Source organism: Portunus trituberculatus, chromosome 41, assembly GCF_017591435.1.
Source record: "Portunus trituberculatus isolate SZX2019 chromosome 41, ASM1759143v1, whole genome shotgun sequence".
Lineage (NCBI taxonomy): Eukaryota > Metazoa > Arthropoda > Malacostraca > Decapoda > Portunidae > Portunus > Portunus trituberculatus.
Genome location: NC_059295.1, coordinates 6,706,889 through 6,778,977, shown reverse-complemented (window position 1 = coordinate 6,778,977; position 72,089 = coordinate 6,706,889). Strand labels below are relative to the sequence as shown.

General features: G+C 41.7%; 1 protein-coding gene across 1 annotated transcript; it reads left to right on the top strand.

The window, feature by feature from the left end:
• The first annotated feature begins 36,025 nt into the window (after positions 1–36,025).
• Positions 36,026–67,536, top strand: LOC123516790 (pinin-like). Its single transcript, XM_045276453.1, has 9 exons — positions 36,026–36,190; positions 39,804–39,899; positions 43,564–43,753; positions 43,971–44,068; positions 47,172–47,247; positions 52,304–52,459; positions 53,198–53,336; positions 55,170–55,358; positions 65,373–67,536. Exons 1-9 carry the CDS (start codon positions 36,063–36,065, stop codon positions 67,097–67,099), a joined length of 2,799 nt encoding a protein of 932 aa, XP_045132388.1. The 5' UTR covers positions 36,026–36,062; the 3' UTR covers positions 67,100–67,536.
• The last annotated feature ends 4,553 nt before the right edge of the window (positions 67,537–72,089 follow it).

The following is a 72,089-nucleotide window of genomic DNA, read 5'->3' as shown; positions in this document are numbered from 1 at the left end:
CTAAGGAGTGCATGGGTATAAAGTGAGTGCTGGCAAGAGTAAATTTATGGCATGAGGAGTTGTTCTCATGTTGATGTGCTAATTTTGTTTGCATATCATATGAATGGGTATCATACAATCTAATGAAACTTAAGAAAAGTGAATGTATTACATATTGTGAATCATAGTTTTACAATTACTGTATAATTACATGAGAATTGAAGCTATCTTCAGTTGTTAGTGTATGTCAGTTGGAAATGTGCTCACTTGTGAAATTTAAATGCCCCAAAAGCTTCTACGATTGTGCTAAAAAGTACATGTGTAACACATTTTTTAAATATTTGATTTCTAGAACTAACTTGAGCACCTCATATTTTATATATATATATATATATATATATATATATATATATATATATATATATATATATATATATATATATATATATATACATATATATAAAATCATTACTGTTCATAGAGTAAAATTTGTCAAAAACTTTAGTGCATAATGCAGCAGCTAGACTGGACTACTACATACTTGTAAGACATGAGTGAATATTGTGGACATGGCATGAAATGCTATTGACAAACCACTCAGGAGTTTTCATGGTTCTAAACAATATAACAAGCAGGCTGTTATCCCTGCCATCAATTTGTATAGACTATCTGGAGGTGGTCTTTTCTGTCACTGTATTATTGCTAATGAGACTTCACCAAGGAGCTTGTGATGTGAACAAAGTTGTGCAGAGTGGTATTTTGATTAAGCTGCAGTTCACCTGAAAACTTTTAATTGTTCCTATAGTCTAAACACTGATGAGATTGTTAGGGACATATCTGCCTCAGCGCATTACAATATCCTTCACACCAAAGCTCGAGTTCTCTTATTTTATACTGTGATTGCTAGATCAGTTCAAAGTTGATTATATTCATGATTTTTTAACATATATTAATTACTTGTACATATGTGTAAAGTTCACCCAAGCATAGTAGACAGTTTAATACATGTTGCAATTTTTAAGTTTCCTAGTATAGATATTTTTTCCTTAATTTCTCTTTCCCCCTAATGAATTGTTTATTAATCTTAAGGCTTAAGTTTTGAAGAATAGCTGTCATTCATTGGGACTCTAGGGACAAGGCAGGTCCTGTGGCCATTGGTTTGGGGGTATGCCACATTGTTAGTGTAAGGGGGGAAAATTGATATTGACAGTGTCCACTATATGAACACTTTTAGCATAAAATTGGGTATAATTTGAACTGTGTTGCATCTAACAAAGAGAAGATGAGGGTTTGCATGCATTAATTCATGAAATGTATGTGTGACCTCTCTTTGTAGTAATGGTGACCAGATGAGTGGCTAAAGCATCAGGTGACCAGTGAATATGAAATTGTTGCCATTTATTATAATTTTATATGACTTTTTTGTAATTTACCTTCAAATTTTTGTTAGTATGTTAAGTTTGCTATATATTCACTTTATAATGTGGCTAGATCTGTATTATGTATTAAATACAAATATTATGTATGTTTGATTGTTGTGAGATGAATCCTTCCTATTTTGTAAGAACAATCCAAAAGCAGAGTTGATACCTGTCAAGTGGTATAGGAGTCTGTTTTTGGACAATTGTTTTTTTAATAGTATCCAAAAAATCTCCCAGAACAGATACTAGAGTATTCAAGGAAACCAGAAACCGGATGACAACAGTGAATGTTGAGGGGATCTATGTGGAATGAAGGCTTCAAATGAAATTTCATCCTAATAAAGTGAATCAGATGTATATTGGCAAAAATGCTCCAGTTACACCATATATTATTGGAATATGGATTTTGATACCTTAAAGTAGTGGAGAGAAAAGGGGATTACCATTGATGGAAATCTGTTATATTATTATGCAGAAAAAGTAAGGAAAGTGAACAAGATAGTTGACATACACAGAATCCTCATCATCGTTTGTACTGACACCTTTAGCCCACAATATGCAACCCTATTAAGATCCAGATTGGAATTTGTATATTGGTTTGGAGCACATTTATTTACAATTAGCTATTGGCAAAATTGAAAACATTCACAGTCAGTGATGTGCAGCCAAACCTCTCAGGCTTCTTGTATCTCTCCTGTGAAGAAAGGCTGAGGAAACGGAACTTGCTAACCTTAATTATTAGAAAATCAAGAGGAGAAATTAGTGAAATGTAGATTTTTAGATGCATTTATGACACTTTACTACCAATGAGGAGTGAAGAAACACTGTAGGAACTATTCATCAGTGGAGTTGAGATAACTTAAACACAGCAAGTAGTCATTGGGTGGGGATGGCAAATCAGAACAAAATCTCAATTGCAGAGCATAAATAGCCACAGGGCACATCAAGGAAAACAAATGCAAAACTGTTGAGAGGGTTCTGCAGGCTTACTTGTGTTGACAATTATATAATTGGAGCATAGGCCTTTAGCTGGATCTGCTAAATAAGCAAAAGAATATATAAAGTATGATATGATATAAAAGAAAGCATGTGTTGTATGATGTAATAAGTATGGGCTAAGAATATGCAAAATATTACACAAACATTTCCAGAAGTTACACAATCTCACCACATGTGTAATAATAAGATAATTATAAAACAGTAGACCCAACAAGATAAAGTTTCTACATAAAGTTGTTGTAATTGTGATAGTAGAAGCACTAAATAAGCAATAAAAATAATTGTAATGTAACAGTAAAAGGATAGAATTTACCAATAATGACTGAGATTGAAAGATCATACTTATCATGTAAAAAAGAACATTTAAATACTGGAGTAAAGTGAAAAAGTATTGTCTATTGTATGATTGTAAGTATTTAATTATATTTTGAACTAGGCCAATGTAAAATAATTGCTGTGTACTAGTTGTGCCTAAACTGAAACTACAAGGCAAAGAGTGAGCACCAAACAGTTGCAGGAAATTAAAATCATGACTTTCTGAAACAAAAATCAATATTATAAAGGACATATGGGTAAATTGAATGATAAGGAAATGTAAGTTAAGGTAATATACTTTATTCCCTAACATTTTTATTACAAAATCTATCTTTAGAAAGAATCCTCACTGAAGCTAGTTTTGTAACCAAAACATTGGAGAATAAATTAAATAAAGTACCCTACCTCAGTGTGAGCTTCTCTACCACTGCCTGTGCACATTTATCTTCATTTATACGGAAAAGACATAAAAAACACAATTACAAAGTATATCAATAGCAAGCACAATGGTGATAAGCAAGGAAGAAGCTCAGAATATCGCAGTGTGAATATTTTAGCAAGCCTACCTTATAAGAATATGCTCCACTCTAGAATATTGTCAAATAAATACAAATTTTGCAACTTTTCTTGGTTGCCCATTTAACCTCCATGGCTGTGACCTTACATACAGTCTTAACCTGAAGTTGCACCACAAAAATGTGTGAATATATAGTAATAGGTAAAGGTATGTTACAGGCAAGCCTCCCCTAACGAATATTCACACAACAAAATTTTGCTACAACGAACGTTTCCTTTTACTACCATCTGCTCGTATAACAAACACCAAACTCGCTTTAAAGATGATATATCCAGGTAATTTTTTCCAGGTTTGAAAGCCCTGCCATATCACACAAGCCAACAGGTTTTTGAATACACCAGCGCCTCTCATGGACGAGAAGGCTGGTAAGACCATATCTTCCTTGCAAGCTAAAAGAACCACCTGAACTCTTGACTCTTCAATGGATAAAATGGAAATGTGGTACATAAGTTTTGTATGCAGTACAATGATGCGTCCTTTGTTTACATTCCACAGGTTGCCAGCTAGCATCTTTCCTGCTCCACTTTCCCTCCCTTCATAAATTTAAGATCATCAACATTATAAAGTTACATTAGTGTACATTATAATGACTTAGTCTTAAATTAAACTGCTTAAATGTTTAACTTCATAATTTTTACTTTCATTAAACATTTTATTGTACTATGATGCACTCTCACTTTGTTTACTCTCAATGGAAGTTCAAGTTAGGGGGTCAAACTTGTTATAATTGGTTTGCTTAACGAAAATTCGCACAACGAACATTTTTTTTAGGAACGAAACCTGTTTGTTAAGTAGGGGTTGCCTGTATGAATTACTACAATAAACATAAAACAACTATGATGCATACGATGATTACCTTGTGGTCAGTAGTAATGTTCTTTCAGTATTGAGGCCGCAGCGCAGTGTCACAAACATGCTGTGCTCGGTCTAGCTGACTGTTCACCGGTCAAATACATTATATTATACATGGAAGTTACTCATACTATATATATATATATATATATATATATATATATATATATATATATATATATATATATATATATATATATATTTATATATGGTACGAATGGAATTGCATGTTTATAGATGCTTTATTACCATGCTTCTTTTGTTAGTATATGAGAATCTTCATGCTGTCCCATATTGGAGTAAATTAGCTATATTATCCCAAATCAAAATGTAACCAGTTGTGAATTATTAATATATATTAGACTTGGAAAAAATTCATATATAAAACAAAAATTTCAATAATATCCTTGGAGTTGGAACATATTTTGAACTTGGAACAACCCGAAGGTGGCTGAATGGGACTAATCGCGATCTGCTATGTAGGTGCCTTCAACCGCCTGACTGACTGGTGGTTCTACAACGAGGTGCGGGAACACAACCACCGCGTCAACGTCCACAGGAAGCTATACAAGAGACGCCCCAACCCTACCAACTTGAGACTCATGCAGGACGTTGTGGCATGCGCGTGGGAGGTGTCCCTGAAGGCGAAGGAGGCCAAGTGGCTGGAGTGGTGCTCCACCTTCAGCCAACACACGTCCCTTGGCCAGTTGTGGAGGAGCGTAAGGACGGCTTCCAGCTTCCGTGCTGTACTCCATGCTGGCCCACGTCGGGCCAGCCGGGGACGGCGCCCTGCTGGCCGTGATCAACGCGTCGTGGGCGGCGGGCAGCCTGCCACCCGTGTGGAAGGAGGCCGACATCCAGCCCATCCCCAAGCTGAGGGAACCCACCAAGCTTAAGCCCATCTCTCTCCTCAGCTGCACGGCCAAAACGGCTGAGAGAATGGTCCTGGCCCGACTACGGTGGCGGGTGGGGCCCTTCCATCCACACGTGTTCGGCTACACACGTAGCGTGAGCACGCCAGACAGCATCCTCACCTTGCTGGCACAGACCAACCACCGCCCCACCGTCATCGTCTTCCTCAACCTCAAGAAGGCCTTCGAGCTGGCCTATACCGCACAGCCGAGTCGCCACCCCAGTGCATAGCGGGTGGGCTTTGAGATAGGGGGTACCCAAAAAGTATCCCCTTTAGCCCATAAATTCCCGTGAAAAGCCCACATGGTATAAATAAAAAAAATAAATAAATAAAGCACCAGGTGCTGCAGGCCGTCTTCGAGGAGAACCTAGACGTGGTGCTTCTCCAGGAGACTTTAACTCCAGCCGCCTTCGAGTGGTGGGTGGCTGGCTACACCCTTCACTGGCTCCCCGCTGCAGACGGCACCCGCGGCTGTGCGGTGCTGGTGAGGAGCGCTATACCGCACAGCCGAGTCGCCACCCCAGTGCATTGCGACGACGGCGTGGAGGTGCTGGCGTTGGAACTGCACATGGGAAGCCTCCGACTGCTGGTGTACAACTTCTACAGGAGGCAGAGGCACCAGCTGGAGGTGGGTGAGCTGCTCACCCTCGCCGCCCACACAAGCCTCCTGGTGGGGATGACTTCAACGCCCATCACCCCGTGCTCCACTCCCTGTCCCGAGCCAATGAGGCGGGGCGGCACCTGGCCGACCTGCTCGAGGACGTACCTCACGTCCGCCTCCTAAACACAGAGGAAGCCATCCACACCCGGGGGGGGAAGGCTCGACCTCACCCTGGTGTCGAGGGACCTGGCGGCCGGCGCCGCTTGGCGGGTTCACCCAACAACACTAGCGACCACTTCGCCACCCTCACCACGCTCCCAGTCGCCCCACCCCGCGTTGGAATACCAGGAAGGCAGACTGGACCAAGTTTCAGGCCTCTCTCGATGTGTGGTGGGCCGCCTACCAACTCCCGGCCGACTTGCACCAACAGGAGAGGGACCTGACGGAGGCCATACAGCGGGCGGCCGACGCTGCCGTCCCTCGTGCACGGAGCAGCCGTCATCGGCCTGACTGGTGGTTCTACAACGAGGAGGTGCGGGAACACAACCACCGCGTCAACGTCCATAGGAAGGTATACAAGAGACGCCCCAACCCTACCAACTTGAGACTCATGCAGGACGTTGTGGCACGCGCGTGGGAGGTGTCCCTGAAGGCGAAGGAGGCCAAGTGGCTGGAGTGGTGCTCCACCTTCAGCCAACACACGTCCCTTGGCCAGTTGTGGAGGAGCGTAAAGACGGCTTCCGGCTTCCGTGCTGTACACCATGCTGGCCCACGTCGGGCCAGCCGGGGACGGCGCCCTGCTGGCCGTGATCAACGCGTCGTGGGCGGCGGGAAGCCTGCCACCCGTGTGGAAGGAGACCAACATCCAGCCCATCCCCAAGCTGAGGGAACCCACCAAGCTTAGGCCCATCTCTCTCCTCAGCTGCACGGCCAAAACGGCTGAGAGAATGGTCCTGGCCCGACTACGGTGGCGGGTGGGGCCCCTCCATCCACACGTGTTCGGCTACACACGCGGCGTGAGCACGGCAGACAGCATCCTCACCTTGCTGGCACAGACCAACCACCGCCCCACCGTCGTCGTCTTCCTCAACCTCGAGAAGGCCTTCGAGCTGGCCAACCCTCGAGCTGTGCACGCCTCACTCGTGCAGAAGGGGGTGGGAGGAAGACTGCTGGCCTGGCTCCGGGACTACCTGCAGCAGCGCCGCGCCAGAGTCAAGTTCCAGAGCCTCAAGTCGAGCTCCCAGAATTCGAGAACGGGACTCCGCAGGGCAGCATCATCAGCCCTTCCTCTTCAACCTGCTGATGGAGCAGCTGGTGGCCCTGCCCTTTTAAGACGGCACCGTCCTCCAGAGCTACGCCGTTTACCTCGCCCTCGTGGTCACCGGAAGGGGCAACAAGCTCATGAAGACGCAGCAGGCGCTCGACCTCATCAGCGAGAAGTGCGAGGAGCTGGGGCTCAAGATCTCGGCAGAGAAGTCTCGGGCCATGATGGTAAAAGCTGCTGACCCGGCCTGGCAGCTGCGCGTCAAGGGAGTCGAGCTGACGTGGATCGACTCCTACCAGAACCTCGGGGTGTGGGTGGACAAGCGGCTGTCCTTCACAGCCCACGCCGCCTACCTGAGGGAGAGGACGCAGGCAAGGCTCAACGTGATGCGGGCCATGACGCGACCCACGGCCGGTGCCACTCTCTCCGTCCTGCGCCTGTACTACGTGCAAGCCGTCCGCTTGCTGGTTGACTACAGCTCCCCCCGTCCTCGTGGCGCTCTCCCCCAATCAGCAGGAGCGGTTCGAGGTGGTGCAGAACACCGCCATGAGGACCATGCTAGGAACACCGAGATAGTCCAGCGCCTGCATCATGCAGAGCGAGACCTGTTTGGTGCCCCTCTCCGTCAGAGTCCAGCAGGTCATGGCCTGTCGCATGGCCCGGGTCCTTCACCGCGATGCGGAGGGCATGGCCCGGAGGAGACTTCGGCTGGCCCTGGTGCAGGACGACGAGCTCCTCCGCCGCAACCCGTGGCTGCTGCGGGTACAGCTCGCCGTCCACAGCATCGTCCGCATCGACGGCTGGCCGTGGCCACAGGCAAACCTCCCTGCCCCCACTTTCCGTGCCCGCCCCCGTGGGAGATCCCCGCCGCAGACTTTACCGCCACGCATCTCCCAGCCAGCAAGTCCGCATGCATCACCGCCGAGCTGTGCCAGCACGCCCTCATGGCCATGGCCCGGGTCTCCGAGCCAGGCTGTGTGACGTACTACACCGACGGCTCGGTTGACCCGGACAGCGGAAGGTCGGCTGCCGCCGCCATCACCGGAGGGACCGAGCCGGGAGTGCAGACCCCAGACCACTGCTCCATCCTGCAGACCGAGCTGGTGGCCATGCAGCTGGCCTTGGAGGACGCCCACCACCGCCAGGAGCCCACCGTGGTGTTGCACACCGACTCCAAGTCGGGACTGCAGGCCCTCCAGCAGCCGCAGCCCAGTGACAACGTGGGCCTCGTCACCGCCATCCTGGGCAGCCTCCAGAGCCTCGCTGCGCAGGGGCGGCAGGTGAGACTGGATCCCCAGCCACGTCGGGGGTGCGAGGCAACGAGGCTGCCGACGCGGCCGCCAAGAGAGCAGCGGAGAGCCCCCGGTTGACCAGGCCCGTGCTCCCCAGTCTGCGGCAGGTGAAGGCGCGAGCCAGGCATCCAGACAACGCGCCAGACACACCGGCAGCTGGAGGCCAGGAAGAGGCAGGCGGCATGGTACGCCGCCGCCACTGATTACCAGCCGCTCGACGCCTCCCAGCAGCGGCCCAGGGCGGACGGCGTGCTGCTGCAGCGCGTCAGGTTGAGGTTCTGCACCAAGGAGGAGCTCTGTGACGGCTTCGAGGGGCAGGAGTGCGATCACTGCGGGAGGTAGAGCCACCTCCGACAGCTTGCCGCACCCAGCGTGACCATACAACACTACAACCCCCACCGGCGGGGTGTTGCCCGCTTTGTATACTATTTGTATAGGTTGCATTTTTTTTCATTAATGTAATGTATATGAATTTTATACAATAAACCTATAAACAACAAACAACAACAAAAATAAAGATAATCCGATCTGACCACAGTATTAGTGAAGATCACCCTAGCCCAATACCAACAAGTCTTGGTCATCCTCTTTTAGAGATTTCGGTGAAACTTTTGCTGTTGCGTTAGACATATCAAAAGCTTTTGATAGAGTCTGGCACAAAGCTTTGGTTTCCAAACTACCCTCCTATGATTTCTATCCTTCTCTCTTCAACTTTATCCCAAGTTTCCTTTCCGACCGTTCTATTGCTGCTGTGGTAGATGGCCACTGTTCTTCTAAATCTGTTAATAATGGTGTTCTTCAAGGTTCTGTCCTGTCATCTCACACTCTTTCTATTATTCATTGATGATTTTCTTAACCAAACTTCTTGCCCTATCCACTCATACGTTGATGATACCATCCTACTTCTGTGCACGTCATTTCAGAGACGACCAACCCTTCAGGAAGTTAACAGATCACGGAGGAACGCCACAGAACACTTAAATTCTGATCTTTCTAAGATTTCCGATTGGTGCAGAGAAAATCTAGTATTTTCAATGCCTCAAAAACTCAATTTCTCCATCTATCAACTCGACACAACCTTCCTGACAATTATCCCCTCTCCTTTAATAACACTCAACTGTCTCCTTCTTCCACTCTGAATATCCTTGGTCTGGCCTTTACTCATAATCTTAACTAGAAACTTCACATCTCATCTCTTGCTAAAACAGCTTCTATGAAGTTAGGCGTTCTGAGACGTCTCCGCCAGTTTTTCTCGCCCCTCCAACTACTAACTCTGTACAGAGCCTTATCCGTATGGAGTACTCTTCGCATGTTTTGAGGGGTTCCACCCACACAGTTTTATTAGATAGGGTGGAGACAAAAGCTTTTCGTCTCATCAACTCCCCTTCTCTAACTGACTGTCTTTAGCCTCTTTCTCACTGCCGAAATGTTGCATTTTTCTATTTTTTTATCGTTATTTTCATGCTAACTGTTCTACTGATCTTGCTAACTGCATGCCTTCCCTCCTCCTGCGGCCTCGCTGCACAAGACTTTCTTCTTCCTTTCACCCCTATTCTGTCCAACTCTCTAATACAAGAGTTAACCAGTATTCTCAATAATTCATACCTTTCTTTTTTTGGTAAACTCTGGAACTCCCTGCCTGCTTCTGTATTCTCATCTTCCTACGAATTGACTTCTTTTAAGAAGGAGGTGTCAAGACATTTGATCCTTAATTTTGGCTAACTCGTTACTTTTCTTTTAGGTAACTAGCATTCAAGTGAGCCTTTGTTTTTTGTTTTTTTTTAATCTGTTGCTCTTGGCTGGCTTCTCTCCTGCATTAAAAAAAAAAAAAAAAAAAAAAATAGGTGAAATGGACCATGGCACCAGCACTTTCTAGGGCATGGATGAGATCAAGACATTTATTAACTTGATCACAGTCCATGGGGGAGGTAGACTGGAGAGCATACAGTGCAGCCTGATTGTCAACAAAGAAATAAACATTCTTATGGAGAGGCGCCACAATATGGGACGACTCCAAAACAGCATACAGTTCTGCCATAGTGGAAGACATGTGAGCAGGGAGCCGCCTGAAACCCTCAGTGTCAGTGTAGTGATTGGCAGAAATGTAGTTGCGGATGAACAGCCGAAATCCGGACCTGCTGCCATTGCATGACCCATCATAATAAACATGAATAGCCTGAATATGAAGGTACTTGGACAATCTAGTCATGAACATGTCTTGCAGCACATGAAGGAGCCAATCCTTCTTGGGCTGATGCAGGGAATGGATATCAACACTGACACGGTGAAGGTTCCAAACGGGTTGGAGCGGTGACATAACAACGTTAATGCAGGCCTCAGCTACACCTACACTTGTCAGTACTCCCAAGATCTTCCTGAGGTATGGAGTTGTAAGAGTCCGAGGATCATGATACAGGGGATCAATGATACCTTTAGAAAGTCTGTGCCTGTGCCTAGTATCCAACCAACAATATGACAAATAATTTCCTATATCCTACACATAATACTTGGCAGGTGCAGTTCAGCTCTGAGGACCTCAATCCGTGCAGATTGGGGCATCCCAAAATTAATCTCATGGCTTCATTCTGAACAAGCTCCAGGGGACGGAGCTGGGTGGCACTAAACTGTATTAAAATAGGGGCTGCATAGTCAATGAGGGACCATACGACATATACAGAGCATCCTTAGGACTGGAATACAAGCCCCCAGGCCTCTGGTAACAGCCGAAATGGCGCTAGCTGCGGCAAACAAAGGTCTTGAACATAGTGGACGGCTTGAAGTGACTTCCTGAACCTCAGCTGAACATCCACATACGATACTTGTGCATATGAACACTAGGAATGGGAACATTATTTACAGTGGGCGGTCGAGAGACCTTCCCTTTGGGTTGAAATTTTATTTTACATTCATTGATTAGAAGTCACATTTGAATACACAATGCTGTTAGTTGTGAAAGAGCTAACTGGAGAGAATCCTGGGTGTGGGGCATTGGAGGAGTATGTCATCAGCATAGATGAGGACCTGGATGCCCTGCGGGAAGGAATGACATGCAATTTTGTCCATTAAAACATTGAAAAGCATTGTACTAAGACTCCAACCTGTGGTGTTCCAAGCTCAAAAACTTCCTCAGAGGAGACTGCACCTTGAAACCAAACCTGTGCTGTTCTGTTATACAAACAATTTCTGATTCATCCTAATAATCTACCATTGACACCTTTGAGAATGAGCTCCTCCATAATAGCATCTTTGTTGGCCCTGTCGAAGACTACCTTGAGATCAACGAAAGCTCTGCAAGTAGCATCTTTTTTTTATAGGCACTCAACAAAACAATGACTTGTAAAATGACCTTTTAGGAAGCCATGTACATTGCCAGAAAGTACATGGTCCATCTTATATATAAGCCTGTTCAATATTACCTGTTCCATCATCTTACACAGACAGTTGGTGAGGGAAATGGGGCGAAAGGTGCCATCATCTTTGGGGATTGGGATGATAATGGCTGTTTTCCAGGAGTGGGGAAACTTGCCTGCGGTGTGAGACATGTTAAATAAATATAAGGCAGGGTTGTCTACTTTTACCTCCAGGAGGGCATTAAGGATGTCATAGATGATGCCATCCTTGCCAGGAGCTGTTGACTTGACCAATTTGACTGCTGAGAGAAATTTGTCATGCGTGATAGACACACAGGTGTCATCCACCAAACACTGTGGCGAATCAGCTCCATCCTTTGTGAGTGCCTCTTGGTGTTCCACAAGAAGGCCAGAGAAAAATTAAGCTTCCTTCCACTGCAGGACGAGCTCTTATGCCTTGCCAACAGGATCAGGGTCACACACCTTCCTCCTGGGCTTGCCGCGGACACTGTTGACGTGGTGCCACACCTCCCAGAGGGATCGGTTCCTGCACACCTTGTTCAGGAAGTAGACCCAGTACCTACTTCTTCCTTTCTTGCTGTCTCAGATCCGTGAGGTGTCGAGCTACTAACGTCTCTGGTAGTCAGCGAGCGTCTGTTGGCAGTTCAGAATCACAGGGTCGATAGCGTTAAGTCTAGCGGCGTGGGGCGTGGGTCTTTGCCAGAACCCTTGGAGTCATAATGAATCCCTTGATGATGTGTAGCAGTTCGTTGTTAAGTGTCTTTGAGTCAGTGAAGGAGCCCTCCACGGCAGAGTACCACGCCACCTCATGGACGCCATCCTGGATGGTGGCACCGTCAGGTGCTTCCTGGGTACTGCTGGAGTGGACTGCACGGGGGTCGTCTCCAGGGCAAAGTGTTCACTCAGCAAGGACCTGACAAGAAATGTTTTGGCAGTATATGTTGGAATATTGATAAGGGTTACATACTCAAGTCTGCCTCCTTGTACATGTGTGGGTGCATGTGAGTAGCTACTGTTGTATCTGTGGTGTCAAGGAAAGTATTCCAGCACACACCAAAGTAACTCGCAAGATCAACCGCTGACTGGTCCATGTCTGAGCCAATACCAGCTCTATCAGCCACCTGATGATGCAGACAGATCATCATGCCATATCTTGTAGCCTCTGCAGTACTGCTAACCTGCAGCACTGCCAAGGTGCATTTTCACTATGCCTTACCTTGGCTGCAGCTGCCACAACACTACCTCCCCCCTACAAAAATAGTGGACCCAACTATCCTTCATTGCTACTCACACACATACACTGTGCACCACTGTGGTCTCTTCCTCATCCTGGGAAGACAAGACACCCACAGTTTATGCGCTGCTTCACTGTTGGTGATCTCACTGGCACTTACGGCACATGCTGCAACATAACTAATTTGTCCTCACCTTGCTCTCCTCACAGTCATTATCCTGCTCGCTTTCCTCTGTAGTGTACAGGAAAGCCTCAAGCCCATGGCCTTCGCCAAAGCCTGGTGCACATCCACTGGGTGCCCTTGCTTCACATAGATCTGCACCTGCTAGTTGCCCAGTGCATTTACAAACGGGTCGCAGGAAAGCATCATCACCATCTCGGCCACTGAATATGCATGCCTCACCAGCGACTCTACAAACTGCACCCTTCCACTTGCATGGCTGCAGAACCCAAAGTCCCCAGGCTCTGAACAGTAAGGACGATCCTGCCCTGCTGGCTCAGGACACTCAGGCCGCCTCTATAAACCAGTTGTTGTCTATGTGTGTGTATGTCTTACGTGATACGCAGGGCTAAATTTATACAGCTGCGCTGCTCTTCCCACTGCGCGTTTTAATTAGTCCCTGATTGGCTGACTCGAGGTGTGACCTCAGCCTGCGTGGGGTTTTCTCTTCGCATACTCGGTAGAGCTTGTAGGTCGTCTGCTTGTTGGTTTAATGTCGGTTTTTCTGCTTTGATGTAGAGTGCTTCTAGGATGGGAGGCGTCTTGCGTCTGAACAGGTTGTCAGGATCCCCGTGTTGACTTCCAGCATTTCTCCTGTGATACTGGTTATATGCTGTTCTTTTAGATAGCACCCGTCCTTGGAACCACTCATGAAGGAATGTAGGTGCAGACCGTACCTGACGGTCAACCTTCGGTCGGCAGCATACGACATGTTGGTAAAGGAGGGCTTCCTCGGCCTCACCATGACCCCAACGTACCCTGACGCCCGGCAGTAGATGGTCATCGTTCATGGCGTGTCTACTGCCATCAATGTTGACCTACTCTCCAGGCCAGAGGCCTTCCTTTGGCTCAAGAGGCGCGTCGTCGCAGGTGAACCACGCCCTCAGCTCCTGGGTCTCGTTGAAGGGGCCGTGGCCAGCTCGGTGCACCTCCACGGCCTGGGCCGTTTCCGCGTGGGCCTGTACATCCCTGAGCCTGACCTGTGCGGCCACTGCTGTCGGTTCGGGCATCAGAGCTGGAAGTGCAAGTTGGCGCCGCGCTGCAGGTACTGTTCTGAGAGGGTCATCCTTCCTCCCGCTGCCTGGAGAAGATACGTGCTGGCACCAGAGTCGTCCTGCTGTGCTTCAACTGGGGGGACGACCACAACGCCTCTTCGCGCCGCTGCCCTGTTCGGCCCAGGCCCGTCAGGGAGCCACAGATCCCGGGCACCACTGTCGGCCCCTCCAGGGTGGTTTTTCCGGCCCGCCCCAGCTTCGCAACACAATGCTTGGGCAAATGGCACCCCGTCCTGGTACGACTTCCCTGCTCTGCCTCTGCCAGCCGCCCAGCCATCAGCATTTCCGCCCCTGCCTGGCGCAGCTGCCCCAGCCCAGTCTGGGATGGCTCACCCTCCCGTCCCTGCCACACGGCCATCTGTCCCTGTGCCACCTAGGACTGCCCCTTACTATGCTGTTGTGGTAGGGGCTAAGGGTGCAGCCCCCGCATCGCAGGCTGCTGGCGTGCCTGCAATCCTCCAGGACGTGGTGCAGCTCCTGCTGGAAATCCGGGCCGAGGTCAGGGACTTGCGTGTGAGGGTCACTGCCTTGGAGCGACAGCGGGACGCAGCGAGCCCTCCGCCCCAACCAATGCCCGGCCCTGTCCAGCCAGTGTCCCAACCTGCCCACAAGAACCAGCCCCAGAGTGTGCTGGCCAGCCCCCGGCCCCAACCAGTGTCTGCTAGGGTCCAGCCTGCCCCAGATAACAAGCTCCAGAGTGCGCCAGCCAGCCCGCGGCCCCAGCTAGTGTCTCTCCCGGTACATCCTTTGCCCCAGTCTGCCCCTGATACCCAGCCCCAGGGTGTGCCGGCTAGTTCTCGGCCCCGGTGAGTCCAGCCACCGGCCCTAGTACAGCCACCGCTCCCGCCGGCCCCGGCCCAGCCCCTGTCTGTGCCTGACCACACGTCTCCGCGGTCTGGGTCCCCCTCTGTAGAGGTGGACCTGGTATTGGATTGTAATGACATGGACACGGATGAGGAGGAGTAGGTACCCAGTGCTGCTCGGACACTGGACCGGCAGAAGGCCGAGCTCGCCGCTGTGACCGAAGGGCTCGCTTGGGTGCACCAGCAGGTATCGCTGTCCCAGGTTGGCGGTGCAGAAGAGTAAGGACGCTGCGGTGCCAGGCGTGTGGCTGGACGTGCTTCACCTCCGCCTCCTGACGCACTCTTAAATCCTTTTTGTCCCATCTTTAGGGTGGTCGGCATGACCCGACCTCCTCCCTTGTTGTATACACTGTTACAATAAAGCTATCAATCAATCAATCAGAAGTTTTTTTTTTTTTCGGTGCTCCTGATGCGAGGTGGAAGGTCAGACGTAGGAATTGCACGTGAACCTATATATGACGTGACCTTTGTAGGCTTTCTCTTAAATTTCTTTTGAGGGGTCATTTTTCAAAAGAAGATGGCTTGTTTTCTTTTTCATATAGTGTCAGCTTTACTTTCTTGCTGGGATCAGAAAGCTTGACATTTCTTACTATCTATGTGCATGACGACGACAAGGCTCTCGCGTTAGAGAGAGAGAGAGAGAGAGAGAGAGAGAGAGAGAGAGAGAGAGAGAGAGAGAGAGAGATCAGTGGCCCCCAGGCAAGGCGTCTCAGTGGAGAAGATATGACAGGTAGAGCCACCATTCCTTATTCTCTCTCTCTCTCTCTCTCTCTCTTTCTCGTGTTCTATATGATGTGACTGTATTATGTATTTTATGTTGTATATCATTATGCATGTATCCTTGATATATATATATATATATATATATATATATATATATATATATATATATATATATATATATATATATATTACGTACGCCACGGCTGCGGTTAACTGTTACAGCTCACTAGAGTGTTATCCTGGCAAAATCGCCAGCTTTGTTATGGTACAGTTAGTGGGGAATATAACACTCCAGAGTCCCCACCACTATAACTCACAGCAGCCGTAACACTCAGGTTCTTTCAAGTTCGCCAACAGTGTATAACTTCCCCCACTGTAAGGGAATAATCTCCTTAGGAACTCCTCCTCCTGTACCCAACCAAGTAGAATTTATAAATGGTAGATGTTATGTGTAACAGGGCGAGGCCTTAATACCCCCTAGAGAAACCGCCCACAAGGACAATTCCACCCACTTCTCTATGAAGTATTAATGCCTCTCCACCCGCCTTGCCCACAGACTGTGATAAATCACAGACTGGGACAACAACACGCGCAGTATATTACTATACTATCCTACTACGACAAGTGCTTCCTAACACCTGTCAGACTGACACCCCTAGCCTACGACTACTACAATATATGATGTGTACAGCACATCCGGTGGTGTACACACAAGCCCAGACACCACCTACGGGCGACAACAGCCACACTGAGTCCAGATACTCGTCACAGACAAGTCTGACGGACGAGATCTACGCACCACTGGCCGACAGTACGAAACTTCTCAGCTTTTCACTAGCGTGCGTGGCTACAACCACTACAATACAGTATACTACTGATACTACACAAAAGATGATGGGGCACACAGCCGCCCACCAAACCCTACTGGTGACTAGTCACCAACAGGCAACAGCAACAACGGGACGAAACAATTACGCGTTCCTCCGCGTCGCCACACCGAGTGGACGAACGCACGAGAAATGCAGCCCCAACCGGCCACACTTTTCCTCAGGACAACAAGCCCGTTGTCCTACACAGCCCCGGTCTACCGAGTAACAAGCCAGCTACTTAAGGGAGGGCACAACTCCCAGACCGTTGACTAGTGAGCACCTAAAGAAGCCCAGCAACACGAATCTCCCTATCCTGTGCCAGACCACGAGAGCTCGCATCCACCTCAGCTGAAGACTACCCTGGTACTGAGTCGCTCGCCAGACAACGAGAAACAGGGAGAGGGAGGCGGGTTGTCTGCTCAACAGAACAGCTCGAGGGGCCCGCGCTGCGTGGCCATAGGCTACGCATATAATATAATATTATTAAATGAAGGGTAAATAATGCGGTGCCCCTCACACGCCCTCCCTTAAAAGAAAAAAAATTTGGAAACAAAACATTTACAATTTTTTTTTAAAAGGCATGGAACTGATTAAAGGGAATGGCCCCGGGACAGACAATCGGCCACAACGTTGTCTGCTCCTTTTATATGTCTTACTATGACATTGCACTCCTGGGCTTACTCGGTATGGGGGCCATTTTACAGGCTTTACGTCCCCAACATCAATGTCATGTGCTATCAACTGTGTCCTGCCCGGGACACTGCTAAACACAGAAGAGTACTTCCTCAGCCGCCGAAGCAACTCATCTTGCTGATCCCCTAAGTGTTCAACCTTCTCTTTCAAGAGATGGAGGCTATTCCGTTCCCACTGCCCTGTAGGAACAACAGGTTCAGGCCCAATAACTTCTGGAGCCTCTCCCTCCCGGCAGAAAAATAAAACTGAAGATGCCTCTTGCACGGCAGAACTAAAAGAGCTCTTCTGGCTAGTAGAACGAAAATAGGGCTTCAGCATGTTGACGTGACACAGCTGAGCCCTCTTGCGCCGGTCAGGAGTGACCACCAGGTAGTCGAGGTCACCTACCTTCTTCTCTATAACATAGGGGCCACTATAGCGGACAGCAAGCGGCTGGCCCTGAAGTAGTAACAGCACGAGCACTTCATCTCCAGGGGCAAAACTCCGATACTCGGCCCTTCGGTCATAATACCCCTTCATACTCTGCTGGGCCTTACACAGGTGGGCCTGCGCCACCTCTAATGCCTTGGCCAATCTCTCTCGACTGCTCATAAGGCTCTTAAGCAGTGAGACAGGGCGCTCAGGCGACGGCTGACACCAAGCCTCCCGAACTACGTCGAGCGGTCCACGCACTCGGTGTCCAAACACTAGCTGATTGGGTGAGAAACCCAAGGACTCAGTGGGCGCTTCTCTCACCGCAAATAAGACAAAGGGGACACCCTCGTCCCAATCCTTATCTTTCTCCATGCAGAAACTTTTTCATTCATATTATTCACTAAGGAGGGAAAGGATGTCTAATTGGGATATGAAAGTGCTGGAACTCAATGAAACATTGAGTTTAGTAATCAAAATACAAATTATGGATTCATTTGGTAAAATTAAACAAATATGTGACGAAAGTAAAAGTAAAGGAAGTCATCCTTCCTTTTTTTTTTTTTTTTGGTCAATGGGACTGATCGCGATCTGCTATGTAGGTGCCTTCAACCGCCAGATGGGATAATTATTTCACAGCAAGTTGGTTAACTGGAACGTACTTTTCTGCACGTTTTGTAAACATTAAATGGTTTAATAAAATAGTTATAATCTTTCTAAGAATGTACTCGTGGCATATAAGCTAAAAAAGTGGAAATATTCATATATATGTAGAGCGCTCTTCTTTACCATCTCCATTTCTGGGACAAAAAACAGAAAGATCATTAATGGGAAAAGCTTAGTTTCAATGCCTTTTTCTTTCCATAAAATTTAATATGAATTACATTCTTACAGAAAATCACAACAATTAATAGTCTTAAGAAATTAACAGTATAGAGGATATTGTCTACCATGCACCGAGATTGTTTTATCGAAAAGTAAACTAATCTAGCGTGTTAAGAGCCATCGCCACTCGCTTCCAGTCGCTGTATTCAAATAACTCAGGATCAGGATGGGATGGTGATGGTCCCTTATTCCAGTTAATAAAATGTTTTGAGCAAACTGCGTGGAACTTGGATGCCTTCCAGGTCGGCCCGCGCTTACACCTTGTTTTCCAAAGTCGTCTCCGTGCTGGAACTTTTTTTCCTGGGAAAGACCCTCCAGCCTTTCACGTCTCTATCTCGCTTGCGCGAAGTCGACTTGCAGTCTGCTACTGCACACGTATACACTGGCATAGCGTCTGAAGTATATTATTTTGGTGACTCCAACAGGATCCGGGCCGCGCTTGTTGTGATTCAGTTACGAAAATTCGGTTTCGGTAATGTTGGCCAGGTTATTTCGGCACACACTCAGAAAATCGTTTTGTTTTTTTAAATGCTACTCAGTGATATTTGCTCTGCGCTTTTTGAGTGGAGCATTATCCTATGCAGAAACTCTGAAAATTTTGTGATAAGGTATATATGTACTATTAGACTTACAAAAAATATTTTGATGGGACACTGGTACATCCATACTTTGCACCATTAGGAAAATATATTTGCATATTTTTTATGTCATTTTTAATCAGATACATAGATAAATAGCCAAACGTTTATATTATGAGGTATGTACGCATGAATATCAGTATATATATTTTTTTTCAATAGGGCTTCCACAAGAGCAACAGTTCATCGGGATAGGCAAGACCAACTTGGGAATTAAACCAGCTGGCGAACAATGAAAACTACACAGATAGCGATTGGTGCCAATGGTACCAATCGCTATCTGGCAAATCCAGGTGGCACAAGTGCTGATGGCGGGACCTAAACTTCAGTTCTCGCTTTGTTTTGGTTCAACGTTGTCGCCTTGCTTTTATTCCCAGCTGTGGCCAGGACATTTGAACAGTTTTTCCTTTAACCAGAATCACATAATCAGGTAGGATGATAGAGTAATATTGGCTGCATGTTGTGGTAGTACTTATATGCATTGTACTTCATGTTAACCACTTTTTTTTTTTTTTTTGTGCACTGTTATTATCGTATATTTAGGTCTATGAGTCGAGATTTTAAAGTCTTTCTTTTATGGTCAAAACTAGTGGTCGACTTTTGGGGTAGATATAAAATGGCAACCTTCAAATATATTTGCATCAGTAACATCAGCATACCGGAAAACTGCTACTGAACTTGGCCTAAGGGCTGTGTTTATACATTATTCTAGTAAGACGTGGTAAAAAACGGAAACTGCTACCCATGAGGACTGCACATACAAACATTCTGTAGTAAATAGGAAGAATAACGTGCCTGCACAATAATGTGGTTTATTATTATAGAATATTTCATTGATACAAAAGATAAAGACAATCGTTTCGTAACAAAATGATTATGGTTAACTGCTCATTGCTGCCACCTAGTGACGAGCATTCCATTTGAGCAGCTGTTTAGGTGTGAAATTTTAAATATAATTTTGTTTTTTAATATTTTAGATTATCTTAGGTATTATGTTTACAGCTTTTGTATCAATAAAATATTCAATAGTAATAAACTACGGTATTTGTGTAGGTACGTTGTTGTTCCTACTTGTTGCAGAGTGTCAGCCCCCTGCTGCACAACATGGTGGAGGAAGAGATCGTCTCCCTGAATCTGGGCTGGTATTTATAGACGTGCTTAGCATGTCTTAAGTCATAGAAATGCTAAGGCATGATTAAGTATGTCTTAGCAAGTGTCCCAAATCCTTTAGCGCGACTTAGTCCTGCCTTAAAAGTTAGGCTACGACCACGGCGGCTCAAGCGGGCTAAACACTGTTGAGACATCCAAAGGAGTGACAACCAAGGATTCTATAAGGATATCTGGGTTCAATGAGCGGGCTGGAGGAATTGATTAGGGAGATTAGCTTCTAACAGATGGCACATGGGTCGCAGGTAGTAAGGGGGTGAGGGATGGGGGGATCCACGAGGGGGGAGGATGACTACCGTTACAAGATTCAAACAGTCAGTCACGGGAAGGAGCGCAAGGCACATCAGACATCGCCCGCCTCCGCCTAGGCCACACCACGCTCATTGCTCACTTGCACCGCCTATGTCTGTTTCATGACCCCTTCTGCCCTTGGTGTAGGACTAACCCTGAGGCCATGGAACATTTCCTGCTTCAGTGCCCACACTTCCACTCTCAACATACTGCACTACGCTCCCGGCTCTCCGCCCTAGCCATCACAACACTCGACCTGCCCACCCTCCTGGCGGCCTCAGGCGTCCACCCCTCCTGGCAACCTGCTGTTCTTTTGCCTTACTTGTGCCCTCTTGAGGAAGACTGGCCATCTACCACACCTGTGATACCCACACAGGACTACCCCAGGGCTCATAAGGATCCAAAAGAGACCACGAAGACCTTTGGATCCTTATGAGCCCTGGAGTCCTATCTGGCCTCCCTGAGTCCCTTGCCTATGAAATATTCACATCACCTGCGAACATATTCCTTTTGGGAGTATGTGCAGTCCCCATGAGTAGCAGGACACACACACTACTGGCTGCTGTAGTATATTAGCATAGTATATAAGCAATTTGTGATTTACTGTGTGGGATCCTTTGTTTGTAAAAACATCTTGCTTGTGGTTATAATATTTGTGATGCTTGCATCTGGATGATTGCTTGTTTATTCCACGGACGTTGATTCTTTTAAAATGGTAACACGAGGGAGGGGGCGAGCTTATTGAACGAAATTTGTTGATTTTAGAGACATTTTGAGATCACATGTAGTATATGTTAGGCATATTGTTCTATTTGAATTTCAACAATGTTTCTTGTGCTCTGTTTTTCTACCTGCGTTAACATTAACTAATTGTAGAATATTGCATAACTGGAATTATTGTGTATGTTAGACAACTTATCATGTGTTGTCTCTCACTATCAACATATTTTTTCTCTTCTTTTCTTTGAAGTACCAACCTCCTTGTGTAAATGTTGTTTCCTGATATATCATAGACGGTGCACATAATGCTATATTGGTGTCAGAGATGAAAAGTTTAATAGTTTTTTTTTTCAGGAGAGAAACCAGCCAAGGGCAAAAAAGAAAAAAAAACACACTTTAAATGCTGGTTCCCTTAAAGAATAATAAAGAATAAGCCAAAATTCAGGGACAAATGTCTTGATACCTCCCTCTTAAAAGAAGTCATGTCGTAGAAGGACTGAAATATAGAAGCAGGCAGGGAGTTCCAGAGTTTACCAGAGAAAGGTATGAATGATTGAGAGTACTGGTTAACTCTTGCGTTAGCTAGTTGGACAGAATAGAGGTGAGAGGAAGAAGAAAGTCTTGTGTACCGAGGCCGCAGGAGGGGAGGCATACAGTTAGCAAAATCAGTAGAGCAGTTAGCATGAAAATAAAGATAAAAAATAGAAAAAGATGCAACATTTCGACAAAAACAAAGAGGCTGAAGACAATCAGTCAGAGGAGGAAAGTTGATGATTCCACCCTGTCTAATAAAACTGAGTGGAACCCCACGCAAACATGCAAAGAGTAAGTACTCCATACAAGGGCAGATAAGGTCCTTGTACAGAGTAAGCAGTTGGAGGAGCGAGAAAAACTGGTGGAAACGCCTCAGCAGTCAGCACCCTTAACTTCATAGAAGATGTTTTAGCAAGAGATGAGATGTGAAGTTTCCTGTTAAGATTATGAGTAAAGGACAGACCGAGGATATTCAGTGTGGAAGAGGGAGACAGTTGAGTGTCATTGAAAAAGAGGGGATAGTTGTCTGGAAGGTTGTATTGAGTTGATAGATGGAGGAATTGAGTTTTTGTGGGATTAAACACTACTAAGTTTTTTCTTCCCTAATCAGAAATCTTAGAAAGATCAGAAGTCAAGCATTCTGTGGCATCCCTGCGTGATCTGTTAACTTCCTGAAGTATTGGTCGTCTCTGAAAGGATGTGAAAAGATGTAGGGTGGTATTATCAGTGTAGGAGTGGATAGGGAAAGAAGTTTGGTTAATAAGATAATTAATGAATAATAGAAAGAGAGTGACTGACAGAACATAACCCTAAGGAACACCACTATTAATAAATTAAGGAGAAGAACAGTGGCCGTTTACCACGGCTGCAATAGAACGGTCAGAAAGGAAATTTGTTATAAAATTGCAGAGAGAAGGATTGATTGATTGATTTATTGTTGAATTAATAAATGATTACAACAAAGGAGGAGGATGGACCTTGCCACCCATCCCCTGGACAAAGACTTCAGGTTAAAGTATAAAAAATATAACACTAGACAGTATACATAACAAGAAAGGAAATTTGTATACATAACAAGACAGTATACATAACAAGAAAGGAAATTTGTATACATAACAAGAAAGGAAATTTGTTATAAAATTGCAGAGAGAAGGATTGATTGATTGATTTATTGTTGAATTAATAAATGATTACAACAAAGGAGGAGGATGGACCTTGCCACCCATCCCCTGGACAAAGACTTCAGGTTAAAGTATAAAAAATATAACACTAGACAGTATACATAACAAGAATACAAGTATTTCAATAAATAAATACACATATTGCACACCTTATTGCATAAACATCCTACAGTCTGGGAGCAAACTGAGGATATTCCCTGAGTATATCCCTGAGATGGCATAGTCTAGGAGATGGTCAATGAGGCTGTACAAGTCATGTCTCCTTGTGGCCTAAATTTAGCAATGAGAGGACATTCCATGATATAGTGATGCAGAGTGTGTCCCCTTGGTGCAGCACACAGCACACAGCACTTCCTAAAAGTATTTGTAGCCTAATTTGAACCTTATTGCCACCTTGTAATGTGATGCAGTGTGTCTCCCATAGGTGTAAGCACAGCTCTGGGAGACATGTGCATAGTGAAGACTAGTGCTACTGCTCATATGGCAACAAAGCTCCAACTGATAACTAATGCTACTATGTACAAAGTCCTTAATGCTACTCTAAATATAACCCAGAGTGTGCTCCATGCCACGGTCCACTGTGTCATCTTGGAGGGCACACTGAGCAAGGTGGTCTGCTTTTTCATTTAGCGGATACCCACATGAGAGGGTATCCAGATGAAATGGACCGTGGCACCAGCACCTTCTAGGGTATGGATGAGATCAAGACACTTATTAACTAGATCACAGTCCATGGGGGAGGTGGATTGAAGGGCATACAATGCAGCCTGACTGTCAATAAAGAAATATACATTCTTATGGAGAGGCGCCACAATGTGGAGCGCCTCCAGTACAGCATACAGTTCTGCTCTAGTGGAAGACATGGGTGCAGGGAGCCGCCTGGAAACCTCAGTGTCAGTGTAGAGACTGGCAGAGATGTAGTCACGGATGAACAGCCCACATCCAGACCTGCTGCCATTGACTGACCCATCACAATAAACATGAATAGCCTGAACGTGTGGGTACTTGGACAATTTAGTCATGAACATGTCTTGCAGCACATGAGGGAGCCAGTCCCTCTTGGGCTGATGCAGAGAGTGAATATCAACACTGACACGGTGAGGGTTCCAGGCGGGTTGCAGCGGTGACATAACAACGTTAATACAGGCCTCGGCTACACCTACACTTGTCAGTACTCCCAAGATCTTCCTGAGGTATGGTGTTGTAGGAGTGCGAGGATCATGATACAGGGGTCAGTGATCCCTTTAGAGAGTCAGAGCCCGTGCATAGCATCCGACTAATTGTGCGACAAGTAATTTCCTGTACCCTACACATAATACTCGGCAGGTGCAGTTCAGCTCTGAGGACTTCAATCCGTGCAGTCCTGGGGCATCCCAAGATTATCCGCATGGCTTCATTCTGAACAAGCTCCAGGGGACGGAGTTGGGTGGCACTAAACTGTATTAAAACAGGGCGGCATAATCAATAAGGGACCGTATGACAGATATATAGAACATTCTTAGGACTGGAATGCCAGCCCCAGGCCCCTGTTTGCTAGCAGCCGAAGTGGTGCTAGCCGTGGCAGACAGAGGTCTCGAACATAGTGGACGGCTTGAAGAGACTTCCTGAAGCTCATCTGAACACCCAGGTACTTGTGTATATGAACTCTAGGGATGGGAACATTGTTTACAGTGGGCAGCCGAGAGACCTTCCCTTTAGCTTGAAATTTTGTTTTACATTCATTAATCACTAGTCCCATTTGGACACACAACGCTGCCAGTTGTGACAAAGCTAACTGGAGAATCCTGGGTGTGGGGCATTGGAGGAGTATGTCATCAGCATAGATGAGGACCTGGGTGCCCTGCGGAAAGGAACAGCACGCAATTTTGTCCATTAAAACATTGAAAAGCATTGGACTAAGGACTCCACCCTGTGGTGTTCCAAGCTCAAAGACTTCCTCAGAGGAGACTGCACCTTGAAACCAAACCTGTGCTGTTCTATTGTACAAATAGTCCCTGATCCATCCTAATAATCTACCTTTGACACCTTTGAGAATGAGTTCCTCCATAATAACATCTTTGTTGGCCCTGTCGAAGGCACCCTTGAGATCAACGAAAGCTCTGCAGGTAGCATCCTTATTTATAAGACACTCAACAAAACAATGACTTGTAGAGTGACCTTTTAGGAAGCCATGTACATTGCCAGAGAGTACATGGCCCACCTTGTATATAAGCCTGTTCAATATTACCCGTTCCATCATCTTACACAGACAGCTGGTGAGAGAAATAGGGCGAAAGGTGCCATCACCTTTGGGTATTGGGATGACGATGGCTGTTTTCCAAGAGTGGGGAAGCTTGCCTGCAGTGAAAGACATGTTAAATAAATCCAAGATAGGGTTGTCTACCTTTACCTCCAGGAGAGCATTGAGGATATCATAAGTGATGCCATCCTTGCCAGGAGCTGTTTACTTGCCCTACTTGACTGCCGAGAGGAGTTCGTCATGCGGGATAGGCACACAGGTGCCATCCAGCAGAGAAACACTGTGGCGAATCAACTCCATCCTTCGTGGTCTTTGCTGATCGAGCACCTCCTGGTGTTCCACAGGAAGGCCAGAGAAGGATGAGGTTTCCTTCCACTGCAAGACAAGTTCTCGTGCCCTGCCTGCAGAATCAGGGTCACATACCTGTCGTCTGGACTTGCCCCGGACGCTGTTGATATGGTGCCACACCTCCCGGAGGGACCGGGTCCTGCGCACCTTGTCCAGGAGGGAAGTCTAGCAGCGTGTAGCATGGGCCCTTGCCAGAATTCTTGGAGTCGTGATGAAGCCCTCGATGGTGTGCAGGAGTCCGTTGTACAGTGTCTCTGCATCAGCAAAGGAGCCCTTCACGGCAGCGTGCCACGCCATCACATGGATGACGAGGCCTGCCATCGTGGATGATGGCACTGTCAAGTCTTTTTTTTTTTTTTTTTTTTTTTTAAAGGGGGGTGAAGAGAGGAGGTAGCTAGCTGAAGAGAAAGTGGGTGGGAAGAGAAGGGGTGAAGGAAAGTAAGAGAGAGAGACCACCTTGCTAATTTTAGCATTACTTTACTTTTATTGGTAGTTTTTTTTTTTTTTTTTTTTTGATGCACGCTCAACGCTGTAAATTTTACTAGAATTAAATTTTAAATCTTGTCATATTCTGCCCTGCCAAGGAGACTTTTTTTTTTTTTTATGAACATTTTCATTTACAGGTGAAATTTGGTTATAATTGCTTGCGGTGTTGCCATATTTACTATATTGCTACATTTAGGGAACCACGTATGGCTTTTGTCCCTATTAAGCGTAAGTTCTTCGTATTTTTCAAGTTCGCTAGTTCTTATGGTTTCCCATGTTTTCAGTGCTTTATTATAATTTGATATGTTTAATGGAGTGATATTGTATTTAAGATGTAATTGTTCCGTGTTCAGTTGCTCAACTTCGTTACAGTGTATAAATCTTACAGCTTTATTTAGTATGGTTTGCATATTTCTTTTTTGGGTTTTTGAGGCCATGCATATTGGTATGGATGGGTATTCCATGACCGGTATTAGTAATGTTTTAACAAGAGTCGTTTTCATTTTTGGTGTTAGGTTGCTAAATCGTCTTAGTTGTGAAAGTATCCCTTTTCCCTTATTTATAGTTTTGCTGATGTGCCCATTGTATCCCGTTGATGCTATGTTTAGTCCAAGTAGCTTCCCATTCTTACAAGTGTCGATTTCTTTACCATTAACCATGATCTTTTGCATTTTGTATTGGGCTATTGGTAATATTTTGAATTTTTCTTCACTGGTTTTATTTTCCATTTTCTTTCAAAGTTGTTTATTCTTTCGATTTCCCTTTCTACTTTATATTTCATCATGAGTTTAGATTTGCTGGGTATTGTTATGACTTGTGTGACATCGTCAGCATACATAATGTCTATACAACCATGTTCAGGTGGAGGGAGGTCATTTGTGAATAGCGTATAAAGGGTTGGTGATAAAACACTACCCTGGGGCACTCCACTTAATAATGTTATGGTGTTACTGTGGTCGTTCCCTATGTTGATTTTAGCTTTTCTATTTTCTAAAAAGTTGCATAAAATTTTTTCTAAAATGCTTGGAAGTTCTAGTTTTAATATTTTATATTTAAGCCCGTTGTGCCAGACTTTATCAAATGCTTTAGCCACATCTCGCAAGACCAAATAAACTTGTTTTTTGTCGGCTAAAGCATTGGCAATGGTTTCACATGTTGTTGTAATAGCAGTGTGAGTGCTTTTGTATGTTCTGAAACCGTGTTGACGTTCTTTTATGATATTCTTCTCTGTTAAAAAGGTGTTGAGTCTTGCTTGTATAAGTCTTTCAAAAATTTTTCCTGGCACTTCAAGTAATGATATTGGACGGTAATTTATAGGGTTTAATGGACTTTTATCTTTTTTAGGTATAAATTTTATGATTGCTTCTTTAAAGATTTCTGGAAAGTATCCGTAGATAAGCAAGCATTAAAAATATTTTTAAGTTGTTCCAGGGTTTTATTTGTGCAGTTTTGTAATATTTGAATATTTATTTTAGTGAAGCCGGGAGCTTTCTTTTAGATCTTCGTATGTATGTTTTAGTTCTTCTAAAGTAATTTCTCTTGTATGATAATCTTCAGTGTTGAGTCTGTTTAAGTCTACGGTGGAAATGTCTCAACTCTGTTATGGTTTTCATTTATGTATTCGTTGACTAGATCAGCGTGTTGCTTGTCAAAGCTGTTATCTTCTTCCTCAGAGATCCTAAAAACATCTTTCCATGTGTTCTCCATTAAGTTGCACTTCTCTTTATCTGAGTAATACTTTCTTCCCTCGGTGTCTTTCATGTAATTTGTGTAAGTTGACTTTTTCCCTTTTAGTATTTTAATTTTGTTCCAGAACTGTTTACTGTTTTACAATTTATTGAAATATTATTTATTTTGTCTTCCCAATTTTATTATATGCTTCTTTGCATTTTTCCTTTAATACTGCTTTTATTCTTAAGTACTCCCTGTATGTTACTGGTGTCCATCCAAAGTGTGTAGCGAATTCGTTTAAGTTATTAAATTGTGTTTCTAGGTCTTTAATCTCTGGTGTGATTTTTAATTGATATATGTGTTGATAAAAAGATTTAGGTATTGCAATGTCCATGGCACTTTTAACATTTTTTATCCAGTCTTTAGTTGCTTCTTCTAGTTGTTCAACATTGCTACCATCAAGGCTAGAAATCTTTATCTTTGTGTTTAATTTATGATGAAATAAGTCCCAGTCAGCTTTATTTATATTATGTATTTTTGGTTTTTCAGTAATAAAGGGTATGGTAGAAAGTTTGAAAATTACAGGTAGGTGATCAGAAGTTGTTATATCACCTTGTTCACTGATGTAGTTCAAGTAGTGATGCTTGTTTGAGAATATTTTATCAGGGTTAGTAGATGAGTTCTGCCTGAAAAAAGTAGGAAAGTAAGGACCAAGATGCAGTAACTTTCCTTGATTTATGAGTTTATATAAACTTTTACCGACAGTGTTATTATCCTTATTACCGAAAGTAGTGTGTCTTCCGTTGAAGTCTCCCAAGATATAGGTAGGAATGTTGTTACTTAAGAGTCTGTGAATGTCTGGATATGGTAAAAAAGGACGTCTTGGGGGTAAGTAAGTGGTGGCAATTTGTACTGGTCCCAAACTTGTTTCTATTTCGACAGATAAAAAGTCAGTGATGAAGTTATCAAAAAGTTTGTGATTAATATTGTATTTGATTCCTATTGCTGAACCATCATATATATTTTCACTATGATTTACTTTGTATGTTCTGTAACCAGGGATTTTTAGTTCTTCATTTGATTTTAGTCCGTGACTATTTATTAGTATTATATCTGGGTCTATTTTAAGGTAGTATGGTATTAATGATGTTTTATTTGTTTTCCAGTTCAGGACATTGTGTTGGATTATTGTTATGTTGCGTCTTATCTTTTGTGGAATTTCGTTACGGTGCGCGGATCACGTGTTCCTGCAGGTGAACGCTCCTGAATGAGTCCGGGTCTGATCTTGCGAAACTCGTCAGGCCCGACCGTAAAGAAGCAGTGTGTTAGAGAGATTTCATCGTGCTCAATTTTATATAAGATTTGTTCCTCTTCATACTTTTTATTTGTGTATGTCCATTTGTACTTGTTATTTTGTATCCCTTTTAACAGCTCTCCAGTTGGAATATTAGGGGGCCATTCTTTTTCATTTGTTGTAAAAAAGTGTCAAGCGCTTCCTGGGCACTACTGGGGCGGACTGCACCGGGAGGGTCGTCTCCAGGGTGAAGTGGTCACTCAGCAATGACCTGACAAGAAGGGTTTCGGCAGACAGACAGACAGTAGGCTGCTACGCCTACCTCCACCACAGTACTGTCCTCGAACGGGCATAGTCCTTTGTGATGCCTTTACGTGTGAGGATTCCTTTGTTGTGGCAGCGGCTTCCATTAGACCCAGGCAGGGGCGCTTATTTTCAGTCTTTAGGCCTATTTCTGGCTGGCAAAAACCTGGCTAGCTAAAACCTCCCTCAGTAGCCAGTGAGTAGGCGTGATCACTCCAAATCACTTCTGATTTCTGCTTGTAGGGGCTGCCACTCATATAAACAACGGAGTGTGATAATAGCATCCTTCCATCTCAGCGGTGAGGATGCAACTGCAGAAAGAAGGTTAGAAGCTGTAAGAGGACGGTTTTGAAATCAAAGCATTATGCCAGACTCTACCAAACGCTTTTGATATGTCTAATGTGACAGCAAAGTTTCACTGGAATCTCTAAAAGAGGATGATCAAGACTCAGTAAGGAAGCCAGAAGATCACCAGAAGAGCGACCTTGAGGGAAGTCATGCTGGCGATGAGATAGAAGTGAAGTGACAGATGTTTAAGAATCTTCCTATTGAGGATAAATTCAGAAATTTTGGACAAGCAAGAGATCAAAACTAGAAGACGATAGTTTGAGGGATTAGAACGATCACCCTTTTTACGAACAGACTAAATGTAGGCAAGCTTCCAGGAAGAATGAAAGGTAGAAATCGATAGACATAGTTGAAAGTTTAGCTAGGCAAGGTGCAGGCACGGAAACACAGCTTTTGAGAACAATAGGAAGGATCCCATCAGATCCGTAAGCCTTCTGAGGGTTTAGGGCGGCGGGAGCATGGAAAATATCATTACGAAGAACTTTGATTGAAGACAAGAAACAATCAGAGAGAGGACCTTTTTAGCAAAGGTTTGAGAGAAGAGTTCAGCTTCAGGGACAGATGAGATGGCAGTGGTGCCATCAGTATGAAATAAAGGAGGGATAGATGAAGAAGTAAAGTTATTGGAGATGTATTTGGCCAGATGCCAGAAGTTACGAGGGGAGTAAGACTTTGAAAGATTTTGAAATTTTCTATTTATGAAGGGGTGTGTGGCAAGTTGAAGAACAGACTTTTTTTTATGTAAAAGAGAGAACTACCAAGGGCAAAAAAGAAAAAAAATAATAATATTGGAAAAAAAAAGCCCACTGGAATTGTAGTCTCCATAAAGGATTCAAAAGAATTAGTCAAAATTCAGGGACAAATGTCTTGAAACCTCTCTCGTAAAAGAATTTAAGTCGTATAGGAAGTTGAAATACAGAGACAGGCAGGGAGTTCCAGAGTTTCCCAGTAAAAGGGATGAATGATTAAGAATACTGATTGGACAGAATAGGGATGAGAGGAAGGAGAAAACCTTCTGGAGCGAGACCGCAGGAGGGGGGAGGCATGCAGTTAGTAAGATCAATAGAGCAGTTACCATGAAAATAGCGATAAAAGATAGAAAGGGATGCAACATTTTAGGGGTGAGAAAGAGGCTGAAGACAGTCATTCAGAGGAGAGGAGTTGATGAGACGAAAAGCTTTTGATTCCAGCATATCTAATAAAGCTGTATGAGTGGAACTCCCCAAAACATGCGAAGAGTACTCCAAACAAGGACGGATAAGGCCTTGTACAGAGTTGGCAGTTGGAGGGGCAAGAAAAACTGGCGGAGATGCCGCAGAACACCTAACTTCATAGAAGCTGTTTTATCAAGAGATGAGATGTGAAATTTCCAGTTAAGATTGTGAGTAAAGAACAAACCGAGAATATTTAGTGTGAAAGAGGGAGACAGTTTAGTGTCATTGAACAAGAGGGGATAGTTGTTTGGAAGGTTGTGTTGAGTTGATAGATGGAGGAATTGAGTTTTTGAGGCATTGAAAACTACTAAGTTTTTCTCTGCCCCAGTCAGAAATCTTAGAGAGATCAGAAGTCAGGCGTTCTGTAGCATGCCTGCATGGTCTGTTGACTTCCTGAAGTATTGGTCGTCTCTGAAAGGACGTGGAAAGATGTAGGGTGGTATCATCAGCGTAGGAGTGGGATAGGGCTAGAAATTTGGTTAAGAAGGTCATTAATGAATAATAGAGAGTGGGTGATAGGACAGAACCCTGGGGAATTAACACCACTCTTAATAGATTTAGGAGAAGAACAGTGGCCATCTACCACGGCTGCAATAGAACAGTCAGAAAGGAAATTTGAGATAAAGTTGCAGCGAGAAGGATAAAATCCATAGGAGGGCAGTTTGGAAATCAAAGCTTTGTGCCAGCCTTTATAAAAAAATTTTGATATATCTAACGCGACAGCAAGAGAGCAAAAGTTTCACCGAATTTTCTAAAATAGGATGACCAAGATTCAGTAAGGAACGCCAAATCACCAGTAGAGCGACCTTGACGGAACCATACTGGCGATCAGTTAGAAGATTATGAAGTGACAGATGTTTAAGAATCTTCCTAATGAGGATAGATTGAAAAACTTTAGACAAGCAAGCATAGCATGATTCCGGGTAGAAATATAAAGTGTATGATATTCAGGAGATGTAAGGCTCAAGTACCTTTTGTAGGCAACCTCTCTTTCATGTATAGCACGAGAACAGGCTGTGTTCAACCAAGGTTTAAAAGGTTTAGGTTGAGAAAAAGTGAGGAATGTACACCTCCATGTCAGACACTATCATCTCTGTTATGCATTCAGCACACAGAGATGGGTCTCTGACATGGAAGCAGTAATCGTTCCAGGGAAAATCAGCATAATACTTCCTCAGGTACCCCCAACTGGCAGAGGCAAAACGCCAGAGGCACCTCCGCTTTGGGGGATCCTGAGGAGGGATTGGAGAAATAGGACAAGGTACAGAAATGAGATTGTGATCAGAGGAGCCCAACAGAGAAGATAGGGTAACAGCATAAGCTTAAGGATTAGAGGTAAGAAAGAGATCAAGAATGTTGGGTATATCTCCAAGACTGTCAGGAATACGAGTAGGGTGTTGCACCAGTTGCTCTAGATCAGTGGCTCCCAAACTTTTTATCTGTCATTTCCCCCTGCACCCAGTTCAACCATCCAAATTTCCTCCTTCATGTGGATGAGAGAAAGAGCAGTTAAAACACACAAACTATTTACTAATTTATTTCTCAAATGTACAAATATACTGATAAACTTATAGTTACAGAGTAAAGTGGATAGAGAGCAGTTAGTAACAACTAAGCAAAGCCATAGGGAACGGTTAGCAACAAATAAAAGGACTTTTGATTTGACTTTGAGATTTTTTTAGTTAGTAGGTAGTGTAATTATTTCCCCCCCTGGTAGCTTCAAATTTTCCCCAAGGGGGAAATTTCCCCCAGTTTGGGAACCACTGCTTTAGATCATGGAGGATAGCAAAGTTGACCAGTCACCAGGATGGTCAGTGAAGGGAGAGGAAAGTCAAGGCTGGTGGTGAACATTGAAATCTCCAAGGATGGAGATCTCCTCGAAAGGGTAGAGGGGCAGAATGTGCTCCACTTTGGAAGTTAAATAATCAAAGAATTTACTATAGTCAGAGGAGTTAGGGTAGAGATGGTCAGCACAGATGAATTTATTTAGAGAGTGACTATTGAGGCGAATCCATATGGTGGAAAACTTGAAAGATTCGAGAGTGTGGGCACGAAAGCAAGTTAAGTCGTTGTGCACATAGACACAATATCCAGCTTTAGAACGAAAATGAGGATGGAGAAAGGAGGAGGAAACAGAGAAGGGGCTACTGTCAGTAGCCTCAGATAGCTGTGTTTTGGTGAGGAAAAGAAGATGAGGTTTAGTAGAGGAGAGCTGGTGTTCTACAGATTACAAATTAGATCTAAGACTGTGAATGTTGAAGAAGTTAAGATTATGACTAAATGACAGACCGAGGATATTCAGCAACTGGAGACAGTTGCGTGTCATTGAAAAAGAGGAGATAGTTGTCTGGAAGGTTGTGTCGAGTTGATAGATGAAGGTATTGAGTTTTTGAGGAACTGAAAACTGCTAAGTTTTCTCTGCCCTAATCAGAAATCTTAAAGAAATCAGAAATCAGGCGTTCTGCGGCGTCTCTGCGTGAATTGTTGATTTCCTAAAGGGTTGGTCGTCTTTGAAAAGACCTGGAAAGATATAGGGTGGTATCATCAGCGTAGGAATGGATAGAGCAAGAAGTTTGGTTAGGAAGGTCATTAATGAATAATAGAAAGAAAGTAGATGATAGTACAGAATCCCTGAGGAACACCACTGTTAATAGATTTAGAAGAACAGTGGCCGTCTACCACGGCTGCAATAGAACGGTCGGAAAGGAAACTTGAGATAAAGTTGCAGAGAGAATGATAGAAACCGTAGGAGGGCAGTTTTGAAATCAAAGCTTTGTGCCAGACTCTATCAAAAGCTTTTGATATGTCTAACACGACAGCAAAAGTTTCACCGAAATCTCTAAAAGAGGATGACCAAGACTCAGTAAGGAAAGCCAGAAGATCACCAGTAGAGCGACCTTGACGGAAGCCATACTGGCGATCAGATAGAAGATTGTGAAGTGACAGATGTTTAAGAATCTTCCTATTCAGGATAGATTCAAAAACTTTAGACAAGCAAGAGATTAAAGCTATAGGACGGTAGTTTGAGGGATTAGAACGGTCACCCTTTTTAGGAACAGGCTGAATGTAGGCAAACTTCCAGCAAGAAGGAAAGGTAGAAGTCGATAGACAAAGTTGAAAGAGTTTGGCCAGGCAAGGTGCAAGCACAGAAGCACAGTTTTTTGAGAACAGTAGGAGGGACCCCATCAGGTCCATAAGCCTTCCGAGGGTTTAGGCCAGAGGGGCATGGAAAACATCATTACGAAGAATTTTGATTGTAGACATGAAATAGTCAGAGGGAGGAGGAGAGGGAGGACAAGCCCAGAATCATCCAAGGTGAAGTTGTTTGCAAAGTTTTGAGAAAAGAGTTCAGCTTTAGAGACAGAAGAGTTGGCAGTGGTGCCATCAGGATGAAATAAAGGAGGAAAGATGAAGAAGTGAAGTTATTTGAGATGTTTTGGCTAGATGCCAGAAGTCACGAGGGAGTTTGAGTTTGAAAGATTTTGATATCTTATATTTTTAAAGGAGTGTTTGGCAAGTTGAAGAACAGACTTAGCATGATTCCGGGTAGAAATATAAAGTGCATAAGATTCAGGAGATGGAAGGCTCAAGTACCTTTTGTGGGCAATCTCTCTACCATGTATAACACGAAAACAGGCTATGTTCAACCAACGTTTAGAAGGTTTAGGTTAAGAAAAGAATAAGAAATGTACGCCTCCATGCCAGACTCTGTCACCTACGTTATGCGTTCCGCACACAGAGATGGGTCTCTGACACAGAAACAATAATCATTCCAGAGAAAATCAGCATAATACCTCCTCAGGTCCCCCCCCCCCATCTGGCAGAGGTAAAACGCCAGAGGCACCTCCGCTTTGGAGGATCCTGAGGAGGGATTGGAGAAATAGGACAAGATACAGAAATGAGATTGTGATCAGAGGAGCCCAACGGAGAAGATAGGGTAACAGCATAAGCAGAAGGATTAGAGGTGAGGAAGAGATCAAGAATGTTGGGCGTGTCTCCAAGACGGTCAGAGATACGAGTAGGGTGATGCACCAGTTGCTCTAAGTCATGGAGGATAGCAAATTTGAAGGCTAGTTTACCAGGATGGTCAGTGAAAGGAGAGGAAAGCCAAAGCTGGTGGAGAACATTGAAATCTCCAAAGATGGCGATTTCCTCGAAAGGGTAAAGGGACAGAATGTGCTCTACTTTGGAAGTTAAATAGTTTAAGAATTTACTACAGTCAGAGGAGTAAGGGGAAATAGACAGCACAGATAAATTTAGTTAGAGAGTCTAAGCCAGATGATGGAAAAGTAGAAAGATTCAAGAGCATGGGCACGAGAGCAAGTTATGTCGTTGCGCACATAGACGCAATATCTAGCTTTGGAACGAAAATGAGAATAGAGAAAGTAGGAGGGAACAGAGAAGGGGCTACTGTGAGTTGCGTCAGACAGCTGTGTTTCGGTGAGAAAAAGATGAGGAGAAGTGGTGTTCTACAGATCGAAAATAAATATAAGATGGTGAATCATATAAAAATCAATGAAAAAAACAGTTGAGGTAGGTGTCAAGAGATTTTGGGTCACTGACGAGAGAGCAGTCCGACCTGGAGACATTTCTGGTCCCCTCCCCCATTTTTTTTTTTATTTATTAATTAATTTTATTTATTTACTTATTTATTTATTTATTTTTTTAAGTGAAGGGAGTGCGTGTGGTAAGTGCATGTAGTTTTGTGGTAAGTGGGAGAGTTGTCTTTAGAGGGCAGGCTGTGGCTGCCCCCTTGAGTTGTGAGACACAAAGGGAAACGTTTAGCGAGATCACAACTAGCTTTTAATGGAGAGTTCACAACACCCCTTGAACTAATGCTATTAGACCTCGCTGGGAGCAAATTATCGTTTCGGTAGGTGTCTACTACCTCCTCCCATAGTTTGCAAATGTTTGCAGTTTTTAAGGTGTTGAGCCAAGAGAAGGAGTGTGTCTTTATAAAGATAGGCAAAAAATAAAAGTAGGTAGAAGAATATAATTCAGTAGTGTGTAGTGCTTGATCGCTCCTCAGGATCAAGATCGGCAACCACCGAACGGAACGGAACAGAGTGGAATGGAGCGGCGAGCAGCAAGATGGCGGGGGTGTCAGGAGTGTCGCTCGTGAATACTATACAGTCGGAAATAGAGCGTGCCAGGCAGGATCTGAAGGGTGTTGATGAAAATTTACGAAGACTAACTGGCAGGGACTTCAATGATCCCAAGTAAGTCTCGTTAGGAAGGCTATGAGGATGTTGATTGTGCCCCTCGTGTGTTGGCGGCGATGGCTTGGCCTGGTGTGTGCTCGGCGTCCCTCGTCACCCCGGGTGTGTCCTGAGCTGCCTTGTGCCCCCAGCCAGGCACAATACTTAGGTCTGTAGGTTCCAGAAAGACTGTAATGGCTGGGATATGGACTGTCATCAGGTTGGCTTAAGGGTAGATCGAAGTAGTGATGTGGAACTAGGTAATTTTTAGCCAAGCCATTTAGGCCTAACCGCTACAGTACCGAAGCGCAGGCTTTGTGATGGTTGTGACTTATAGTTAATATTTTCTGTAAGTCCTTTTCGATAACTCATGACACGACTGCTTGTTGTATTATATTCGCTTTTCTTTATGTATATGAAGTTTTTTTTTTTCTTCGCACTGCTGGTTATTATTGACTCGTAGTGATGCTATTGAAAATCAACACTTCTCCAGAAACATTAGGTAGGTTAGATTAAGTTTAGGTAAACCTGCTTTTCACTACCAGTCCCCTCTCAACACCAAGCTTGGGGACCTGTTGGCAAAGCGGGGGTTTTGGGTCGGGAAAAACCAAAATTTGCAATTTTCCCTAAATTGTAATAGGCCTTATTTGGCTGAATTAGAGAAAAAGTTAATGTTTATCATCGGTCTATGTCAGTAGTACATGACATGACCATGTTGTGACAGTATTCTCATTGTACCTTTAGGATTTTTTTTTTTTTTTTTTTTTTTTTAACGCGCTGTAGGGTGTTATTGACATGTAGAGATGCTTTTCAAAATCAGTACATCGCTCCAGAAAGCATTATTTGCTCTAGGTTATGTTAGGCTGGGTTAGTTTTAGGGTTAGTTTAGATTAAATTTGGTTTGATTATATTGGTCGGGAAAACCGAAGTAGACCAAATTTTGCATTTCCAAACAAAGTCTAAGAAGACAAGTGGCCATATTTGGCAGAGGAAGGACCTGTAAATTTGGTCAATTTATAGTTTCACTGAAACAACAATTTTCTAATGTGGCTTATAATTTTCTGGTGAGATGTAATGAACTGGGTGATTGCTTACATGTTCCTTCCACCCCAACCACTTCCCAAACAAGATTGGTGGCATGTGGAGAAAGGGGCATTTCGAGTAGGGGACTAGTAATCTGCAAAATATGACATTAAAAATCTACGGGAATTTCACTCATTATTATTATTTTTTTTTTCCAATTAGTTTCTTTCAACCATGGAATGTGGCCTATGTTTCTCTGGTGAGAAATATAGTGAAATGATTGATGGTATATGTCATTTCTGTTTCAAAGAATAGTTTTTAAGTTATGACTTTTGGAACTTCAACTTGTGTGTACCTCTCATTCTCAGCCATCTTGGGGAATCTGTGAGAAATTGTTTTTTTTTTTTGGGTGGGGGAGCATTAAATTGAGTAGTGTGGATTGCAAAAGAGGTCGGAAATCAACAAAATAATTTTGTAAGCTCTGAAAATACTTTGATGACGGTGGCGGCAGCTAAATGTGCGGCGGCTACTGTTGCCAATGCTAAATTTCCAGCTGTATCCACTACCCCACAACCTCCAATGTTTACTAACCATATCCAATGTAATAATCAGCTAAGGGGGGGGAGGGTGCTGCCCTCACACTTCCCAAATCCCCCAGCAGTTACTTATCAAACCCAATGTCATAACCTAGCTTAGGGAACTGTGTTACCCCGGACCGGCCCTCCACCGAGGGTAGTAACCATTTGAACCAAATATTATAACCATGATTTAATGCTTTTTAGAAAATTGTTGGTTGGGTGAACCTAGAAATTCTCTGGTGCAGACACTTTCTGGCTAGAAGGTTATGATGTTGGGTTTAGTTAATAACCCGTTGGGGCAGTTCTGGGTGGAGGCAGCCTTCCCGGCTAGTATGTTATTACATTGGTTTTGGTTAGTACCCTTGAGGGTGTTGGGGGGGCTGCACCCCTGCCCCACTGCCAGCTAGTAGGTTTTAACTCATACCCCGTGAGGTGTGATCATGGCATTTACATTATGCTCCATCAGGCATGATTTTATTTTATTGTATGCTGCACAGTTTGTTTATGTTTGAGGCTATCTGTCATATATCAAGGCCTGTCATTGGTCTATTGTTTTCAAGATTGTGAACACTTAGCCAATCAGCTTTTACAGTGTGAGTATGATGAGTACATTAATGTCAGTTTGCTGTATTTTGTAATTTTTTATGAATTTCTTGGTGAGATATTAGATATACATGTATTTGCATTGATAAATAAATACAGTACTGTAGTTCAGAAACATATGATGCATGACAATACTGGGAATTGCTATTTTTATCTTGTTTTTGGCTTAGATAAGAGTTTGTGGTGCTGGTTTGATGAAGTTGGATGAGGAGAATGTGGTGATGCTTGTTGTTTCTGACCACGAAGAAGTTGAATTATCATTATATTACATTTTGCTTACATCCTTGCTTTATTTTCCATAATGAAGACAATATATCAAAGGAAAATATTTTATCTTTGAAATGGTATGTGATTTATAAGCTTTGTTATGTTTTTGCAAAAAATTGAAGGAAATAAAAGAATAGCTTTCTGAATTTATCTTGCTTTGAAATTTTTTACCTTAGATTTTTTTTATGCACATATGTTACATTTGTTCAGTACTTAATGATTTTACCACAACAAAGCAATTCTTAAGCTTTTTAATGATATATAATTGTCCCAGTGTTTGTTAAAGTAATTTGACCACTAAAGGACTCAAGGAAGCTTTTTAACATTTACTACCCATTTTTTATCTTTTGTATCCTTAAACTGCCCTCTCATTTTATTATAGGCTACAAGGGTTAAGGTTGGGTTTATTTAGTATCCCTTAGGGGCTGTGGTGTAACAGTTATAGCTGAAAGCATATCATTGTTAACACTGCTCAATCCAAAGTGCCACCGCGTCCAGGTGTCACCTCCACCATCAAAGTATTTTTATTTACTTATTTTTTTATATGGTTTTATTGATTTCCAACCTCTTTTGCAATCCACATTACTCAATTTAATGCTTCTCCACCTAAAATCCCCAATTTCCCAGAGATTCCCCGAAGATTGCTGGGAATGAGAGGTAGGCATTAGTTGGAGTTCAAAAAAGGATCATAACTCGAAAAATATTAATTTGTGATAGAAATTACTTTTACCATCAATTTCTCTACATTTCTCACCTTAAGAAATAATCCACATTACAGATTCCATTGATGAGTTAAGTTGCAAATTGACTTTTTTTTTTTCAATCTATCCTAGGATTGGATTAATCTGTTTTACATTTATTCCCATAAGGGGAATGGTTTCAGTTTCCAAACAATTTGGTTTGCGAACGGCCTTCAGGAACTAATTAAGTTAAAAAAAAAAGAGCTTTCACTGTATCTAATATTATCCCTTATTATAAAAGCCACCTGTGTCTGAATATTGTTTGTGAGTGATATTAAAGTTTAACGCTTGATTTGATTTTCTTTTTTTTCATTTTTTTATACAGATTATTAAATCTAATTATTTTAATTATGAAAATGTCCTTGAAATTTTTATTTTCTTATTTACTTTTATTTATATGTATACATTTTTTGTCTTTTCTAGTCAGCGGCCAGACCTCAGGAGGGTCCGCCTCGCATCTGGCAACAGGGATGATGAACCTCCAGCCAAGCGACGCCCTCCAGGTGGAGTGTTCGCAAGGTAGGTCACTTTTGTGTCTTAAGAAGATAAAGCAAAAATTTATTTGTGGCAGCATGATGCGTTTTTTGCTTCATTGGAGCGCTTAAGAGTCATGAGTACAATAGCCACATCACTTACCCACCCTAACCTCACTTGCACTGATGTTCATTTACTCTTAAAGTGAGTTTTGAAATAGGAAAAAGCTCTGATATTTCCAGTGTGAATTATAATTGTATTGGAAATGTGCAAGAAGTCCTCAGTTTATGATGTCTTCAATCTGCAATTTTTTGTGGTTGCGTCACTTGCTGTGCAGCTCCTAGAAAGGCAGCTTTGTTTACTGTCACCAGGGGAACATCATATTGAATTGTGCTATATTCAATGTACTTGTTTTTGATAACTTTTTTCCCTAAACAGTTTTTTCATATCCCATGATATGATTTTACCACTGTGTTAGTGTAGGTGAGTGACAATTTAGATACAATACTTCTACCCACCCGCTCAAATTCGCTGCAAACTTGCCAGGCGGAAGTGTAAACCAACGCTACCCTGTGCATCGCTCAAGGCAGCATCACACTAGCACTTTTCTATCAACTTTTTCTGTCAACTTTCTGAAGACTCAACTTTTGTCGATGCTGGTCGTCACACGCAAGCTCGCTTCTGCCTTTGTCGCGTTTGTCAACTGTAAACATGGCAGCCCCTTCACCCCCAGCAATGCGTTGCTATTTTTTGGCCTTTAATGCTCCCTATGAGAAACTCTTCAGACAGCTTTGTCCACTCATAAACAACAGAGCTGCTCATCTTGGCCAGATGTTCTTGGAAAGTTCTGCCTTGGAACATCTCAGTTCCAGAGAAATGTAAACAAACAACTGAACTACTATTCACTGTTAGGCTAGGACAAAAAATATATATATATACAAATATATTTACATCTACTTATCAAGATTCTATTGATTTGAGATTATAGCATCATTTCAATTAACAAGAAAATGAATTTTATTATAAAAGTGTTACTGTATTTTACGGCTTGCAAGATGCTGCATCTTGAAAGACGCACCCTAATATTTGAAGCAGATTTCTAAGAAAATAAAAGTCGTTCTCATACAAGAACACGTTCACCATACAGTAAAACCTCGCTTGACTAACGTCTCTAGGGATGAACAATTCGGGAGACGACCAAAAAATTTGTCAATATATCGACCCAGGGGACAAATGCGGTTAAACGCCTTGCCTGCCGGCGAGCCGTTTGTGTGAGAGTCAACCCGTCTATCACACAACAACAAAACAAAACATAAGCACAAAAGAAAATAGAAACAGGAACATACGAAAAATATTACATAACATAATCTCCGTGCCACCACGATTTTCTCCTGTTTTTCCTGGGCATGGTGATGTTACCGGCGCGCTCTACTGTAGCTTCCTCGGCGTTATCCTCGCTGCTCTGGTGGCTCTCAGCGTTGCTGTCATCATCATCCTGGCCATGTCCAGGCACTACAGATTGTGGCACATCCATCACAGCTGTTTCCTCGCTCACCTGGCAAGGAACACCGCCCTACTGCCCGCTCCTCTCACACTGAGCATCACTTCCGAGGATCAAAGGAACTTCCTGGCCACGTACCTTTAACTTCCCTTCTTGGAAGTCCAAATTTGCTCCCACACATGTGAGGAAGTCAATCCCCAGCAGGCAAGGGTCTTCCAAAGGCAGAGATGAAGACTGGCAATCTTTCCATGTTTCCCACGCCGATGTTCACTATAACGGGGCCCCACATAGCAGCACTGACTTGTGATGCTACACAGCTGTTGTGTAGCTCTGGCACGCTGCATACATTCAAAGTCCTCTCTCATGACTTTCTTCTTGGATCTTGTCTGTCTTCATCCCCATCCTCCTCTCCTCCATTCCATCATGCCATCAACGTTCTAGTCTCTCAAGTAAATAACCTTTTCTTTTTTATTTATTTTATTATCATTTTGATAGCATTTAGGTAAGTAAAACAATTTAGGCTTTCTTTAGTTATTTTGTTCATGTCATGCATACATTAAAGGTCTATTTTGAATGGGTTTTATGGACAAAAGTATGATTTTTTTTGGTCTGGAACGGATTAATGTTATTTCAATACATTCTTATGGGAAAAATTTATTCAGGGGACGAACAAATCGGGTGACGAACAGGATTTAGGAACGAATTATGGTCGTGAGCTGAGGTTTTACTGTATACCCGATCACTGAACACAAAAACATAAGCAGCAAGGAGTCTGCAAGACACTATTGTTTCAGCACTCATTACAAATTTGCTGGAGCACTCACCACAAATTTACAACTATGTAAATAAAAACACCATAGGTAAATACGTACACACAGTGAAGCAGTCCATCTCTTCTTCTTGTTTTAGTGGGTGGTGACGGCATGTATTGGATATATTGTTTACATTACGTGATCACTTGTCCTCAATTTTGGAGGTTTGTCATTCGGAAATTCCGAAGTTTCAGAAATTTGGGAGGCTTAATAACTTAGGTTATTAAAATAGCTGTATCCGCCAATCGCTGAAACCGAAAGAGTCAGTGCTGCAGTTTGTATTTATTTTATTTTGCAATCGTGCTTCACAGGCTTTATCAATGTGAATAGGATTCAGAAGTGGAATTTTGAGTCTTGCTTGAATGAGTAAGCCATTTGGATGTTCTATTAATAAAGATATAAAGGCACCTGGCATGTGTGTGTGTTCGTGTGTATGTATGTGTGTGTTGCTTTGAGATGAGGGAGTGGCCCGTTTTCTCCACAAGCCGAGTAGGTTCCAGGAATTATTATGGTATTGGAAATACTTGTAACAGCTAAGTACTGAGTTTACATCATATAAAAAGCTTAATTAAATAGTACTTAAGCTAACTTCATAATGTAATGACAACATACAAATCCAGGTCGCTATTGGTGTCCAAGCTCACTTGAGGATGGGTGTTGCCTTAGAATAAAACATTTGTCTTGGAAGATGCATTAGTATTTTTCAGGGTATTTTTTAGGAAAAAAAAGTGTGTCTTGTAAGCTGTAAAATACGGTAATTAAAAATCATAGATCTTAATTTGACAAAAGATTAATGCTAGAGGAAAACGGTGCATTTTGTCTGACTCAAGACGACGGAAAGCCACCTCCAGCCCCAGCCCTAAGAAGCACAATTTCCTGCCTTTCAAAGATAAGCTCGAGCTTATAAGAAAGTGTGAGGCAGTGTCGTTGCAGCGCAAATGGGTGTCCCTAGATCAACAGTATCAACAATTTGGAAGAACAGGGACAAGTACTGTGAGACTGCTGCAAGTGTTTTTATTTCCAAAAATGTACTGTACAGCACCCTAATGTGTTTAATAAAAAAAAGTTAGATGTAAATGAAGCCTTTAATAGTACTGATTTAGTCTTAAATTAATGTTTTTTCGAGGTTATAGTGATGTTTTTGAGGGGGTCTTGGCTGGAGTTTGGTCCCTATCCCTCATAATTCTTAAGTATGGGGAAAATTGCTTTACGATTTGAATAAATGCTGATTCGACTGATAAAAAACTGCCCTAACCCTGTTGAATTGCGAGGATCCCCTGTATATAATAAACATGGTGTACAAATTATTTGTATCTTCAGCTTTACATAAAGGAGGACTTTAGCAAGAATTTATGTACACATAGGATCTAGTGCACTATGTTGAGGCTCTTGACAGGCTGGGGGCAGTGGTATTGGATCAGCAACACCCAGAACCCCGTGGACGTCCCCGAGTAGACTTACGGAATGAAATGCGAGGAGACCACAGGGGCATTGATAGGGGAGATCCTCATACAGAGTTGCGGTCAGAGGAACCACGGGGCAGGCGAGTTCAGGAGGTGATGGACACAGAGGACAAGCTCCCAAAAGTAAGTTTTTGAGGATTGCTGTTTCATTTGGCTGTCAAAAATCCATTACATAAATTTCATTGTGTTTACATTATTGTATAATCTTCTATTCCCTTGTTTGGTAATATAGTTTGATGAGATTTCATTTTCAAGATTTTCTTGTGATGGGTGTGAGATAATTCATAATGGGAAGACATTTTCCCCATTTTGCAAACAAACTTGCATTTCATCTTTCCAGCCCTCCTTGGCCTCATCTGTTGCCCGCCCAGTGCCAGACAGCAAGTCCCGTTCAGAGGCTGCTGCAGAACTCACTAAGGATAGAGCCTCAAGGGATAGGTAGGTGTGGTTATGTTTATTTTTGTTTTACTTGTAATCAAAAATAGCTTCATAACTGAAGTACACTTTATCTTTATACACAGTCTTAGTTAATTCAGTATGAAATTTGATGTCTCCATAAAACATTATACGTAATGGGCTGCATTCCTAGGTGCAAAGCAGAACTTGCTGCGGGGGTGGGGGGATGACTGTAGTGGGAAACAGCCCACAACAGCGTGGTTAAAAAGTGCTGTTGTGGGCTGTTCTCAACAGTGGATTTTACTTGTTTCCAGCAAGTTCTGACTTGAGCCTTGGAATGCAGCCCTGATCTTGAAGACATCTAAATTTTCAGATGAATGATAAAGCAATGGCCATTTTTCAAATTTGACATTGTTTGGTATTGGTCTCTTGAAGTCTTGAATGTTGGTGTATTGAATATTGTGACCATAGACCAGCCCCTGTTTTCCTCCATGTCTAGTATTCATACTCCATTCATATAGTCTTCATAATTATTAGAGCATGTGCATAGAGATGTATTATGGAGGAAGTGCAAGTCTTTATATAGAGTGGAGACTCAATACTTTAACGTCTAAATACTCAAACTTTTCAATGCAAAAGTTTGATTTAATGCTCAAAAAAATATCTGATAGTCAAACGTCCACACATGTAGTTGTAAACAAAGGCTCCTTGGCCGCCTCCTTCCCCATCCGCCAATTGTGACTTGTGCTGCCGCGGTCATGAGAATAACATTCTCTTGCATTCTATCTTTAGTTTTTCATTTATAAACTTACATTAACACGAAAGACTTATTATTGGTGAAAATATCTGCTAATGAAATGGCCGCACATTTGGTTGTATACAAAGCTCTGTCATCTCCCTTCTTGCAGCTGCTATTGTACCGTTCTGATACTGTATTATTGGTAATACAGGCAACCTCCGCTTAACGAAGGGGTTATGTTACTAAAAAACCCTTTGTTAAGCAAAACTTCGTTAAGCGAACTGATTATAACAAGTTTAATTTAAGTCATTATAATGTACACTAATGTATGTATGCACGTAAACTTTATAATGTTAATGATCTTAAATTTATGAAGGGAGGGAGAGTGGAGCGGGGAAGACACTAACCGCAACCTGTGGAATGTAAGGGAGGCGGTGGCATAGTGGATAAAGTGGTGAGCGTGGGATTGGGCAGATGTCCACGTGTAGGTTTGAATCCCACCACATACAGCCTTAAACACTTTGACATTTGTTGAGTGGTTTAAAGTTACCTACATGTCACCATGATACTCAGGTTCTAGGTGGTTACACAAAAGATGAGCTTGGGGGGGTGATATGGGCCCCAATATGAGTACCACTATAAATAAAATTGCCTGTGCCACTAATGGGCGGAAGCTGAACAGCGCTTCCCATACACTCTTCAAGTGTGCCTACAGGCACTATAGGCCTTAATGGGGGAAAAAAAAAAAGAGAAAAAAAAGCGCATCATTGTATCACATACAAAACTTATGTACCACATTTCCACAAGGCTTTCCATTTTATCCATTGTAGTCATGAGTTCAGGTGTTTTTTTTTTAGCTTGCAAGGAAGATACGGTCTCACCAGCCTTCTTAATAGAGTCTGCTGACTTGAAAATAGTAGAGACAGTAGATGGAATCAAGATGGTGGCAAGCAATGCTATTAGTTTTCTCGCCTCTCTTGTGTCTGTGAATAATATCCAGCTTCACTTCGAGAGTAAGAGACTTCCTGGTCTTCTTAGCAACACTTGGCGACATTGCAGGGCGTTTTGGTGGTAAGTTGAGCGAGGGAAGATGAGTTGCTGGTGACACTTATTGTTTTGAACTGGAAGATTGAGTGGTGCGCGTGTTGTCCACGAGAGGCGCTGGTGTATTCAAAAGCCTGTCGGCTTGTGTGATACGGCTGTGCTTTCAAACTTGGAAAAAATTACCTGGATAAAACTTCGTTAAAGCGAGTTTGGTGTTCGTTTAACGAGCAGATGGTAGTAAAATGAAACCTTCGTTGTAGTGAAATTTCATTGTGTGAACCTTTGTTAAGCGGGGGTTGCTTGTACCAGTATTACCGTAATACCAGTATACTGGTATTACTGTAATATTGGTATACCTGATGCCGGTGTGCATCCCTAGTCCTGCCGTGTCTTGGGTAAAACAACATTCTCCTGTGTTCTGTCGGTAGTTTTTCATTTAGAAACTTATGATGGCACCAAAAAGGCTTATTAGTGATAAAAATAAGAAATTTAGTGAGAATGCAAGTGTTAGTGAGCCACAGCCCTCCATTAGTGGATTCACAGTAATAATTTCAGGAGAAAAGTTATGATGTTTTCATGGATGGTGACTCATCCTCTGGCTACTTCCCTCCTCCTCCCCTCCCCACCCTTCTTCCCTCTTCTAAGTTATCCATCATTAACCTTCACTTATGGTATATACAAATAAAAGATGTAAGAAAAAAAATACATTGAAATTTTTACAAACTTGAGGTTTTGCTAAGATTAGAATGTATTACCTGATTTATAGGTATTGCTTGTCGAACTTTTTAATTCTCTAACAGCCATTTGGAACAAATTAAGTTCGAGTATTGAGTCTCCACTGTATATATTTTTTTTTCATTTTTTCATTATTTTTGCTTGTGTGTACAGGTGGTTTAAGTATTCTGGCCACTCTATTCCTCCCCTTCCCAACACTCAATAGCACAGTAGTTAGTTTGCCTTACTCACAACCAGAAGGGCCTGGGTTAAAATCCTGGGTTATGTGAGAAATCTTCGGCCAGACTTCTTTACAGAGTAGACCCTGTTCACCCAGTGCTGATTAGATACCTAGTAATAAGTTGGAAGTTATGACCTACTGCTAGGTAAGAGAAACAAACTGAATAGAAAAATATTAAGCATGTGGCATGACCATTTAGGACCTAGTCTACTAGGTTAATCTGGCACCACCTGGCAGTCAAAATATAAACTTATAACATATCTCCTTGGGGTTTAGTGTATACTTATGATGTATGCATGTTAGTTATAATAATGTAGATTTTCAGCTATAATCCTGCAGGATGAATAAACTGAATATTATTATTATTATTATATACTTATGTATTGATGATACCAATTTCTGTACAGGAACCGGCGCATGTTTGGTGCTCTGCTTGGTACTCTAAAGCGCTTCAAGAATGATGAAGCTAAGCAGAAGGACAAGGTAAGATTTCTTTGATTGCCTATCTGTGTGTGTTTGTTATTAAATAGCATTACAGCAAAGGAAAGACAATGTTACTGGGATTGAATTTTTATTTGACTGTGTGCTCAAGGTAATGGAAAGATTTACAGTAATATGTACATTGTAAAGTGTCTTACAAATTAAGCTTTTCAATACAAGGAAACCACTAGTGTTGAGTTTATATTTTTGTAGGTGATGTACAGGTTCCCCTTGTTTTATGTTTGGGTTATGTTCCTGAAAACTAGATAGCATAACTAATGATCGAATAATGAACTAAAGGTTCAGTAGGATTTAATTCAATGGGGGGAGTAACTTTGACTTACCTAACATTGAAAGATAGAGAACACTTTATCGCATAAGTGGTAGTGTTTCAGGCTTGTATTTATTTTTATACAGTAAGCCCCCGCACTTGGTGAATTAATTAGTCTGGCGAAACTACCGCTAAATGCGAATTTTGCCAAGCACAAGTTCTTTGTACCATATAAATTGGCGAAAAAATGCCTCAATCAGTCTTTGGTCATTGCTAAAGTCCCTCTTTTGACCCCTAAAATACCATCTTTGGAGCTGAAGTAAAATCTTTTGCCTTCACATATTAGAACATATATACAAAACAGACCAATAAACAATAAATAAAGCTAATAAGACATGACATAAAGGCTGTAACTCCCGTTTTTCCACCCGTTTCCCTCTCCTACTTTCGTCCTTGCTGCCTTACCCCCACTAGTACCACCTGCTGCGCTGGTAGAGGCCATGGTGGTGGTAACTTGCCAGAATTCATTCCCACGCTAGCAGAACAGAGGGTAGCACAAATAAAATGGTTGAAGGGGACTCACACTGCGTTCTGATAGGTTTAGAAAGAGGTCTCACGTCACCAGGGAGCTGCGTAGTTCGCCGTGTGGCCGCCAAGTTTGAATTCAAATCGCCAAGCGTGCACTTGGTGGTCTGTGGCCACCCTACTGCCAAAGGAGAATTTCGCCAAGCTGAGATTCGCCAAGTGCGGGGTCTTACTGTACAGTGGTTTTCCCTATAGGGCTATATCTACCGGGAAAATGAGAAAAATGAGCTTCAGTCAAGTTACCAGGTGCCACTCATACTTACAGTAGATGAAGTCTTAATAAAATAAGGAAAAAAAAACATGTTCCTCATCATCTGAAGAGGATGGAACATGTGGCAGTGTATTGAGTGTGAAAACCATCTCGTCATCAGAGGATGTAGAGCTTACATCCTGGGCAGCAGGTGGAAGGCCACACGTAAATAGTGTAGGCAGCAGTGGTGATGTGGTTGGAACAGCCAATTCAGCAGATAGAGCAACAGATCTGAAGAAACAGGAGATTGTCGTCTGTCTTGCCATTTTTTTTTTCTTGGCCTCAAATATTTCTTTATAAACTTTGAAGGCTTGCTCTGCATTGTAGGCCATTGTTACAGTTTGTGATGGATTTGGGTCCTTGATTTTATCAAGGATTGCATCAAGGTCATTGAACACCTCACATATTGTTTTGGTGTTGAGGCCTCTTTGCAGTGTATTTTCATCATCATCATCATCGTCATCTTCACCATGGAGAGCATGCTGTTCATCTAACTCCAACTCTTTGTTGCTGAGTTGCAAATCATTGGACTGCAGTAAGTCATTTATATAATTTTCATCCACCTCACTGAAGCCAGCCAGATGGGAGAGCTTGACAATGTCATTGAGAACGATGGCCACACCGCCACATCATTAAATCCCGTGAAGTCGTGAGCTGGCTTCACACACTCTGCCTACAAGCTTTTCCAACAGCCATTCATTGTTCTGTCACTCACTTCCCTCCATGCTTCACTAATATTATCAATGGCCTTCTTGATATTATAGTGGACCTAAAGTTCTTGATTGTCAGCTTGTCTGTGGCCTGTCAGCTGCATTGCTCAGCTGACTCACTGTGTGGTGCTGGTAATAGGCTTTAAAAGTGGCGATTACACTTTGGTCATTGGGCTGGATGAATGCAGTGGTGTTTTTGGATAGAAACATAACTTCTATGTTGTCTGCCCAGTCTTCCATGGTTGTTGGGTGGCTTGTGGGATTATTAATCAGGAGGAGGAACCAGTTATTTTCCTTGGCAGCATAATCACGCAGTGCAGGGGACAGGTAGCTTACAACATAGTTCTGTCATCCAGCCCTTCTTGTTCGATCTCAAGATCATTGGAAGATATTCTTTCATGTAACCTCTAAGTGCCCTTGGGTTTTGTGCCCAGTAAGTAAGGTGAGGTTTCAGCTCTCCAGCTGCATTACTGTCCAACACCAGGGTTAACCAGTCTTTTGATTCTTTAAATCCTGATGCTGCTTTCTCCTCCTTTGCAATAAAAGTTCTTGAAGACATCTTCCAATACAGACCTGTTTCATCATAGTTGATGACTTGTTTGGCACTGTAACCACACTCCTCAATGTGTTACTTGAGTGTTGGCTTGAATGCTGCGGCTGTAGGTTCGTCAGAAGCAACCTCGTCAGAACTCGCTGCCTCACCACTCATTTTAACGTTGTGTAGGGGTGCTCGACTTTTAAATCGGTCAAACCAATCATTATTAGCATTGAAAACTTCTTCTGTAAATCTGCATAAATGGAGAAGGCTTTCGTCATCACAACAGAGGTAGAGAGGCATGCGGCGACAAGTCTGTTAATGACGGTGGAGACAGTGGACTGGGGCAGTTGCACGGTCCTGATGATTTGGTTGGTTCACAATTCCCCTCCCCCTTTTTTTTTTTTTTTTTTTTTTAAAGGAAAAGCATAGCCTTTTGGCCTTAACCTTAACTTCACTACCACTTGGTGTTGCAGGGCACTTTGAGGACAAAACTCACTCAAAGTAACCAACAATAAATATGAATTTAACCATATCACAAGCACTATGTTGAGACAGTCTGGTAGAGTGAGCACAACTGAAAGTCAAGTGGGAATCTCGTTTCAATGGATGGCCGGTGCAGCATCGGTGGCGATACGATCATGGGTTGCCTTTGTTTACATTCTAGTGCTCAGTTGAAGATCAGATAAATGAGCAAGGGCAATAAGGACAATAAATAATGAGTGAGTGGGCATAATTCCTAATGATCATAAAATTGAAATATTGAATAATGAGGGAAACCTGTATAATCTTATTAATCTTTATTTAAGAGTCCATTTTGATGTAGTTAAATACAGGTAACTCGATTTACTCGTGTTTGATTTACACGTTTTTGTTATAATGCAACCGAAAAAATATTATAATTAGTTTAATTTGCGCGATCGGTTTTCTTATATGTGATTTGGGCCAACCGCATTTTCAAACTGAGCGCCAGGCGCAATTTCAAACTGTGTGCCAGAGAGTTCCGCAGCTGGCCGATAGGTGGGAGCTCCGCTCTTCTCGTGCCTCATTTGCAGTCTGCCAGCACTGAGTATAGACAGAATCTCTTCAATCTGCCTATAATTCACCAAGATGCCCCCAAAATGTCCTTCATCTTCTGCATGTGGGGTTATTTTTGATAATTGGATTTTTGATAAAATGGTAAAGCTCAGAGGAAGATGGTTACTGACTGTGGTGTGAGTGATGAAGGCAGTGACGCAGTGAGTGTTGTTGTGTTTACGTATTCCTTGTTTTGTTGTTTTCTCTTATTATTTTTGGCTTTCTCTTATTATTTCTTGCTTTTTCCTTTACTTTAAATACACTTTTAGTATTTAGAATGGTAAATAATAAAAACATGTTAATTTAGCCAAATAAATAGAGTATTTTGTACAAATTTTTTTGGACCACATCCCGCATCCCCCCTATTATCTATTGTTTCTTATGAAAATTACATGTTTGTTTTGCGAGAATTTTGATATATGCGATGCCTCTTGGAACGCATCTATCGTGTAAATTGAGAGTTACTTGTATTTAGGACTCCACTGTGATGAGTTTTAGCTGTACTGATGCCTTTTTAATTTGTTTATTAAATTTGTTGTGGGAGAAAATTAAATGAGAGTTACAATATGAATGCAGTGGAACTTTGAGTTAAGAGTGCTTTGACTTTTGAAGGGGAAGGGTAATGTCCCGTGGATAGCACTTCTTATTTCCAAGATAAATATTCTTTATAAAACCAGCTTATTTATTTACATCAGCTTTTGTTATTTTATTACAGGTTTTATACTATTTTTATTCATAAATACAGTAAATTCTCAATTAATGCGAGGGTTACGTTCCTGGAAATATCGCGTTATTCAAACATTATATAAGGACGGTTATGTTCCTGACCATTTGGAAAGTTTGCCTATTTTGGGGATTTTGTTATTCAAACCTTATGAAAACTTAATATATAACTAGGTCATGGAAACAGTAAAAATACATGTTCTTATTACCCTTTAGTAAGTCCAGTCCTTCCCTTATTGAAGAGAGTGCTTCCTGTAGATTTTTAAAAAAATTTTCAGGCTCTGGGATTTTTTTATGCAGACTGTGCTTTTGATGCCTTTAACTCTGCTGTTTCCATCTTCTCCCTCTCTCAAAATTTGCTTGTGTGCACGTGACATCACCGAGTCGAGTTAACCAATGTTTAATCAAATAAATCACCTAATTTAATTATATCTCCTTAAGTATTAAATCACCTTAAATCAAAATCATGATATTCAAACTCGTGTTAATTGTGAGTTGACTGTACATTTTTCTTATCTAAAAATAAGTGGAAAGAAAAAAATGAGGTTCTTTTGGGAGGTTGGAATAGACTGATGCCATTTCAGTCAATTTTAGTGGGGAAAATTGCACTGAGGTATGAGCTCTGTTATGGAACAAACTAAACTTGTAACTCAAGGTACCACTGTATCTGCTTCTATAGACATAAGTAATAGTTACATTGAATTATTGAAGTGTAATCTTGAATTTTCATGTTCTGTGATAATTTTCTGCTTTTTAGAACAAAGACTTGTAAGTGCAGTTAATATCAGAGTTGATATTTCTGAACTGTGGCATCTCTCATTTTACTGTATGCTGGAGCAAATAGCTTGCACTTCTTAAACTATGCATTGGACAGACTCAGTTATTAGTTTGTTCCACATGTTTACCAGGAGGAGCAGCGTGCAGCTATAGAGAGAAAGCTTGAAGAGAAAGGCCGAGCAGAGAAGGAAGAGCTGAGACGAGAGAGGTTGGAGCTCTTTAACCAGAGGAAGGAGCGGCAGGCACAGATCCGACGCCTCACCATTAAGATGGCCCGTGTGAAGGAGGTGGGCAGATCACTGTGTCTTTTGCGATTTCATTCATGTGTAATTTATCTGGATAACATTTTTTTGAAAATTTCTATACATTAATCACTGTTGTGTTGCTTTTGTCAGTGAAACAGAGTACTGTATCAGCAATATATTTAAAGTAATCCAATTATTTGTATAGTGATTTTTTTATTTTGTATCATATTTTCTTGTGTATTCTGCTGTACACTATAGTTACTTTGTTTTATAAGAATAGCTATGTTTAAATGAATGGAAAACTGCAATTTTCAGAAATCAAGAATGCTATCCCATTAGATGTATATATATAATGGTATAAATATGAAAGGGTTGATTGTCATGAAAATAGATGTTTAGATTTTCTTTGGGCTTACTGTTTTCATTACTGTAGATCATTGGTTCTCTACCTGGGGTTTTTGGACCTTAAGGGGTTCACAAGATTTCCAGGGATACTTAGATGGCTGATATAATAATATCCTTTTGCAGTATGCCATTGCATATTGAGTTAGTGTCAGTCACTAAATTAACATTCTGTTCGATGTCAGACTACTATGGGTTCAGATAGATGGTCTTATAACTCAGGAGGTTCTTAACAAGAAAAAAAAAAAAAAAAGAGTTGAGAACCCCTGCTTTAGATGATACATTTTTGGTTAATTTTTCAACATTTCTATGCATTTTTATTTTTAAAACTAGAAGTTAACATCATTCATTGTGAGTGATAGTCTGTATTCCATCCAGCATGAGGTCTGGGAGGCTCACCAAATGAAGCTGGCAAAGTTCATCCGCACTGAGTCCTCTCCTGCTATTTTCTGGGTACCCCGTCTACATAACGCACGTACCACTGGTCTTATACGAACCACGCACGACAAGATCACCGGTAATGTTGCCTCTCTCATCCACTCTTCTCTTTTTTCCCGTCACTATTTTTTTTTATTTTGCTTTTTTTTCCTTTTATCTTTGTGCATTTTCTTGTTGAGAGCAGTTTGTTTGTAATGGCATGGTGATACTTTGGTTCATCTTCCTCAGATTTATCATTAAAAATCCATTCAGATGTATGATGTTAATTCCTATTTCGCGGCTCTCAAAACGAACAGGCGTATCTCAGTTTTTGGCAAAATTGAGATATTAACACCACCAGAATGCTTGTGCCGAGATCTATCGAACTGTCAAAGTGGCGTATGTCAAAGTGCATTAGTTTTTGAGATACCAAGTCTTTCATCATATACGTATCTCAAAACAAGATGAATAGTTGCATGGCAAAGAGGCGTACGTTTAGATACGCCCATTTGTTAAGAAAAGAATATACGCTGTCATTATGATGAGTGGGCGTATGCCAAGATACGCCTGTTTGTGTTAACTCAAAAGGTATATTGTATCAATTTTAATGTAGATACCCATACGTTCCATGTTCAAGCCGTTTTCTTTTTTTTATGATAATTCACCGAAGAAAACTGCGATAATGTCGTCTTCAAAACACAAAGCCAAGGGTGGGTCGAGAGTTCTGTTGCTCTTAAATTAGGTAAGTTTTGGGGCTTTTTCAGTTCTCATTGAGAGTTGTGCTTATCATCAGTTACTCTATATATACTGTAGAAGAAGATGGTGATAACAAAAAGTTAGATAAAATCTGTACATTGAATATTTGACAAAACAAAGCAGTGTAAGGTGTTAACTGCCGTATGTAACCATTACGCTGTGACAAAAAACATGAGATACACCCCTTCGACCTGGCAGTTCAGGCTAAAGAACTGAAATATATCCTTTCGACTGATAGTTTGGATGTTTTTCTGTGCATGAAAGGAGGTGTATATCTGTGGCGTAACTAAACGCTCACATTTAAAAAAAACTTTAGGTCACAAGACGAACAGGCGTATCATCTTCTCTCCCCTAAATATACCTAAAAACTTCATTCAATGACAACCTGAGTTTATGCATTAAAAAATTCAACGTTTCGTCTACATATGGAAGTTCATTGCACCTAAATACCTTTAAAACTGTTCTAGTAGTGAATGAAAGCATTTGGTAAAAAACTTTAGATCGCTCTCCTGAAAAATCGAGAAATCTGAGATACGCCCGTTCGTTTTGAGAGCCGCGATTTATTTATATATGGTTGTGACCTATTGAGTAGTTGCTGACTACTCACTTTGTTGAAATACATACTGTTATGATTTTAATGTGGCATCAAATTTGTATTGTGCATGTTAGCTGAATATGAAATCTACCTTCTCTCACAGCACATGATATAACTTTCAGTTTGACTTCAGGTGGCTGAGCAAGTGATGTATGATGTTACCCATGACTTTGCATTATCAGGCCTTATTTTGTTTACTTTTCTTACAAAACATGTCAAAACAAACTTCTGCTGAGTGACTCTCAATTCATACCTCTTGCTACAATAATTATTGATAAAAATGATACTGTTGAAGCTGCTGGTGTTTTTGCCCAAGTGCAAGATTAAATTCATAGTGGGAGTTGTAATCTTTCTATACATGCAGTTAGTGGCCATGTATGCGTGATCACATGAAATAATTTGTCATCAAAAGCCAATCCTAGATTTGCTGTCATGGTTCCGTATTGCCCTAGATGATATATTTAGTTCCCGTACAAGATTGTGAATTTGTATAGACTCATGCTCATCATGCACGGCTACTTCTTTGATCTAGTATAGCTACTTATATGTATTGTACATAAATCCTAACTCCGTTCATCACAGGGGAGCTGGAGCAAGATCGCCTGCGCATGAAGGAGGAGCTGGATGAGATCCTGGGATCCCGAGGAGAGGACCGGGAGGCAGCAGATTTGGTGGAAGAAGAAGAGGAGACCTTCATTCACAGGGGGGTGCGCTCTCAGGTGGCCAAGCAGGGGGAGGGGGGTGGCAATGACCCTCTTGATAATTGTCCAGGTAAGGAACATTCATCTAATATTAGGTGTTTCTATCAATAGGAGAGGACCCAAACTGTCAAATTATTAGTTTTTTGCCAGGTAGTTTAATTCAGGAAATGGTCAGCATCATCTCACAATACAGAGTAGTCATCTCTGAACACTATGTTATGATGTATCTGTTGACTTACTATGTTTTTACTTCTACCAGTATTTTTCTGTTGCTATTTTACTGTGGTATTTCTTTATAGTTACTTAACCCTTAAACTGCGGCGATCGCTTATATAATCAAGCCTCTCGAGTACTGTGATGCGGCGATCGCTTATGTAATCATGAATTTTCGAGGGGAATGTTTTGAATTTTCGTGGCGCGTTTCCCTTCAGACCTGCTCTTGTGACTCCTCCCCACTTAGTGTTACCATCATAAGGGCTCCAGATACTATAACAAGGGCCTCACTTTAGTTTTTACGGAAAAGTAGGAGACACCTGGCAACCCCTCTTGTCTCGTCGGGTAGAATCCAGCCTTGAGTATCATAGAAAACGTAGAAAACCTTGTAGGGGAGACCAAATTATGCTATAGTTTATTACTTCTATCTCAATCAAGAGATTATTATTATATCAGCTTCTTACGGCATAGGGGCAACAATCCTAGTAGCATTTTGAGCTGTGGTATTGTACAGAGGACTTGTGTCATGCAGGACACACAGAAACACACACACACACACACACACACACACACACACACACACACACACACACACACACACACACACACACACGGTAGCTCAGTGGTTAGAGCGCTGGCTTCACAAGCCAGAGGACCGGGGTTCGATTCCCCGGCCGGGTGGAGATATTTGGGTGTGTCTCCTTCACGTAGCCCTGTTCACCTAGCAGTGAGTAGGTGCGGGATGTAAATCGAGGAGTTGTGACCTTGTTGTCCCGGTGTGTGGTGTGTGCCTGGTCTCAGGCCTATCCGAAGATCGGGAATAATGAGCTCTGAGCTCGTTCTGTAGGGTAACGCCTGGCTGTCTCGTCAGAGACTGCAGCAGATCAAACAGTGAAACACACACACACACACACACACACACACACACACACACACACACACACACACACACACACACACACACACACACACACACACACACAATCACACACATACCCAATACGTACAAACATCCACACACACACAGAATTCGTGACGGACACACACACACACACACACACACACACACACACAGCTCTATCATACACAATACGTACAAAACATCTGCACAGTGAATTCGTGTCTCGTATACACACACACACACACACACACACGGCCCGGTAGCTCAGTGGTTAGAGCGCTGGCTTCACAAGCCAGAGGACCGGGGTTCGATTCTCCGACCGGGTGGAGATATTTGGGTGTGTCTCCTTTGACGTGTAGCCCCTGTTCACCTAGCAGTGAGTAGGTACGGGATGTAAATCGAGGAGTTGTGACCTTGTTGTCCCGGTCTGTGGTGTGTGCCTGGTCTCAGGCCTATCCGAAGATCGGAAATAATGAGCTCTGAGCTCGTTCCGTAGGGTAACGTCTGGCTGTCTCGTCAGAGACTGCAGCAGATCAAACAGTGAATTACACAAAGCTCAATCAAACATTCCCAATACGTACAAAACATCTGTACAGAGGATTCATCACACACACACACACACACACACACACACACACACACACACACACACACACACACACACACACACACACACACACACACACACACAGCTCAATCAAACATAGCTCAATCAAACATACCCGATACGTACAAAACATCTGTACAGAGGATTCATAACACACACACACACACACACACACACACACACACACACACACACACACACACACACACACACACACACACACACACACACACACACACACACACACACAGATAAAGTTCTATTATACATACATATGTACAAAACATCTGTACAGAAGACTCGTATCATGTAGGATATGCAGAAACACATACACACACATATATGTATATATATATATATATATATATATATATATATATATATATATATATATATATATATATATATATATATATATATATATATATATATATATATATATATATATATATATATATATATATATATATATATATATATATATATATATATATATATATATATATATATATATATATATATATATATATATATATATATATATATAGAGAGAGAGAGAGAGAGAGAGAGTAGAAAACGGCCCAGCTTGGTACCACTCAGCTCCCAACCCGGATCATACAGTGCACCCGACGTGTCACTAAGTCCCCACGCTTTTCAAAGCCCACGAAGTTTTGTAGGCCTATTTCTTGCTCTATTTATTTATTTGCAGATTCAAAACTTTGGTATTACTGCATTTTGAATGTTTGCCATTCATGGCATACAATTCAAAATATATTTTTTCTGACATGGGAATGTATATATTTTAGGCGCACCAAAGCATTCAGCAATTAGGAATTAGCAGTTTAAGGGTTAAGTTTATATGACTATATGACTAATGTCATTATATAGAACAAAATTTAGTTGTCTGGTGTACCAAGCTCTTTAATTTTTAGAGACTTTAGTGCAGCACAAACCTTTAACACACATTTCACCTTGCCTTTGCAGAAGTTAATGTTTCACAAGGAAAGTGTAGAGCAATTTTTTTTTTTTTTTTTTATTTATGAGAAAAAAAAAAATTACAGCCAAAACCATCACTGTGTTACTAAGTTGTGTCTTGCTGTAGCCTAAACATGGTATGCCTTTAGACTAAAAAAAAACCTCATGATGGCCACTGTCCATTAGCTAACATTGTTAGCTCTCTTGTGCCGAAGGGTTTGATTGGCAATAGACATTCTCATTATCAAACTTTGAATTCTAAGTTATGAAAATAAGCTAATTTATGGGATTTCATGTGTTCCTGGTTTTTTGTAGTCTACTTCCTAGCACAAAAGAAAAAGTACCATACTATCTGAGTTTTCAATGTAGGAACTAAGTAATTCTTGTCCCAGGAATAGAGATGCTATAAGAAAACAATTCATGGTTATAACTTAATACTACTATTAAAGTGTTTATGTTGTATATGTGTGTTTGAAAATACTTCAGCTATTTTAATATCTCGGTATGTAATAATAGGATATCCAAAAATATATGATATGCAGTAGACCAACTTTGTGAAATATTATGATATCTGGTTAATCTGGCAACTGCAATGGGAGTGTGGGTCCTCTCTTATTAGGTAATCATTTGCCTCACAGGATCACATTAGTTTATATCCATCTATCTGTTTATCCATCATTAGTTTCTTTATTTTGTAATTGATATTGACCATGTGAATTTTCTTGGCTTGATATATGATGGGATAGTCTCAATAGCAGTGATTACAAGGTTCTATAAAAGGATGTGATTACATTGTGCTATGACTGAAGTCAACTTTTTTTTTGAGGGTTTGTAACTCGTGTCCTGTTCAAAATAGAATATTTACTTGATAAATAGATGCTATTTTCGGTATTTTCAATGTTATTGATAAAACTATGATAAGATATTTATGGCATTACCATGATAATTCATTGTGATAATGATAATGGGGTTTTCGGTTATCTAATAATTATTTTTCTGCATTATTAATTTACTGGTATTGCTGATCCTTTTGGTTTCAAACTACTGTTGGCCCTCGATAACTCTGACTGATAGGGGGAAAAGCTAGTTCGACAAATGTGAATGTCTGACTTGTACATATTCCACCTCCCCACACACAAAAAAAAAAAAATAAATAAATAAATAAATAAGAAAAATAAAATAAATAAAATAAAATAAAATAAAATAAAAACAGGCAGGCAGTTAAGGTTGGACTTTAGGGGCGAGCAGGATTTCTTTTAGGATTATTATCTTTCTAGACCTTCAGACCCTAAATTACCATATGATGTTTACTTTTTATTATTAAATACCATTCCATCAGGAAATCATTTTTAAATGTCTCATGCGGTTGCGTCATAGCATGATTCACCCTCTAAGAAATGGTGTAACACTTAATGCTTGTATCTACGCAAAAATTTTATATGAATATTTTTCTCTTGATAAATTTCAACCGTTGGTGTGTGTGTGTGTGTGTGTGTGTGTGTGTGTGTGTGTGTGTGTGTGTGTGTGTGTCTCTCTCTCTCTCTCTCTCTCTCTCTCAGTGACTCAGTATGTGGCCAGGCATCAAGAGGGTTCATTCTTTATTTAGCTCTCTACTCTTTCAGAAATAACATCCTTACAGGCATAAATTGACTAGAATTAGAATCAGAAACTTCAAGAAAAGAAGACAAAAAGAAACAAAACATATAATTGCAGACAGTTGTGGCTGACAGCTTGACCTTGAACCCTTGCTTTCCCTAGTCCATCAAGTGGGTTATCTCCCCTTCCTAGACCCTCACCCCACCCCACCCTTCATTACCATGCTTCTTCCTCCCCCCCACTCTGTCTGTATAATAAGACTGCTATTATATTTTCAAACACTTTTTCTCACTACCTTCATCACACACACACACACACACACACACACACACACACACACACACACACACACACACACACACACACACACACACACACACACACACACACACACACACACACACACACACACACACACACACACACACACACACACACACACACACACACACACACACACACACACACACACACACACACACACACACACACACACACACACACACACACACACACACACACACACACACACACACACACACACACACACACACACACACACACACACACACACACACACACACACACACACACACACACACACACACACACACACACACACACATATATATATATATATATATATATATATATATATATATATATATATATATATATATATATATATATATATATATATATATATATATATATATATATATATATATATATATATATATATATATATATATATATATATATATATATATATATATATATATATATATATATATATATATATATATATATATATATATATATATATATATATATATATATATATATATATATATATATATATATATATATATATATATATATATATATATATATATATATATATATATATATATATATATATACACACACACACACACACACACACACACACACACACACACACACACACACACACACACACACACACACACACACACACACACACACACACACACACACACACACACACACACACACACACACACACACACACACACACACACACACACACACACACACACACACACACACACACACACACACACACACACACACACACACACACACACACACACACACACACACACACACACACACACACACACACACACACACACACACTAATGAAAGAGATAGAGAGAGTTTGGGTAAGTAGGGCTGGGCTGGTGCTAATCCCTCCTTGACTCCTCCCATGAGTCCCTTCCCTTCACGGTGGGGCTGTCGTGGGGATTGACAGCCGCTACTGTTTCACAGGCTACCTTTCAAAAACAGTTGCAAAAGTGACCAATGAATATGTACTGCAGCCCATTTAGAGAAATTATAATCCTAAATTTTTTGCGATGAATGAGAGAATAATATTTTCTAGAGAAGCGGGGATCAGATGCATTATCATCCTATCATGCTCCAGGAAGTCGCCATTGTATATACAATCATGTGTGAAAATTTCTTGTCATTCAGATAAATACAAATAGCAAAACAAGGACGAAATTCTGAAAATGTCTTGAAAACTTTTTTTTTACTTAAAAAATGTTCACAAAATCAGTATAAACTCTGATCGACTTTGGTTTGGCATCATGTTAAACTATATATATATATATATAAAAAAAAATTCTGTTGGAATTAGATTTTAGATAATGTCTAGAAAATGAGATAAAAAAATGAAAAAGCTTTTGAGAAAAGAAAAAAATAAAGCGTGCTGGCAGTTAAACTTGGACTTTAGTCCCCGTGTCTGTCAGAGTCCAACTTAATGCGAAGCCTGAGTTATCGAGGATGAACAGTAGTGATAATCAATAATTTTTTTTTTTTTTTTAGAATGAACTCATTGAAGCTTTAAACTATGAAAATCAAATGTAGTTATTTTACTTCAAAGTACAGTGGAGACTCAATACTCAAACTTATTTATTCCAAATGGCTGTTTGAGTATCAAAAAGTTTGACTATTGTTACCTATAAATCAGGTAATTCGTTCTAATCCTATCAAAACCAAGTTTATGAAATTTTGATGTATTTACTTTTATTTTGATTTTTACATACCATAAGTGAAGGCTGGTGATAGATAATGTAGAAGAGGAGGGAAGAAGGGTGGGGAGGAGGGAAGTTGTCAGAGTACAAGTCACCATCCATGAAAATGTCTGGTGTGATTCCTATGAACCCACTAGTGGAGGGATGTGGCTCACTAACACTTGCACTTCCACTAGATTCCTTATTTTCACCACTAATAAGCCTCTTTGGTGCCACTAAGTTTCTAAATGAAAAACTATCAAAAGAACTTAGAAGAATGTTGTTTTTCTCAGGACTGCAGTAGGACTAGGGATGTGCACTAGGGTGATAACTTTTTTACAACCTCATATTCCTGTGCCATTATGTGATGAACTTTTATGAAAGAATAATTAAAATCCCATTTCTAAGTCATTTTGATGAAAAAACCTCACGCACAAAATGATTTTAAAAAATTCAATATTACAGTTTTCGTACAATTGTTGACATCACTCAAAGCAGAATCCAGTCTGAACAAAAAGCTTAAAAGTAACATGTATAGTATTACAAAAGCTAAGAAAATACAGTAACAAATCAATTAGTCAAATTAATGTCATTGGAGAGGATGAATCTGAGAGGGAGGTTGTCCTTGTTGCGGCAGGACTCGTGCAAGTCCTGCATAACTTTAATTGCTCGCTCGCAGCATTGGTTGCTTCGGGCGATGTTGATGGGTGATGCTTCTGTTTTCCAGTGAGTTTCTAGGCATTTGAGAGCCTTTGGATATCCATCCAAAGCAGCTGATAGTTCATCAAAATCTTCTTTGCGGAACAACTGGTCACTGAACCAATGGTCGGCCCATTGGTACGAAATAAATGAGCAAATTTTTCGCAGTCTGATTCGATTTTCAGGCATGAGAATGAATGCAAGTAGGGCTAGAATGGCACGGGAGTTCCAGCGTGCATTGCTGATATTAGGAATCTGCTTGAAGTTCACAAAGGGCATGTCATTTTTCTCAGTGAAGTGACGGAAGACACGTGTGAGATGGTACAGAAATTTCATGTCATCTCTCCAACCGCCTGTTTCCTTGATCTCAGCCTTTCCATTGCTGAAAGCTGCCTTCATCTGGTCATACTTTTTCATCAAGTCATTGACAAAGAAGTACTCAATGTGTGGGGATTTGGTTGAACCATGGAGCTCAATGTCCATTACTACACGGAGGATGCGATCGAGCACATGGTGCTGACAACTGATGAACTTGGGTCTTGGATTGCCATTCTTTTCAAACATCTGCTGTAGTAGAACCACAACACCTGTCTTCTTCCCAGTGTTGACACTTGTTGTGTCAGCAACGATCATATGAACTGATCCCCACAAGTTGAAGTCCTGCAAGACACCCTGAAGCCCTTTGGCAATGGTTGCAGCGGTACCATCCTTCAACTGAAGTACAGCCAATTTGATTTCCCTTGCTTCATTTTTTAGGACCACTGCTTGATGTTCAACACCATTCAGTTTTTTGCCATCAAAGTGTAGACTCCACTTTTCTTGATGAAGTGTGTCAATCAAGTGTTGCCTGACTTCAGCAGCTCTCCTGTAGATAGCCTTGTGGATTCCTGGCTGACTTGGGGTTGGAATTTCCATGCCCTCACTACTGAGCTGACGGCACACTCTTGCTGCTCCGTGGATTGATAGCTTTGAGCTTGTAACAAGTCGTCTTGCAACACCAGTGGAATGATGCTTCCTTGTGCTTGTTGATGGTTCGGCTTCATCTTCCCAAGAACTGTCCTCACTGGAGTCGCATGAGGCTGTGACAGTTTCAGAAGAATCTGATGCTACTGAGCTGCATGCAGTTGCCGAATCAGAGACATTAACTTCTGATGTCCTCCTTCGCTTGGATGGGTGAATGGTCTTGGCACTGGCAGGTTTGCCAGTGGAATAACCCACCTGACCTTTGCTCTCAATTTGCAGTCTATAGAGATTTTCATCCTCTTTGCAAAACCATTGACCTTTCACCTTGGTCACATCAAACAGTTCATTTAATGGATCAAAGTTTTGCTTCTTTCTGCAATAGTCATATTCCTGCAAGAGTTTTTCCAGTTTTGCATGAATGGCTTGATCTGATATATGGGGGAAGTTTAATGTTGTACTCCATAAAGCTTTTATCTCCTCAGCAATTAGACTGACCCTCTCTGAAATAATTAGTAACAACATTTATTTCATCTTTCAGGTACTTAAATTTTTACTTTTGAGAAAGTAGTGCCAAAGAGAACATCTGTGAATGTTTCCTTATCTTTACCCAATTCAGCCCTTATTTACAGTAATTGCACAGGTTTCAAAGTGCTTTGTGCGTGACCTTTTTTGATATCACAGTGGAATAAACATCATTTCGGGCAATTGTAAGCAAAAGTTCATTCATTCATGTTACAGGAAATCAAATTTGAGAAAAAAAGTCAAAAAGTTATTACCCTAATGTGCCGGGTAGAGATATTTGGGTGTGTCTCCTAACTCGGTACTAACCTTAAAAATGAGTAGAAACTTGCCGAGAGGGGAGAACTGTAGAAGTTAGTGGTCATTGGCGGCTAAGTGGCTGCCCGCTAGACAACCAACATGGAAGCTGAACGCCGACGAATGACTGGCAGGCTGGCAGCTTGCTGCTCAGCTGATTTATTATTATTAAAGATTTGACATCTCTCACGATTATCGCTTAATTTGGTCGCTAAATCAAATTAGTATTATAATGCAGAATGCATCCTATTCCTTGGCAACCAAGAAATATTATGCATTTCAATTTCAATTGTAATTTCCAGGGACATTGTGGAGAAAATGGGGAATCTGACCCACTGAATTGCAAGGTTGGCCTCTTAGGGGCGCCAATCAAGCTTCTGGGGGGGGCCATGGCCCCCATGGCCCCCCCCTAAATCCGCCTATGTTTGTGTGGCCATTCGATTACCAGATATTTTCACCACTAATAAGCCTTTGGTGTTAATTTACATTCATAAATGAAAAACTACAGACAGAACACACAAAAATGTTATTCTGAAGACCACAGCAGCAAGGGTGGTGAATGGAGGAAGGAGAGGCCAGGGAGCATTTGTTTGCAATCGTGTCTGGACGTTTGACTATCGGGTATTTTTCCAGTATTAAATGAAACTTGCATTCGAGTATTGAAAAGTTCGACTAGTAAGACGTTTGAGTATTGAGTCTCCACTGTATTACTTTTCATTAGTGAAGAGACACGATTAATGTTAAATTTTGTTTTTTCTAATATTTTTTAAGATAAATATAAAGATGAATATTTGGATTTATCAATTATTTTGTTTGAAATGTCATCATTATCAGTTTGAGTAGGATTTTGGGTTTATTGATATATCAGTTATGGGGCAGTATATTTATTAGCAGTTATCAATTATTGATTATTGTTCATAAATGTCTTGTAATTGATTTATTGATTACTCCTATTGTGATAATTTAATTAATTATTTTGCCCAGCTATGGTATGAGCTTGTATGCATTTAGATTAGACGATTATTTTGATTTTGATTATTTGACAATAAAGGACATGAGTTTACACATGTAAAATGAGTTGTAGATTAGTTTTCATGTTACATTTTTGATCCCAGAATTATTGAAATATCTGTAATTGAAATATCTTTCATTACATTTTATTTAATTAGAGTTTAATAACATAAAGATGAAAATATATTGTGGTAGATACAATAGTGTACATGACTGAATTTTAATGATGGCTTTTTCTTACAGATTTGTTAGATTACGAGGCGGAAGAGGGAGAGCTAGTGTATGATGAGGCAGACCTGTCAGGTAAGGATGACAACGACGACACCGAACGTATGGTGGTACAGGTGGATGGGAGGGGGGAGGGGGGTCGTAAGGTGGAGATAGTGGCCAGCCAGCATGGTGAGGAGGATGGGGAAGAGGGGAAGAGTGGGGGAGGAATGGGGAATGACAGTGAAAAAGAAAATGAAGGTAGGCGCAAAGACAGAGATAGAAACAAGGAGGAGAGACACAGGGAAAGAGACAGTAGGAAGAACAGGGAGAAAGGGAGAGAGAAAGATAGGACTAAGGATAAAGAAGGAGAATCTCTTAAGGGGAAGGATAGGCCTTCAGGGAAAGAAAAGGAGAGGGTAACACCAAGGGATATTCATAAAGAAATAAGAAAGGAAGGAACCAAGTCCAAAGATAGTTCAGAGTCACATGAAAATGAGTCTGATTTATCAGCTACTATTGTTCATATTAAGATTGAAAAAGAGGATGACACTGGCATTACTGAAACTACACCAGTGCTTAAGATTATCAAAGAAGAAAAGCCAGACAAGGCACCTGCTTCAGGAAAAAGGACAGAGAATTCTGAGGTCACTGTACCTGCTGGTGGTGCTTCTGCTATTGCTGTGGCTGCTGATGGCAGTGCTACCTCTACTGCAGACATAGAGCTTCCTCCGCCTACTGCTGGTGTTGACTCAGCTCAGTCCCCTGCTAGCAGTTCTAAGGAGCCTTCCATTTCTCCTACTGCTGCTCCTCAAGAACATTCAGTGTCTCCTATACCAATGAACCCATCACCACCTGTAAAGACTGTGTCAGAGAGTGACAGAAATAATGCAGGTCATGGTAAGTCACTGCAGAAAGACAAGGACACAAACATTGATTTGGGTATTGGTGATGAAACCAGTCTGGAACCTCCTTCAGAAAAGCAACAGAACCTAACTAGTGATTCCACAGTGTCTGACAAACAGACAAGTGGTATGAAAGATGTCAGCACAAAAGTGCCTGCCAGGGCAAAGTTACAAAAAGATGACAAGAGTAAGATCAAACGTGACAAACTTAAGAAAAAGACGGATAAGAGAATTGCATCAGGGACAAAGAAAAACTCTGGTTCCTCTGATGACAGCAGTAGTGGTAGCAGTGAGAGCAGTAGTGACAGCAGTGAGAGTGACAGCTCAGACTCTGACAGCTCTTCTTCCTCATCCTCTGACTCTGGTTCCTCCTCAGATTCAGAAAGTGACTCAAGCTTTTCATCCAGCTCACATTCTGATTCTGACTCTGACCGTGAGAAAAGAAAGAGGAAGAGGGCAAGGCGGTCCAGAAGTGATGACAGCAGCAGTGACAGTGAGACAGAAGGAAAGGGAAAGAGAAGAGTAAAAAGTTTTGAAAAGAGTAAGCAGCTGAGAGAGGATGGGAAAATTTCAAAAAGCAAAGGGAGGGAAGAACTTCACAGTGATGATGACAAGGTCAAAAAGGAATTGGGGAAAAGGAACAAATTTAGGGAAGGAAGGAAGGGAAAGGAGAGAGAAGAAAATCGTAAATCTAAGGAAATGGATAAGGGAAGGGAAAGGGACCTTGAGCTTCGGAAGGAGAAGGAAGTGGCTAAGAGTGGAGGAAGTAGAGAGAAGCGAGACAGAAACAGAGAACAGAAGAAAGAGAGAAGTAGGAGCAGGGAAGACAGGCGGGGTGGCAGGAAAGACAGGCGATAGAGTGGTGATGTAATTTGTGAGGTATTTTTCCCAAAGTTTATTTTGGGTCATGTATTTTGTGTACAAAAGGGACTATACATTTTGTAGTGACTGCTGCTGTGATTGTTAATAGTTTGACAGTTTTACTCAGCCTAAACATTACACTTGGCTAAGAAAGAAGTCCATACAGGAAGCATGCATTTATGATTCCTTGCTTCAGCTACAGAGAAAGCCATGGCTGAATATTTCCAGCATTCACTGAACATTAATTGAACTTGACTAAAGATTAAAGTGTTGATTATATTAAATTCTTTTTATGAGTTATTCAGAATGTGTACTATTTGTTCAGTCATGGTATAGATAGAATGTCATCATTGCTATTTTCTTTATATTTAATGATAACTTCCTTTCCAGTACATGTCAGTGACTTTTTTTGTGAAATAAAAGACCCCCAGACATATCAGTATTTTTGTGTACCTTTTTTAAGCCAAATTTCTTCCAGAGACTTAGAATGAAACTGGTACTGGGTTACATATGGTTGCTGTTATTTTCAGTTACCATTCAAAAGTAATTGGTTTGACTTATACTTTGAAGTTTTTGCAACATTACATCTTTAGCTAGGGAATGTCCAGAATTTTCATTAACATTGCAAACTTTCAATGAGTTTTACTTTTATTTGTGATTCACATATCAAGGAACATTTGCATGTGGGCTGTACATATGTGGGAGAAGGTGTAATTAGGCTATCCTTTCTGTTGGGTATACTGTCAGTCTGATGTATAGACAGGATTCTCTCTCTCTCTCTCTCTCTCTCTCTCTCTCTCTCTCTCTCTCTCTCTCTCTCTCTCTCTCTCTCTCTCTCTTCCTTTTATGCCCATCTTTGTACCATAGCAGCTTATATTACAAACTAATGATGCTATTCCCTGATCCATATTGTCCTGCATGTTGCCTGCTGTGGGAAATTAATATGCGCGAGGCTTGTTTTTAATCGGATGGTTACATTATTTGAATTTTGTGCTTTACTTTTTTATTTAATTTTCCCATTTTAGCACTAATGCATCAGACCATATTAACCATAGTATTTTTACCTTGATTATTTAACGTTTTAAAATGTTTCTCTAAATTACATTTTGATTGGTGAATTTCATTTTATTTTTTTTTGCGTCAGGGTGACCAGCACAGAAGAAATGTATAAGAAAGTGTCACAATGCTGTTTCTTCAAAGAAATGCCAGTTTAGTTTTCCTGTTGATACTAGATTTCTGTGCTTCATTACCATATCACTTTCTATATCTTAATCAAGGTCACTGCTTTTTGTATGGTATATATATATTTTTTTCCCTCTCTCCCCATCTTTTATAAATAGCTTCTGGCTAGTACAGGCTAGCCTGTCATTGCTAAGATTGGCAGATAAAGTATTGGTCAGGCTCATGAGTTAAGTTGTTAACTGGGAGGTTACTGCTGCAGTTGGAATGCCATAATGGGGAGTTGGGTTCACCTAGCAGATGTTCTGTAGAGCATCAGATGTGATGGATACTGGAACTAAAATCAATGAATTTTAATATTAACTTTATCATTGCTTAACACATGTTTGGTGTGTTTAATGTTGCTTTTCAGAACTTGAGATTTCTGTTCATCTGCTAATGCTGTAAATCTTTATTACTTGTGTGCAATTAAAGTTTGGCAGACTAGTTCTCATATTACTTTCATATTTCCATTAATATTCTTCCATGGCATAAAATTGTTCAGTAATGTAAGACCTGTTATGTTTTTCCTGTATGTTCCTGCATTTTTATTTATGTATTTCTATGTTGTTGGTTGTTGGTTGGGCTGTTTTTAATTTAGCATGTTGATTTTGTGTTCTGAAGTAATTTCTATTTTTAATTTTCACTCAGTGTACAGTGGTGTCTTGAAATGCGAACTTAATCCGTTCAAAATTTGGTGTGGGGTCGTCATGGTAAACACGGGGCAGTCGGGGAGGGCCGCCGTGGTACAGTGGAACCATGCGCGCTTTGGGGTCCGAGGGATCTCCAAGCGCACGGGTTCGAATCCTGTCCACGGTCCGAGTGTAGGTTGGGCTTCCTCACTCGGGGCAACGGTTTCCTAGCGGGTGGGCTTTGAGATAGGAGGTACCCTAAACAGTATCCCCTTTAGCACATAAATTCCCGTGAAAAGTCCACATGGTATAAAAAAAAAGCATCAAAATACATGTATTCTTATGCAAGTAATTATAATTAGTTCCAAACCACCTCCCAATACCAAAAAAATTCTAGTTTCCACCTACCTAATTTCTTACTTTGAATACTATTACTATATATACTACTATTAAGCTATAATAGTATAAAGCAGGAAAGTAAGCAAAATGTAATATAATGAAAATTTAACTCCTCGTGGTCAGAAACAAGCGTCACCACATCCTCATGTGACTCCATCAAGCCAGCACTACATACTCTTATATAAGCCAGTTTTATATATATATATATATATATATATATATATATATATATATATATATATATATATATATATATATATATATATATATATATATATATATATATATATATACTGCATTCATTATGGAAAATAAATCAGGGAAGTAAGCAAATTGTAATATGAAAATTCAACTTCTTCGCGGTCAGAAAAGAAACAAGCGTCAACGTTTCCTGGTCAAGACGGCCCCTGACCACGACGGCCCTCCCCGACAGCCCCGTGTTTACCATGACGACCCCACACCAAATTTTAGGTTATTGTCCTTATTTCTTTCATTATGTTAACACGTTAACCGCGGATGGCAACTCAGCGTTCCTGAGATAGTGTTTTGTAGTATGGAGCGTTAAAAACCATAACGTATTGGTACCTTGCACACACAGTGCATATACGTGTCCAGGGTGCAACACGACTTTCTGTAAGTATTGAAAGAGGTAAGAGAACATGCATTTCTAAGCAGATAATGTTATATATGTTTTGTTTACCCATAAGATTTTAAAATTTCTGAGTCGTGCGACAGTCCATTTTATTGTTTATGAGGTGACGACGACTGTTGCTGGCTTGCTGCAGCAGCCGGAGGTGCCACTTGGCTAAATAGCGAATGTTTTGATATGATTTGCAATCTTACATTTAAGACATCGTATCAACAAGTATGCAATTTACTGAGAAACATTACACGATAACATTATTGCGGTGATTAAAAGCACTCCCGTACAATACTGCGTGGTACAGTACCTATCACTGGGTGAGGAAGGATGGGGAAGTGGGGAGCGACTGATTTATTAATACAATGTCTTAGTATAAGATGCTCTATGAACAAGTACAGGTTGCACTTCCCAAATCCGGCAACCACCGGGCCGCCGCGGTACAGTGGAACCATGCGTGCTTTGGGGTCCGAGGGGTCTCCAAGCGCACGGGTTCGAATCCTGTCCACGGTCCGAGTGTAGGTTGGGCTTCCTCACTCGGGGCAACGGCTTCCTAGCGGGTGGGCTTTAATATAGGAGGTACCCCAAAAAGTATCCCCTTTAGCCCATAAATTCCCGTGAAAAGCCCACATGGTATAAAAAAAAAAAAACCGGACCTTAGGCTTGCCGGACCATGGAAAATTCCGAACTATAGGTGGTCCCCAAAACACCCTCTATATACTTACCCTGCATTATACAAGTGTAGCTGTAACATTGTTTTGATATATGATAGTTGTACATGAAAATATACATGCAGAAGTACATAGAAAAACACGTTATTGTAAATTAAGTTCAGCATGGAAATTTTTTTGCCTTTGCCATTATCATCTCGCCGGACCTAGGGACGTTACCAGAAGCTTAAACCACTGTATGAGAGCACTGTCTAAATCACTGCTTTTACCCTCCTTAAGTGTTCTATAAACCTCCATGTTCTTGCTCTCACACTCACTGTAAAACTTGAGAAGTTGATTCTTCTGCTTTTTTATATCATAGACGGTTGATGAGCCAATGTTGTACTGTTGGCATAGGCTCCGCACTGAAACACCTTTATCTAGCTTCCTCAATAGGTCCACTTTGTTGCACTGATATTGTCATAAGTTTGCGGTTTTTCCTTGGTTCACACACAACACTATCACTTCCTGATCGCTTGGAAGCCATGTTTAGGGGCAAATATTACAGAAAGTGTTTATGCACCTGGGGTGGGGTGCTTGCACTGATCCAAATTTGACCCAGAATGCCCGGGCTCCAAAACACAATACAGCGCCACCGCTTCCTAGCGGCGGTCCGGCAAATTACTCCGGCCAATTAAAAAATTCCGGCAAACAAAAATTTTGCCGGATTACAGGTGTTGCCGGATGAAAGAATACCGGATTAAGGTGGTTCAACCTGTATAATTTAAAACCATCTTACGGGTAAAAATGAAACTGAGGCCGCCGTGGTAAACATGGGGCCATTGGGAGGGGCCGTCGTGGAGGGCCGTAATGGTCTGGGGCCGTCTTGACCATGACCCAGCGTCAACACATCCTCCTCAGCTGACTCCATCAAGCCAGCTCTACGCACTCTTATCTAAACCAATAACAATTCCAATATTGTCATGCATCATAATATGTTTCTGAACTGCTTACTTATCCACAGAAATACATGTATATCTTATATCTCACCAAGAAATACGTAAAAAAATGATAAAATACAGCATACTGACACGAGTGCTCTCACCATCCTCACGCTTGGTACCCTCACACCTACACAAACATATTCTTGTAAAAGCTGATACATGATTGGCTAAGTGTCCACCATCTTGAAAATAATGGGCCAATGACAGGCCTCGATATATGACAGATAGCCTCAAGCATAACCAAACTGTGTGGCATAAAGGAACGCAGCTTCTGAAAAGCGCCAAGATCATGCCTGAAATGCTCTATCGTAAGGCGGCGTTCACACCAGAGTGATAAGATACATGTCTGTAGGTCGTAGGCGATAGGCGATAATTCTCTTGTGAGATACGAAGCGCTTAGATCCATTATAAATATGGAGAGACGAAAAAACTGGTTCACACCAG

What these genes read in the sequence shown, in the direction of transcription:
- LOC123516790 (XM_045276453.1), top strand. Translation starts at nt 36,063, where the DNA reads ATGGCGGGGGTGTCAGGAGTGTCGCTCGTGAATACTATACAGTCGGAA. An exon ending in AAGCTAAGCAGAAGGACAAG is followed by an intron (nt 47,248 to 52,303) that starts GTAAGATTTCTT and finishes CATGTTTACCAG; the next exon opens with GAGGAGCAGCGTGCAGCTAT. An exon ending in CCCTCTTGATAATTGTCCAG is followed by an intron (nt 55,359 to 65,372) that starts GTAAGGAACATT and finishes TTTTTCTTACAG; the next exon opens with ATTTGTTAGATTACGAGGCG.